The sequence below is a fragment of the Cnephaeus nilssonii genome (assembly GCF_951640355.1).
Source record: "Cnephaeus nilssonii genome assembly, chromosome: X".
Lineage (NCBI taxonomy): Eukaryota > Metazoa > Chordata > Mammalia > Chiroptera > Vespertilionidae > Cnephaeus > Cnephaeus nilssonii.
Window position 1 is genome coordinate 14,993,433 of NC_137071.1, and position 72,089 is coordinate 15,065,521.

Consider the following 72,089-nt stretch of genomic DNA (forward strand, 5'->3'; position numbering starts at 1 on the left):
TCCTTTCCATACTTCCTCCACCCTCCCTCCACCCTGTCTGCATCCCATCTCTCCCTCCCTTCCTCTCTCTCTCTCTCTCTCTGAATCATTAATAAGCCCAAAAGAGCATATATAGAATGACTAAAGGAGGCGAGTGATCTTTATGTTTCTGACTTCATAACACAGATTGTTTTTATTGTTTTAAATACAATGAAACAATATGGTTTGACAGTTATAAAAATATCAGACAGAAAAAACACACAAAGTAACTAAATAGTGTAAGAAATGTTTCAAAATATAGTTTTCATGTTTATAGTATGAGGAAACATGCAATGTCTAAAATTGTTGACGGGATCAAAACTGAAACAAATGCATGGAGGGCAACTTAGGGATGACAAAAGCCTTATCTTTTATATATATAACTTTGCCCAATGATGCTATTTCTGTAAATTTATCCTAAAATAACAATTTGCTGAAGCCTATTCGTAGTGAAACCTTGTTTGTATTAAAGTTAAGATCTTGCTTAGCTACCATTCTTGTGCACTGGTGAGGCAGTGAATTGAGGTGGAAGGGGGTGTGAGAATGTGAGAGGGAATAGTACTCTCTTTCCATAAGACTTTACAAGATATCTTATGGTTTCCAGTTAATTTTGTTTATAATAGTTAAAACCCTTAGCTGTATTTTTCTCTGTATCTACCACAAATTGGTTTGTTTATGATGACCTAGTTTGATAATTAAGGACAGGGACAAATTTCTTCTTATATGTGGTATAGTCATTATTAGAATGGCTTGCCATACTAATTTTCTTAGGAAATGTTTAAACATAAAATCTAATAAATCCGAAATTTCATTTTCATTAATTATATGGGAAAAACAACTACTCATAATTAGGCCAGGGGAAGTATTTGAAATGAAATTTTGCTGTTTTTTTTTATTTACCATAAAATCACTCAAAGAAATTATATGGGATATCATGCAAGATTTCCTTTAAATATATTTGTATAAATCTTATAAATACTTTCTTGTGTATTTTAAAAATAATCATCTTATGTGAATTGTACCTCTAAAAAAGATTAAGTTTATCTCAATATTTTGCCATGAAACTGAATAAGAAAACTTTGAGTGCAGCATACCTAGGATTTTGTTGTTATTTTGTCCTGTGTACTCAAAATATGTATGGGCATTTAATCCACAATATCATTTTTTTACAGACATCACCCAACCTTCTTCCACATGATCTTCTGAAGTTCTTCAGGAAAGTCCTATCAGCCTCAAAAATAGATGATGCAGCTTTGCCCAAGGCTATAAGACTCAGCAGGTTTCCTAACATCTAACAGTGTGGCTAAGAATTGCAATTCTTCTTCATTATCCTCTCCCTTTTCAAATATCTTCTTGAGGTCTTTAAATAAAGATGATGCCTCAGGGTAATTTATCACTAACTAGCACAGCACCTCACTTTTTCCTTGTGGCTATCTAATCTAGGAGAACAAAATCACCTGGAACTTTCTAAGCATGAGATGTCCAGCCTCAGCCACTTCAGGTATTTTTTGAGAGTCCCAAATAAATTCAACACTCTTCCTGACATTTTTCTTGTTTCCACTGATAAAACAGAGATACCACCCCTCTCTTTCTCTCTCTCTCTCTCTCTCTCTCTCTCTCTCTCTCTCTCTCTCTCTGCCTGTTTTGACTTGCTTGATTCCTCTAAGTTTACACTTAGGAAGGAATTTTACACTTTATCCTTTATAGATTTAATATCTTCATATAGTTATCTTTTTAAAGATAGTTTTAACCCTGTTCTTTTGACCATAATGCTTTAATCAGTTGTGTAAAAGAAATCTCCAAACTGAGATAACACCAACAAATAAAGGTCCTCATTTAGTTGTCTCATGGGCATTAAATCTAATATATTACTGGGCATACTGAAGCCAAATGATCTATATAGACAGAATGTTAACCTCTTTTCTATCCCCAGTTCCGCACTTAACAATAGTAGGGAAGGTTTATACTTATCTTTTTGGGGTCATGGCCATCACATACCTTAGGTTTGTAAATATTACCTTCATTGAAAATAGTAGAAAAATATTATATGTTTTTCATAAAATAAAAAATATACAAATCAAGTGAATTATTTGTATACCTTAGGCTCTTTTGATGAAAAGATGGTGGGATTTCAAAGTATCCTGATAGCACTTGGAAGAGAGCAGTGGCAAGAAGTATAAACAATTTCACTACTGAATGTGGAAGAGAAAAAGACGGCAGCTGGCAGGACAGAGGTAAGGGAGAGGAAGTGAGTGAGTGAGGGTATGAAAGGAGAGTGTGTGGATGTGTGTGGTGTGTGTGTGAGTGAGTAAGGGACAGTTAAATCTCGCAGGAGCAGCAGGGGCTGGCAGACCAGGCTCTCTTGGACAAAGAGAGACTACTACCGCTGTGGGCACTCCCTGGACTGCAAGACTCGGGTACGGAGCCCACACCATCTTGAAGGGGACAGCAGCCTTCTTTAGGAACTTATCAGCACCACCACCCAGACAGGACTTTGACACTGCCTGCGACCCAGCAACCACTCCAGCCAAAATCCTGCTGCTTTACCTGGAGACCCGCGGACCCTGGGACCTACACCTCCAAAGGTGCACTGTTCCCACAGCAGTAAGTGCATCTTCCCCCACCCCAACGGCAGAACTCCGGACTACACATTTGCGCGTTTCCAGCCGTGCAGGCATCCAGGGCACACCGCTCCATAGGCAGCGCCTGGGAGCCACGGGGAGCCCCTGCTGGGTGTGATTCCATACAGACAAGGGCGTGTTGCCTCGCAGTAGAAATTCTGAATTTCCTCTGCCTGAATAACTGCCCACAGACACCCCAGCTGGGTAATTTTAGTGCCAGGGCCCCTCAAAGTGCATCAGAGCTCTGTGCCAGCAAACTCACCGCCACAGACTCGCACATTTCCAAAAGGCAGGCACCCTGAGCCCATACATCCATAGGGTCCTCTGGGGAGCTGCTTTGAGCCCCTGCTGGGTGTGATTCTGTACAGAAAAGAACGCGCTGCCCCGCTTTAGAAATTCTGAATTCCCTTCTCCTGAATAACTGCCAACATACACCCCAGCTGCTTAACTTCAACAGCAGGGCCCCTCAAAGTGCATCAGAGCTCTGCGCTGGCAAATGCAACGCCAGTCCACGCGCACATTTCCAACGGACAGGCACCCTGAGCCCATATATCCACAGGGCGCTTGTGGGAGCTGCTGTGAGTCCTTTCTGGGTGTGATCTTGGACAAACAGGAATGCACTCGCCCTGGCAGTAGAAATTCTGAATTCACTCATCCTGGATACCTGCCCACAGATGCCTCAATTACGCGGCTTCAGTGCCAGGGCCCTTCAGAGTATTTCAGCACCCCTCGCTGACAAACGCACCACGGGTGCCCCTGTGAGCCTTCACTGGGAGCATGCACATATCCACCACAGGTGCAACAGCAAAAGCTGAGTCTTCCCACCCCACAACTACAGAACTCTGGACACCACAGTCACGCCTTTCCAAAGTGCATGCCTCATGAGATCCATCACCCCAACAGACGGTTCCTGGGTGCCACTCTGAGTACCCGCTGGGCACATGCGATTTCAATCAAGGGTGAAAGACATAAAAAATTGGGACACCCCCCTCCACGTTGGCTGACTTCTAGACATCGCAGTTGTACCTTTCCAGCTCACATGCCTACATCAAGAGAACCCAAATAGCTCAAGTAGGGAGCTACACTAGATTACCAAGCCCAGGAGACCTGAGAGATCACACCAGTAGCACCATCCCCAAAAGAACCTGAGTATCAAACCAATCAGACCTACAATTAAAACATTACAGCAAAACATGGGAAGGAAAAAAAGCAATCCCCAAAGGAAAGAAAAAGAGGAATCACCAGAAAGGGAGTTAAATGAAATTGAAGCTAGCAGCATATCAGAGAAAGAATTCAGAGTAATGGTTATAAGGATGTTTAAACGACTGGATGACAAATACACAATGACAAATACATACAACTCAATGAGAACTATAAGGAACAGAATGAGAATGTCACCAACATGAAAAGGAGCCTAGAGGAGATGAATAACGACATAGCTGCAATACAGAACACAATGGAAGGCTTAAACAGTAGACTAGAAGAGGCTGAGGACCGCATCGGCGAATTAGAAGACAAGGTAGGAAAAAACACACAAACACAGCAGCAACTGGAAAGAAAACTTAAAAAGCAAGAGGCGAGCCTAAGGGAGCTTTGGGAGAACACAAAACGAAACAACATTCGCATAATAGGGGTACCAGAAGGAAAGGAAGAGAATCAAGGAATAGAAAACCTGTTTGAAAAAATAATGACAGAAAACTTCCCTGATATTGGCAAGAAAAATACTACACAAGTCCAAGAAGTACATAGAGTCCCAAATAAGTTGAACCGCAGAAGACTGACACCAAGACACATCATAATTAAATTGGCGAACACTAACGACAAAGTAAGAATCTTCAAGGCTGCCAGAAAAAGACAGAAAGTTACCTACAAGGGGTCTCCTATTAGAATATCAACTGATTTCTCAACAGAAACACACCAGGCCAGAAGGGGATGGAATGAAATATACAAAGTGATGCAAAGCAAGGGACTGAATCCAAGAATACTATACCCAGCAAGACTATCATTCAAAATTGAAGGTAGAATCAGGAGCTTCACAGACAAAAAAAGGACTAAGGGAGCTTATTACCAGCAATGCAAGAAATGCTAAAGGGTCTGCTGTAAAAAGAAGAAATAGGAAGTGAAGAAGGAACACAGGGGTAAAGAATAAATGGTGACAAACAAGTACCTATCAATAATAACTTTAAATGTAAATGGATTAATGCCCCAATCAAAAGACATAGGGTAACTGAGTGGATAAGAAAATATGACCAATATATCTGCTGTCTACAGGAAACCCACCTCAGAAGAAAAGATGCACAAAGACTGATGGTGAAGGGATGGAAAAAGGTTTTTCAGGCGAATGGAAATGAAAATAAAGCTGGGGTAGCAATACTTACATCTAACAAATTAGATCTCAAAGTGAAGGACATAAAATGAGATAAGGAAGGCCACTTCATAATACTAAAGGGAGCAATCCAACAAGAAGAAATAACTCTGGTAAACATATACATACCCAATACAGGAGCACCCAAATACATAAAAAAAACTCCAGGAGGATATCAAGGGAGAGACTGACAGCAGTACAATCATAGTAGGGGACTTTAATACCCTACTATCACCATTGGACAAATCCTCTAAACAAAAAATCAGCAAAGAAACATCAATCCTAAATGACTCACTAGACCAGATGGAATTAATTGACATCTTCAGAACATTTCACCCCAAAGCCACAGAATATACATTCTTCTCAGGTGCACATGGGTCATTTTCAAAGATAGACTATATACTGGGTCACAGGCAAAGTCTCTTCAAATTCAAGAAGATAGAAATCATATCAAGCATCTTCTCAGATCACAATGGCATAAAACTGGAAATCAACTATAATAAAAACAATCCAAAAAAATCAAACACATGGAGACTAAATAGCATGCTATTAAACAATGACTGGGTTACCAGAGAGATCAAAGAAGAAATAAAAAACATTATGGCAACAAATGACAATGAAAACAAAACAATCCAAAATCTATGGGACACAGCAAAAGCAGCCTTGAGAGGGAAGTTCATAGCTCTACAAGCCTACTGCAAAAAACAAGAAACAATGGTAATAAATTACCTAACCCTACAACTCAAAGAGTTAGAAAGAGAGCAACAAGAGAAGCTCAGTGTAAGCAGAAGGAAGGAAATAATAAAGATCAGAGCAGAGATAAATGACACAGAGACCAAAAAAACAATAAAAAAGATCAACAAAACCAAGAACTGGTTATTTGAAAGGATAAACAAGATTGATGAACTTCTAGCCAGGCTCACCAAGAAGCAAAGAGAGAGGACCCAAATAAACAAAATCAGAAATGAAAGAGGAGAAATAACAACAAAACCCACAGAAATACAAAGGATTGTTAAAAAAATACTATGAACAACTCTATTCCAAGAAACTGTACAACTTGGAGGAAATGGACATATTTTGAGAGAAATACAACCTTCCAAAACTCAATCAGGAAGAATCTAAACAACTCAATAGGTCAATAACTATGGAAGAAATTGAAGCAGTCATCAAAAAGCTTCAGCAAACAAAAGCCCAGGGCCAGATGGCTTCACAGGGGAGTTTTACCAAACATTCAAGGAAGAACTTAAACCTATCCTCCTCAGACTATTCCAAAAAACTCAAGAGGAAGGAACACTTCCAGCTCATTCTATGAAGCCAGTATCACCTTAATACCAAAACCAGATAAAGACAACACAATGAAAGAAAATTACAGGCCAATATCCCTCATGAACATAGATGCCAAAATCCTCAACAAAATTCTAGCAAATCAGCTCCAGCAGTACATCAGAAAGATCATACACCATGACCAAGTAGGATTTATCCCAGGGATGCAAGGATGGTACAATATCCGCAAGTCAATAAACGTGATACATCACATAAACACATTGAGAGATAAAAACCACAGTCATATCAATTGATGCAGACAAAGCTTTTGACAAAATCCAACACCTATTTTTGATAAAAACTCTCAGCAAGGTGGGAATAGAAGGATCATACTTCAACATAATAAAAGCCATATATGACAAACCCACAGCCAACATTATACTCAATGGGCAAAGACTAAAACCATTTCCCCTAAGAATAGGAACAAGACAGGGATGCCCACTCTCACCACTCCTGTTCCACATAGTACTGGATGTATTAGCCATTGCGATTAGACAAGAAGAAGAAATAAAAGACATCCAAATTGGAAAAGAAGTAAAACTCTCCTTATTCACAGATGACATTATATTGTATGTAAAAAACCTGAAAGACTCCATCAAAAAACTATTAGACTTAATAAATGAATTCGGCAATTTAGCAGGATACAAAATTAATGCCAAGAAATCAATGGCATTTCTATACACTAACAGTGAACTTTCAGAAAGAGAGACTAAAAAAGCAATCCCATTTACCATCACACCAAAAATTAAGATACCTAGGAATAAACTTAACTAAGGAGGTAAAAGACCTATACGCGGAAAACTACAGGACATTGAAAAAAGAGATAGAGGAAGGCATAAACAGATGGAAGAACATACCATGTTCATGGATTGGTAGAATCAACATCATTAAAATGTCCATACTACCCAAAGCAATCTATAGATTCAATGCACTCCCCATTAAAATACCAACAGCATATTTCACAGACCTAGAAAAAAACTCTCCAAAAATCCATCCGGAAGAAAAAAAGACCCCGAATAGCCACAGCAATCCTGAGAAAGAACAAAGTAGGTGGGATGTCAATACCAGATTGCAAGGTGTATTACAAAGCCACTGTTCTCAAAACAGCCTGGTACTGGCACAAGAACAGGCATATAGACAATGGAATAGAATACAGAACCCAGATATCAACCCAAAACACTATGCTCAATTAATATTTGACAAAGGAGGCATGAACATTCAATGGAGCCAAGACAGTCTCTTCAATAAATGGTGTTGGGAAAATTGGACAGATACATGCAAAAAAAGGAAACTAGACCACCAATTTATACCATACACAAAAATAAATTCAAAATGGATAAAGGATGTAAACATAACACGGGAAACCATAAAAATACTAGAGGAACCCACAGGTAGAGAAATCTCAGACATATGTCAAAGTAATTGCAATTTCTTCACCGATACCGCTCCTAGTGCAATGGAAACTAAAGAGAAAATAAACAAATGGGACTACATCAAAATAAAAAGCTTTTGCACAGCAAAAGAAACCATCAACAAAACATCAAGAAAGCCCAATGTATGGGAGAACATATTTGCAAATGTTATCACTGATAAAGGTTTAATCTTCAACATTTACAGGGAACTCATACAACTTAATAAAAGGAAGATAAATGATCCAATAAAAAAATGGGCAATGGACCTAAATAGAAACTTTTCGAAAGAAGACAGAAGGAAGGCCAAGAGACATATGAAAACATGCTCAAAGTCACTAATTACCCGAGAGATGCAAATCAAAACAACAATGCGGTACCATCTCACACCTGTCAGAATGGCTATCATCAACAAATCAACAAATGACAAGTGTTGGCGAGGATGCGGAGAAAAAGGAACCCTCGTGCACTGCTGGTGGGAATGCAGACTGGTGTAGCCACTGTAGAGAACAGTATGGACTTTCCTCAAGAAACTAAAAATGGAACTCCCATTTGACCCTGCAATCCCACTTCTAGGAATATACCCCAAGAAACTAGAAACACCAATCAGAAAGGATATATGCAGCACAATTCACCTATGTTCATAGCAGCACAATTCACCATAGCTAAGATTTGGAAATAGCCTAAATGCCCATCAGCAGATGAGTGGATTAGAAAACTATGGTACATCTACACAATGGAATACTACGCTGCTATAAAAAATAAGGAATTCCTACCATTTGCAGTTGCATGGATGGAACTGGAGAGCATTATGCTAAGTGAAATAAGCCAGGCAATGAAAGAAAAATACCATATGATCTCACTCATTTATGGAAAATAAAAAACATTATAACCTGATGAACAAAAAGATAGATACAGAGGCAGTAAAGCATCGAACAGACTGTCAAATTACAGTGGGAAGGCTGGGGAGTGTTGGGGAGAGGGGGAAAGAGATCAACTGAAGGACTTGTATGCATGAATATAAGCATAACCAATGGACACAAGACACTGGGGGGGGGGATGAGGGCATGTGACAAGGGGTGGGGAAGGTCAATGGGGAAAATAAAAAGGAGATATATGTACTACTATATGTAATACTTTAAACAATAAAATTAAAATAAAAGAATTTCACTATTTAAAGTGGTAGAAACTTCTAAAAATCCTCAAAGGAGATGAAAATGTGAATGCGGTGCTATGAAAGTTAAGAAGTCTTCAGCTTCTCATGCTAATCATTCTATTTAATAGAGGAAAGGATTTGCAATTAAGGTATAACAAGGTAAAGAGCTGTTACAACATGGGGCTAGTGGTTACTAATAAAATGCTATGGATAAGAAAACAATGTACAAAAAGGACCCCCCCAAAATTTACAATTCTTCTGGAAAATATATGGAGTGCCCATGGTGGAACAGAGTCAATAAAGAAATACTGAAGTATATGAGGCAAACTAGATGGTATCCTATATAATAAAAGGTTAATATGCAAATTGACCAAAAGATGGAACCACCAGTCACTATGATGCACACTGTCCAGACCTGCAACACAGGAGCTGTCCCCTGGTGGTCAGTGCACTCCCACAGGGGGAGCGCCACTCAGCAAGAAGCCGGGCTCACTGCTGGCAAGCACAGCGGCGATGGTGGGAGCCTCTCCCACCTCCACAGCAGCTCTAAAAATGTCTGACTGACAGCTAAGGCCCACTCCCTGAGCTGGGATGTCCCTGTGGGGAGTGGGCCTAAGTTATCAGTCAGACATCCCCTGAAGACTTCCAGACTGTGAGTGGGTGCATGGATTTCATGCACCAGGCCTCTAGTATATGTACAAGGATTAATGTTACAAAGGATGGAAACTAATCCAAGGGTACTCCATAATTGGAAGGGGTTGATGAGAAACAGGAAAAGCCCTGGAAAAACCAATAAGGTGATTATTTGGTGTAGTGCAGCAGAAGCTGCCTATTGAATGAGGTGTTCTCCCTTGTCTATGTCCTCATCTTCCAACTTGAGCTAGGGCATTAGGGAATATGAACATTTGCACCATTATGATTTCACATATTTTGTTTAAAAAGAAAGACCAATTCTTTTCCCATAAAAGTATAGAAAAAGTTCCATAACCAATCACTGTGGTAGAATCAGGCCATGGTAACAGGTATCTTATAGACAGAAGATTAAGTCATAAGATTATCCTAAAATAATAAAGTGCTGGAAAGGATAGTAGAAAAGCTAAGAGAAGTTGGAAAATACAGCCAGATAGATGTTCTAAGAATTTATTCAACAGGAATATCAGGAAGAGGAATAAGACCATGAAAAGGAGGGAAAATAATTTTCTTTCTACCCTTCTAAATTCTTCTGGATGGTTTAATAATCAAACTGACATGAGACAGGTTCATAGGAGAAAGTAACAAAATGTATTATGCATGCACATTTCAGGATTCCATAGCACTATGGGACCCAAGGATAAATTTGGGCAGTTAAGGGTTGCATGCTTCTGGACTAAGGAGAAGGAGGCAGGAGCCTGGCAATTTGCAAGTAGATGAGAAAGAGCAAACATGGGGTAAACAAATTATTGGGCAACCCAGAAAAATGGTACACAGTGGGGAGTTTAACAGACTTTGCTAGATTCCTTCCTGTCTGCCACACTTAATTTATATCACAATGCTAAGGTGATGCTTCCTTTCTTTAAGCAGATTTTCATTCTTCATTTTTTTTAACTTAAGTGTCACCTTTGGTTCTGTTTTAGCACAAAACTATTTTCATTGTTATTCCTTTATAAATATTATATAATTTCCAACTATGATTTATTTTAGCCATGAACTATTCAGTTCAGTTTTCCAACACATAGTAGTTTGGGACTGTCTTTTTCTTTTCTTTTTAAAATATATTTTTATTGATTTCAGAGGAAGGGAGAAGGAGGAGAGATAGAGAGAGAAACATCAATGATGAGAGAGAATCATTGATTGGCTGCCTCCTGCATGTCCCACACTCAGGACTGAGCCTGCAACCTGGGCATGTGCCTTGACCAGGAATCAAACCATGACCTCCTGGTTCACAGGTCCACGCTCAGCTACTGACCCACACCACCCGGGCAAGACTGTCTTTGTCTTCTAGATTTCTAATTTGTTCAGAAAAGATCTTTATGACATGTACTGTTTGGTAGTGTTTAAAATTTTCTTCATGTAAGCAAGTTTATCTATCTGAATTTCTTCAGACAGGTAAGGGGGGTATAAAGAGCTCTTCTTGAGTCTTTTGTTTCTTAGAAATAACCAGTTTAAAATACTAAATATTCCCCAACTTCATATTTTGGTGTGGCAAACTCTGGTTCCTCTCAACAGCAACAATAAAATAACATCCAAATGAAATAAAGAAAGACATGAGTCTTTACTTGGAAAGGACCCATCTTACATATGAGCCCTGATCATTTTCATCCTCATCAGAATCTGTTCAAAACACTTGAGAAGTTCTTATGCATTAAGTCTATAAATGAAATATTTTGCTGCTTCTGTTATCCCACTATCACATGGCCACATAACTGAAAGGAATGCTGGGAAATGAAGTTAATCTTTGTGCCTAGAAAGAAGAGGAAGTTTATTTTTGGTAAAAACAACAACAAACCCCCCAAAAAAATAAATAAATAAACCTGGCACTCTCTCTATACCAAATCATTCCATACTTCTATACTTCTAGCCATACTTTACCTCTAAGTCTATTCTACACTTCTGACTATTAAATATCCAATTTGATTCTTCAGCTTTCCAGGGAGGAATTCTGTTATCTATTTTTCTCTCTGACCCACGGTTCCATTGTCAGGAAGATCTTGCTAGTCTATTTTACTACTCTGCCAAATTTAAAATGAATGTTGGGATATTGAGAGGTATGCCAATATCCATATATTTTTCACATATGCTGAATAATCCTACCAATTGAGTTCTCACACACTTAGTTATTTTTTTGTATATTTACATATTTATTTGCTTACTTATTTACTGATTATTTTTTCTTTGGCCATCATGCCAGCAGTGATTGAAAGCATTAGATATACACCTAAAACTAATACAAAATAATATTGAATATAAATTGTAATTAAAAAATAAAATTAAAAACGAAGAGTATTAGATAGCTAATAACATGACAACATATAAAGATATTTTTAAAGAGATAAAAGCATAATAAAATCCTACAGTAAGTGGCCTCTCAGACTGTTTTCAATGATCCCCTCAGAAAAAAAGTTTCTATTAATCTTAGTACACACTTCACCTTATGATAATGACTGGTTTGCAAGTCTGTGGTGTTCTTTCTGTGAAGGCTGAAAACGAGACAAGCCCTTTACATAAGGGAGGTAGGATAATATTTCAGAAAGGATTCTCTTGAATCCCCAAACACACTGAGGCAATCAAAGAAAGACCCCTCTTTGAATGCCACTTTCAGAATCAGGCAGTAGTACTGCTGGCCTGTAAGAATATTTAGAGCATTTACAGAGAAAGACAAATACAGCATGATTTCACTTATAAGTGGAATCCAGAAAAACAAAACAGAACAAATAAACAAACAAAACAGAACAAAAACAGACCCATTCAGTGTAGAGAACAGGCTGATGACAACCAAAGGGAGGCAGTTGGGGGATGGGAAAAATAAAAATCAGGGTAATCATTTCAAAATGACTGTATGAGTCAGTTTTAAAACCAATCTAATAGACAAAGGTAGATGGCTCCAAATCCAGTCCTTTTTTTTAAAAAAAAAAAAAACTGGTTATAGTGATGTCTTGAGACATTCAAGTGGCTCTGGAAGGTTTCTTCTAAAAAAATCTCTCTCCTCGACAAGGAAATTCCTCTTAGATTAAGGAAATAGCTTCTGGGAAAATTAAGCTTATCTGTCAGCCATGTCTTAGAGTGAATTACTTTACTCCTTTAATCAAATTGCTTTTGCTTTAATAGCCTGGGTACAGATTATAGTGTTCTGGGTCATCCTGCCCTCCTAAGCATCATATATACTTACAGGCCAAGAGGAAGTGAAGCAAAAAAGAAATCTACTTCCTCTCTGGTTGAACACACCTGCTGATCACAGCAAAAGGTGACTCCACCAGGACTTCCAATCCAATGACCCTATCAAATTTGACCTCTTTATCTTCCCCTATTGTACTTAATATCCTTCTTGATAGTTAAATTCATGGTCCCTCATTTTTTAAATATGTGTTTATTGAATTCAGAGAGAGGAGTGGGAGAGAGTGATAGAAACATCAATGATAAAAGAGAATAATCCATCAGCTGCCTCCCGCATGCCCCCTACTGGGGATTGAGCCCACAACCTGGGCATGTGCCCTGACGAGGAATTGAACCATGTGCCCTGACCAGGAATCAAACCATAACCTCCTGGTTGCTCAAACACTGAGTCACACCAGCGGGCCTCATGGTTCCTTATTATAAAAATTTCATTATGTAGGGTCTAAGCTCCCTTGCCCCCAAACTCTCAATTATCCTCAACTAGCAAAAGAAAATTGGATTGGATTTTAATTTAATCTGTGAATTTGCCTACTCCACCCCTGTCTTCAAGTATCTGAAATAGAGAAACACAAATGACCATGCTGTCTCATTTCACTTTTATGCTGTACAACTGCAAGTGGACCCTCTCTGCTGCTAGGCAACAATTCTCCATTCCCCTATTGGACTCATTCTCCCATTCACTGAGTTCACTATTCTACATCTTCTGCCTCCAAGATCCAGCACGGCTTTCCTCTTCCTCATTCATGGCTAATATCCTTCCTTCTTTTTTCACTGGGAGAATGGAAGCAATTAGAAGAGATATACACATTCTTCCACCAGCAAAGCTAACAACCTATGTGCCTCTGTGATAAATATTGTGTCTGCCTTCCTATTACAATTCCTCTACCTATGCATCGAATCCTATGCCTTCTGCCTACTCAAGACATTCTTCCTAAAACTTGTATCTCCCTTGCATTATCAGTTTTTACCCTTACTACTAAGTCATTGTCACTAACATATAACATCCAGTGGTGATTCAGATTAAAAATGATTACCTTGACTGCATTTCCCCTTCTGACAGGAATTGCATTGTATCTGTAGATGACTTTGGGTAGTATGGACATTTTAATAATATTAAGTGTTCCAACCCATGGGCACTGGATGTCTTTCCATTTATTTGTGTCTTCTTTAATGTCTTTCATTAATGTTTGGTATTTTCCACTGTACAAGTCTTTTATTTCATTGGCTAAATTTATTCTTAAGTATTTTATTGTTTTTTCTGCTATTGTATATGGGACTGTTTTCTTAATTTCCATTTGAATAGTTCATTGTTAGTCCTCTAAATCCAAAAGCAGACAAAAACAAGAAATCTGTAGACCAATAGTCCTGATGAATAGAGATGCAAAAATCCTCAACCAAGAAAACTAGCAAACCAAATTCAGTAGCACATTAAAAGGACAATACACCACGACAATCTGGGCTCTATCTCTGGGATGAAAGGATGGATCAATGTAAGCAAATTATCAAAGTGGTACACCATTTTAACAAAATGAAAGATAAATTCACATGATCTATGCACCAATATGTTCATAGCAGCACAATTTACAATAGCTAAGATTTGGAAACAGCCTAAGTGCCCATCAGCAGATGAATGGATTAAAAACCTGTGGTACATCGATACAATGGAATACTATGCTGCTGTAAAAAAAGAAAGAACTCTTACCATTTGCAACAGCATGGATGAACATGGAGAGCATTATGCTAAGTGAAATAGGCAGGTTAGAAAAAGATAAATATCACATTATCTCACTCATTTGTGGAATATAATTAACAACATAAAGTGCTGAACAAAAATAGATCCAGAAACGGAGAAGCATCAAAAAGACCATCAACATCAGAAGGGATGTTTGGGGCGGGGCGTGGAGGTAAGAGATCAAACAAAGGACTTGTATGCATGGATATAAGCGTATCCAATGGACACAGACACTAGGGGGGTGAGGGCATGCACTGGGAGCGGGGTGGGGTGGGGTGGCCAGGGAGAGCTCAATGGGGGGGAAAGGGAACATGTGTAAAACTACATGCAATACTTTAGATAATAAAGAATTTTAAAAAATAAAATAAAATAATAATCACATGATCATCACAATAAGTGCAAAAAAAAATTGACAAAATTCAATACCTTTCCCATGATAAAAATTCTTAACAAGCTTGGTATAGACAGAATTTGCCAAAACATAATAAAGGCCACACATCACAAGCCTACAGCTAACATCATACTACACAGTGAAAAACTGAAAGCTTTTCAGTTGTTCTTTAGTTTTGTTTTGTTTTTAAGATCCATAAAAGCAAAGATGCCTGTCCTTGACATCTCTAGTCTACACAGTACTGGAACTTTTAGCCAGAGAAATTAGGCATGAAAATATATAAGTAAAAGGCTTCCAAATTGGAAAGATAAAAGTAAAAGTAAATGTTTGCAGATGACATTATCTTATATATGGAAAACTGTAATGATTACACACACACACCTGTTAGAACTAATAAATTCAGGAGTTATTGAATACAAAATTCTACCTTCTTCAAATGACTCAATGGGAAGTACCAGCAGGGGAGCAGAGAGAGGATACTGAATTGGGGGAAGTTGTCTCTCTAGCTCCCTCCCTATGAGCTCACTGACTGAAGGCTAATGATCGCTCCTGTCTGATCAGGTCAGACTCTCTACGCTGTCCTTTCTGTCTCAGGTTTTGGTAACTGCTCTTTTTCTTCCCCACCTTTAGGACTAGAGGCATAATGTCTTCCTGGTCATCATAGGCCTGAGGTCCTGACCTTTCCCTGTGATTTCTCTATAGCCGTCTCTCAACTTGGAACAAATCCCACTTAGAACCTGTTTCAAACTGCCCAGGAGAAAGGCGTACCAGGCCAGGATGCTGACTAACCCACCTCACACACACTCAACTTCTGAGTAAAGGTTATCAAATCCACTTTCAAAATATATTCCAAACGTAACCCGTTTTCACCAACTGTACCATCCTCATCCTAGTTTAAGCCACCGTCACTTCTCACCTGGGTGAGAGCAATAGCTTAGTATTTGTGCTGTCTCTTTCTACCCCATTCTATTCTCCACACAGCAGTCAGTGTCCCCTTTTCAAGAAGTAAGGCTGATAATGCCTTTGCCCTGCTCACAAACTTCTAAAGGCTTTCCACTGCACATAGAATGAAATAAAAATAAAAATTCCTCATGGTGGTCAGACAAAAAGGCTCTGTTGAGATGGCCTTTGCTTCTCCTAATCCCCTTGCCTGACATGCTCTGTAATGCTTACTTGCGTTGCTTTAGTCATAGGGGCCTCCTTCAGTGCCATGGACACTCATATTGTGCCAGTATTTCAGAGCATTTACCTTCAATGTCACTTTACAGGGACCAATCTCATCCTAGATATTTGCATGCTCCATCTCTCCTTTCTTTTAGCCCTCTGCATAAGACATCCTATAAATGAGACCTTCTTTGAATGCACTATCTAAAATAACATCCTGTAGTCTATATCTACTTACACAGCTTTATTTCTCTCGAAATTACTCATCTCTGCCTCATAGAATCTATGTATCCACTTGTCTCTGTCCTTTTCCCCATGAGCGAAGGGATTACTAATTTTATTCACCACTACTATCAGAACCTAGAAAAGCACGTGGTATTTACTTAGAAGCTTTAAATAAATTTGTGGTGAATGAATGAATGAATGGGAATGGAAATATACCAAATGGATCAACTTAATGAAATGCAAACTTAAGTGAAAATTCAATTCATAGTTAGTTTACTTAATGAGCAGGTAAATCCCATAGCATCACATTAAAATAAGCTGATTCAACCTCTAACAATGGAACTCTTCCTTGAAATGGGACTAGACATATTTCCAAGTCAATTAATAGGGATTCCTCCCCTGCATGATGCCTGCATGGGCATAATAGGGCTTAATGCTCAGGTTATCCTGTAATATTTTTGTTTTCTTTTGTTTTGTATTTGTGGTCCATGGTGGAGCAAGACCCCTTGTTCATGAACATTATCTGAAAACAACAACACACTACTATGCCATGTATCATACATAGAAAAGGGTATCTAAATGCAAATGACAGACAATAGATAGCAAGGACAACAACAACATAACTATTTCCAGGTGAGCTATAAGTATTACCAAGGTTTTTCTAAGTTTCCTCTCTTCCAGATTTTAACATCCTCCTCTCCTAATAATTATCCTTAATTTTGAGTCAATTAGTTCCTTGCCATTTCAAATTTGCATAGAAAAACTACAATGATCTGCATCAAAATGACATCATCAATGATTCCTCTCTCATTTGTGGTTTCCTCACCAGTGTGTTATGATTCACTCCTATTGTTGTATTCAATTTAAATTCATGGTCTGATTTTCGTACATGATTCCATTATAGAAATATATGTTAATATATTGCTCCATGTTACTCTTGACAGGCTTTCAGATGGTTTTCATGTTGCTGTGCTACTCTTCAGAAATTACAGTGAATAAACCTTTTACATGTCTTTCTGTTACTATTAGACTTGGAACCATTCTCACCCTTTTGAAAACTTTATAATTCTATGTTTCATCAACTTTACATTGATCTTGCAATTACTCTGAGGGAAGTCTTGTGTTCCACATTCTTGGTCAGCAGTTTACTGTAGCCCTTCGAAAACTGACTGACATCACCTGAGATAATTCATTTGGAAAAGCTCTGAAGTTAACGCAGCAATCCCAGGGAACTGTCTCCAAAGAGCATTCTTCTAAAAGCACCCCCATCCAAGCCTCTTACCTATTTGGGGATTTATTTAAAATATTTTGGTAGTTTTATAACATCACAGCAGAATTTCTTTCTCATGACATTATGTTAAATGGAACAAACTCCAAATAAATACATAGAATCTCAGGTGGAAAAAGAAAATAAACGTGCTTCTCTTTCAAATGAGTGAAGCAGTTACTCATTTCAATGTCTACTTGAAATTGACCAAGTGATTTCAGCCTTGATTACACCGAGGGACAAAATTACACTTCTCACTAAAAAAGACTGTAAGGTATAACAAATAAAAATTGAGGAGACACAGTGAAATTTGCATCTCAAATAAATAATAAATATCTTTAGTAGAAGTCGTGTCGAATGCAATATTTGGGAACTATTCATAATGAAAAATACTCATTTTTAAATCTCAAATGCAATTACCTAGGCATTGTGTATTTTATCTGTCAACCCTAGGGCTTTTCTACCTATTTGGGCTCTCAAGGTTTCCTTTAAGCGCTTTGCTTTGCTGAAGATAGTTGTCTGTGTTTGAGGAACTCACTAGCTGTGCGGGCCTTGGCAAACTTTCATCGCAATGGCTTCTTCATTTCCTAAGAGTACATTACCTTCGAACATAAAACAGTAATATTATAGTGCTAAAAATTAAAATTTAAAAGCCATCAAGACTACATTATAAAATTTTCAAAAGCATCCTAATATTTAAATCAAAAAGGGGGGTAGTAGAAGAATATCATGTAAGGAAAAATATCCTGTAAGCAATTACATCTAGAAAATTAAAACTTTAGAAAATTAATTGTAATGCTAAAAGCAAGACACCCATGAAAAACACACAAGGTGTCAAAACAAGCCAGAGGAAAATCATTTGGGCAAAAAATGAAATAGGATCCCAAGTCAAATTTATAGAAAATATTCCTTTATTAACTTTTGGTCGAGAATATGTTTGTATATTTTTAGAAAACAACTCCGAGATCATGTGGATTCCAGCAACAGAGAGGAATCGATAGGACTACTCCAGCTATGAAGACAGAAGAGAAGCAGTCCAGAGATGGAAAACGCTGATGTGGCCTTCCCATACTAGCAATTAGCAGGTGTGCATCACTGCAGGTTGCCCAGGACCAAACCAGAGAGAGTTGGACCTGCATTACCACCATTTGTCCACCATCCAGAACTGAAATGTCATGGCTGACATGTACACATAAGGAACTGTGTGACATTGAAATTGGGTCTCAAAAAAACTGTTGACCCAGGAAGAAACTCACTACAGACTGATTCATTTGCCTGTCAGCATAACTATTATTGCTCGTCTCACATTCAGTTCTTATAAGTATATTTCTAAAAGCACATGATCTCACTCATCTAGGGGAAACAATGAACAACATAGACTGATGAACAAGAACAGACCCAGAAACAAGGAGGCATGGATCAGACTGTCGGGCCTCAGAGGGAGGGTAGGGGAGGGTGGGGATATAGGGGAGAGATCAACCAAAGGTCTTGTGTGCAAGCATATGAGCCTAACCAGTGGTTAAGGACAACAGGGAGGTGGGGGCATGCGTGGTAGGGGTGTGGGATGGGAATGGGGGGACGAGGACAAATATGTGATACCTTAGTCAATAAATAAATTTAAAAAAAAGAGTACATTACCTTCAAGCAAAGCACGAGAGTGTGAGGGTAAGTGTTTACCTGAGTAGGCTGTTTTGTTGCCGGTTTACTGGTAAGAATGTTTCCAAGGTGCAACAAGTTTCCATCTTCGAAGGAACAGCAAGCCCTGAGGCTGCCGGGGGCAGGTGGCTGCAGGGTCGCGGCTCTGGCCTGGGACACTCTGGGCGGCCCTGAAACCCCGCGAGACCCTGGATGGCAGAAGTCTTTTCAACCTCATCGGCTCCCATAGCTGCCCCCTCGCCCCCGAACCGGAAGTTGCCCTTCACACCTTGGCTGACCCCATCGGTGTCCAGCTCCGAGGCCTACCTTCTCGTCCGCTGACCCGTGGCGCCCCGTGGCTGGCCCGCTCCTTCTCCAGGCTTCTCGAACTTTCCCACCGCAGCCGGGCCACAGGGAGCATCAGCAGACATGTCTGGCTACGGGAGCAGCACCGATGGCTCCGGGGAGCACTCAGAGCCGGAGGCCGGGGTGGGGGCAGCCCGGAGCCTCCATCTGAGTTCTCAGCCGCAGCGGCTCTGGCGAGTGGCCAGGCACAGAGGCGGCAGCGGGGATGCCTTCGCTCCCCTCCTGGCCAGCGTAGAGAGTCAGAGCACAGACACGGAGAGTGAAAGCCTGGTCTCCGGGCCCCTGGGAGACAGAGCAGAAGCCACAGGCGAGTACTCTGACCGCGAGCTGACAGAGGAAGGGGAGGAGGAGGAGGAAGGCGAGGAAGAGGAGGGGGGAGAGGAGGAGGAGGAGGACGAGGCGGCAGCAGCGCAGCCCCGGGGGCCCAGCGGTGCGGCCAGCCGCCCCCAGCACGTGTGCGATGAGCAGGAGGCCCTGGAGAAGTGGGTGTCCTCGGAGACCTCTGCGCTGCCCCGGCCGCGCTGGCAGGTGCTCAGCGCCCTGCGCGACCGGCAGCTGGGCTCCAGCGCCCGCTTCGTGTACGAGGCGTGTGGGGCCAGGGTGTTTGTGCAGCGCTTCCGCCTGCAGTACGGGCTGGAGGGCCACAGCGGCTGTGTCAACAGCGTGCACTTCAACCAGCGCGGCACCTGGCTGGCCAGCAGCAGCGACGACCTCACGGTGATCGTCTGGGACTGGGTGCGCCAGCGTGCCGTCATGGCCTTCAACACCGGCCACAGAAATAACGTCTTCCAGGCCAAGTTCCTGCCCAACTGTGGCGACTCCACCCTGGCCACGTGTGCCCGCGACGGGCAGGTGCGCATAGCACAGCTGCCTGCCATCTCGCTCAGCAGGGTTTCCAAGCGCGTGGCCCAGCACAGGGGAGCCTGCCACAAGGTGGCCCTGGAGCCGGACTCCCCTGTCACGTTCCTCACTGCGGGGGAAGATGCCGTCGTCTTTGCCGTTGACCTCAGGCAGGACCGCCCAGCGTCCAGATTGGTGGTAACCAAAGAGAATGAGAGGAGAGTGGGGCTGTACACAGTCTTTGTCAATCCTGCCAACACTTACCAGTTTGCCGTGGGGGGACGAGACCAGTTTGTGAGAATTTACGACCAGAGGAAAATCGATGAGACTGACAATAACGGGGTGCTCAAGAAGTTCTGTCCTCATCACCTGCTCAACTGTGACTCCAAGTCCTTCATCACCTGCCTCGTGTACAGCCACGATGGCACCGAGCTCCTGGTCAGCTACAATGACGAAGATATTTACCTCTTCCACTCCTCCCACGCTGACGGAGCCCAGTATGTGAAGAGATATAAGGGGCACAGAAATAATGCCACGGTCAAAGGGGTCAACTTCTACGGGCCCCGAAGTGAGTTTGTGATGAGCGGTAGTGATTGCGGCCACATCTTCCTCTGGGAGAAATCGTCCTGTCAGATCGTTCAGTTCATGGAGGGGGACAGGGCAGGGAACATCAACTGTCTTGAGCCCCATCCTTACCTACCTGTGATGGCGACCAGTGGCCTAGACCACGATCCCAAGATCTGGGCACCCACAGCTAAGGCCACCACTAAGCTTATTGGGCTAAATGATGTGATGAAGAAGAACAAGCAGGATCGAGATAGAGAGGGAGAGGGCAACAACTATCTGTTTGACAGTAACATGTTTTCGTTGCTCATGCGTCAATTCACACGCAGAGGTCATCCCCGTCGGCGGCGTCGCAGGGAACCTCTTGGAGCTAGAGTCCTGGATGCAGAGTCAGATGAGTCTTCTGGTTCCTCAGATGCTTCCTAGAAGTTAGAACCCCAAGACCGTCAGCGGAGCCCGCCATCCTGAATGCCTGATTGCTGCTCCAGCTAGAGGTTACCTCAATACGACTTCTACGTTTGCAATACAGTTTACCTGTTAGGTTTTTCTGTTTTTCCTTTTATTTTCCACTATTGAATCCTCATTTCATCTTTTGCCTATACTTTCCTTTCTTTCTCACAGTCTTCCTCCCCCATTATTTTCCTCTCACTTGATTTCTTTACTCCTTATTTCTATGTGAATGTATAAGCAATTTCCTATGCCCCCTTTGCTTGGTTCTCTATGGTTGACCTGGAAAGGTTCCTAATTCTAGAGAAAATATTTATAGCCTTATTGAAACTATTCATTTCTGACACTCTGAAATCTTAAACATTTTTTTTCCCATTTCTAGCAGTAGATATTAAGATCTTTACCTGAGCTAAGAATTTTAGAAATGTGTTTATTGTTTAAAAGTAAGTAGAAACTGCATGCATACAGGCATGTACACTTGCACAAACACACACAGACACTCATCCACAAGAAAGACAAAGGGCGATTGAGAAAAAAGAAAATGAAAGAAAAGGTGGTTAGATAAATTCCTAGCAAGATATTTTGTCTGTCTAGAATTAATAACTTTGTGTTGTTCCCATTTTATGAATTCACATGTTAATATTGATTAATTTGAGTAGAGGGGCTGGTAAGGATGAAATTTAATTACATGATATTGCTTACTCTGTACTTTGAATTCTTGTGCAGTTTCATGGCTGAGAACTCCCAAATGATTACTTTCCAAGAAGTTCTCTTGGGACAACCATCTCCTAAAAGATACCAGCCAAGAATATAAGAATTCCTAATATTTGAAAGTATGTATTTGAAACTATTTTTAAGAATAAATTCATGTTGCAATAAAGAGTTGTTTATACTGACAGATAACTGTGTGATATCTTTGGAATAAATATCCCATTAGGCATCTATGTGTTGTTCAAAATTCTCTTTGACCTTTTACAAAAGGGTAAATTGCTTTTAAAGTATTTTGTTCTAAGCCTTCTTTAATGTAAATGTGGGGCATAAGATGTCCAATTACAGTTCAGTAATAATGTTTTTGTTTTATAAACATTTGTGTGAGGGATGCAGAGACCTCCTTGGCCCCAACACCTCTGCGAAGTATAATACCCTTCTTTTCAGATGTTTGTTAGTAAAGAAGGATGTGATAAAACATCCTGTGCCCTAACAAAGGCTTTTCTTAAATAATGCTCCTTAAAATGTCTATTATCTCTGGCCCCTTGAGAGCAGGTGGAGAAATTTATATAATGAGATTAGATTTTAGAGTGGAAAGTTATTGACCAACATTGCTGCTCACTGAGATTCAAAGTTAGGGATAACTTCCTAGGTATCTGGGGCCCATGGGTAGCCCCTCCCAAAGACTTCTGTCAGCAAAGGACCATAAATGTCACAAAAGAACACAGTGAATCTGAACACTGTGGTTTAAAACAGGACTTAAGGAAGACAGAGTTATAAACTAGGATCCCAAGTTTAGCACTATCCTGCACAATTGAGTGGGGTGTATACTAGGAACAGGATCAACAAATTAAAAAAAAAAAAAACTTGGAATTTGCAGTGACACATCGTGGCAGTGAGAACAGTGGCAAGAGTGGATTACTACCCAGTTCTTTATTCACCTGCTATTTGAAAGCATGTCTGCCATTGGGGTTTCATATTCTGAACTAAAACCTTCTTCAGAGTTCCCTGCTTGGCTCTGAGATTCTTTGTGCAAAAAGAGGCACTGGGATGGAGGGGGCTGAGGGGGCAGGCTGGAAGAGGTCAAGGGGTGGAATGGGACATATGTAATACTTTCAACCATAAAGATTAAAAACACACACACACACACACAAAAAAAAAACAAGAGCCACTTAGGGTGAGGTTTGGAAGGCAAGTCGGAGCCCTATTTGATTTATGCTCAGAAGGAAGGGACAGAGGCACACTGGTTCTCATCTACTGGCTTCCCTTAGTGTGAGGCAGCAGCCAGGCCCACAGCTACAGCGGCTCCCCCTGAGCTCTTTCATCGTCAGCAGCTCCATAAGAAAGAGTACCCACTTCTGCCCAGCACTCCCGTCCCCATGGGTGGAGGTTTGGGGGCTGCGAAAGATCAGCATGGTTTCCAGACTGTCCTCTCAGGTTCCATCTGTTCCTTAGGGATCCCAGTCTTTCCTGCTTCCCCACTTCTCATCCCTCTCTCCTCCCTGAATGCTATGCTGACCTCAGGCTCCAGCACCTGAAGCAAAGACAAAAGCCTCATGGAAGCTGCTGATGCAGATCCTGCAATCACATACCATCAGGTTCCCGTTACAAGTCCCCCTTACGTGCGTATCACCTCCTAGTGTTTCTGTTCCTCTGTTTGAACCCTGAGGGAGGCAACCATCCCCACGCATTTTGGATTGAGTAAGGCACCAGATTGCGTAGACAATTTGCCATTTGGAAGAGTAAATTCCTTCTAAGAGAGACATTTGACTTGATCCATATAAATGGACAGATGGATGAGTAGATATAGAGATAGATGGGTAGAGAGAGTAAGAGAGAGAATATGGAGTCAAATAACTAATTTGAAAAGTAAAATTATGATAATAGGTGAAAACCAAGCTGGTGGCATAGGTCCAGGAAAATGAAAGGAATGTTACCAGCTTAATTTACGTAAATATTGGTCTGTTAGTATATGGGAGAGAACAATAAATATCACAACCAACTTACCATGAGGTGGTGGGCAAAGCTAACAATTCTATCACATAAGCAGGCAAAATTTCACCTTCAAATTTAATTTTTTCAACACCAATTAATTTTATTTCATAATGGAATTTCTATAAGACAGTTCTATGTAGGCCCTTGTGGCTTTTATGCAAAATTATAAGTGCATCCTAATTATGCACAGAATTTAAAGGCATAGAGCTATGACAAATGCCAAACGATACCTTTAAAGAGACATCTTCTGGCAGCCATTCCTTAAAAGGACATATGCAGAAAAGACCACAGATGGACAAAAACAAAACAAAACAAAACAAAAAAACACAACAAGAACATATAGAAGAGCCTAATTGTTAAATTACAGGCCCCCCCAAAATTTAGTGAGTTCTGTTATTCCAACAGCAACCTTTAGCATTGCTCCTTTTACCCTGTGAACCAAAACCATAACTCAAGTAATTTACAATAGACTGAATCTTAACCATCCTGTGATTAACATCAGTGAACTTCCACTACCTTAATTTGTCTTGACTTCAGTATATTCCATAGTAAAACGAGAAGTTTAGATTTTCAGATTTCATTCTCAGAGCCCTATGGAGCACTTAATACATATTTCTTTAGTGGGCAATGAGTTCAGAGATGGGTATATGAGAAGGAACTTACTACAAGCTGTGTTCTGCGGAGAATTATGGAGCTTTGGATGTTTTCACTATAAGAGGGTTGGGAAGTTTCCTGTCCTGGTGTTTTACACAAAGTACAATATTTACACCTGCCCCCCCCCTCCCAGTAACTTCGGCAGCCTCTTTATCTCTAAGTCCATGATATAAGCAAACGTCTATGGAAATTAGATACTATCAAGTGTATTCAAATGTAATGTCTCAATTATTCTTCATTAAACACATATTAAAATGGAGGACAGAAAACTGAAGTTCAGTGAAAGTAACTTTCCAAAGTCATTGATTGAGCTAAGAAGGTATAAATTAGAGGATCAACTAGAATTTGCTACTAAATTAATCCAACATATAGTGGCACATAACACGGTTGTTTTGGTGTGTGGTAATTGGACTTAGGTGACAATAGAAATTGGGATCCCAAGTCTCAAGATTCTTTCATGATATTTTTCAAGTTCTAAATAGTCTTTCTTTGATATTATACATAAACCACACTAAAATCATGACATTTAAAATTCACCTTTCACCTGTTAAGGTGGCTGTAGTCTCACTTTGGACTTCTGTCAGCTGTGTGACAGACATGTTAGCAACCCAAGTCCCTGAAATTGAATTGTAGGCCTCTGAGGAGAGTGGACAAAACAACAACAATGAGCCAATAAAAAAATTACAAAATATGAAAACAATAAATTCTGGGGTAGTGTCAGTACTTCTAGCTTCAGCTACACATTGATTTGGATGACATTGACTGAAAAGATTTTTGCTAGTGGAGGGACCAAAATTCTGCCACCCTGAAGCTGCTTTGCAGAATATTAATTTATGTTTTTATCCTCACCCAAAGATATTTTCCATTGATTTTTAGAGAGCGTGGAAGAGAGAGGGAAAGACAGAGAGAAACACTGATGTGAGAGAAACAAATTTATTCATTGCCTCCTGCACAAGCCCCAGCCAGGGCCTGGGCTGGGGAGGAGCCTGTAACCGAAGTACATGCCCTTGACCATAATTGAACCCGGGACCTTTCAGTCCGCAGGCTGACACTCTATACACTAAGCCAAACCACCTAGAGCAGAATATTAATTTTTTACAATATATTTTTATTGATTTCAGAGAGGAAGGGGGAGAGAGGGAGAGAGAGAGAGAGAGAGAGAGAAACATCAATGATGAGAGAGAATCTTTGATCAGCTGCCTCCTGCAAGCCCCGCACTGCGGATCTGGCACACAACCCGAGCATGTGCCCTGACTGGGAACCGAACCATGACCTCATGGATCATAGGTCCACACTCAACCACTGAGCCATGCCGGCTGGTCTGGAATATTAATTTTAAGCTGTTTATTAAGAAACAAGAGTCAGAAAGAACCTTTGAGACACACACACACACACACACACACACACACACACACACACACACACACCTTTTCCTGCCCAAGAGATTCAGACAGAGAAACCTGCTTCAGGATGGAGAGTTTAGCATTTCCCCTTAGCCTATTTTGCACTAAGTATGGTAAACAAGGTGCCTGTTAGCTAGATATCCTGTGTCCTGCTGTTTCTGAATCTCCTAGCAAGGATTTGTCTACCCTGTGGGTTCCCCTCTTCCTCAGTTACTTAAAAATCATCCATTCTCACTCTGAAATCTAATACCCTTTTCTCCTTTTGCCAAAAATGTCTTATATACCCAATGTTGCCTCACACATCTACAGCTGTCAGTGGGGAGGTTGCTTAGGTGGCTGGTGAAAAAGGTGAAGGGATTAAACAAAGAAAAAAAATACTCATAGCCCAGCCAGCATGGCTCAGTGGTTGAGCATCGACCTATGAACAAGGAGGTCACGGTTCGATTCTTGGTCAGGGCACATGCCCGGATTGTGGGCTTGATCCCCAGCGTGGGGCCTGCATGAGGCAGCCGATCAATGATTCTCTCTCATCATTGATGTTTCTATCTCTCTCTCCCTCTCCCTTTTTCTCTGAAATCAATAAAAATATATTTTAAAAATAATCATAAACACAGACAACAGTATGGGGATAGCCAGAGGTAAGGAGGGTGAGAGGTGGTCGAAGAGGTTAAAGGTGGGATAAATGGTGATGGAAGGAGATTTGACTTGCGGTTGTGAACCCACAATACAATACACAGATGATGTATTATATAATTGTGGAGCTGAAACCTATATAATTTTATTAACCAACTAGAGGCCCAGTGCACGAATTTGTGCATGGGTGGGGTCCCTCAAGCTGGCTTGTGGAGATCAGGCCCTAGCTCATGCCCCCAGCCTCACAGCCCCAGCTCATGCCCCCAGCCTTGCAGCTCCGCAGCCTTGCAGCCCCGCCTGGCACCCCATCTTGGCCTGGTGCCTCCCCTTCACCTACTCCACCATCCCGCCCACAGCGCCCCCTGCCCAGCTCCCTCAGTGCCTGGGAGCCAAGCAGCAGCCCTGCCCCCTGTGGCCACCCCTGGTCACCATCTGTGGGGCAATTGGCAGGGCCCCTGCTCACATCCGCCTTGGCCTGGCACTGCCTGCTCACCTGCTTCACCATCCAGCCACAGTCCCGCTCTTGTTGGGGCCCATGGGGGCCTGCAGTGCCTCCACTGCTTCCCTCTGCCAGCACCCCGTCACTGACACCCACCATGTTCGGCACCACCCCCTGATGGTCAGCCCATGTCATAGCGAGCAATCGAACTCCAGGTCTCCTGGTGGAACTCCTCTTGGTCGAAAGACTGCCCGAGGGGACAATTTGCATATTAGGCTTTTATTATATAGGATGCCACCCAAATTAATTCAAAAATATTTGAAAAACAAAACAGATGAGATTTTTCCTTCAATTTTGTTCTGTATTCTAAGAGCTGAGCTTGTGACCAGTTAAAATATTTTCTCTGATCTCCACCTTCTGGAAGGTGCATTACTGGGGTGCACCCGGTAGCCAGTCAAATAGAGGGAAGTTTCAAGTGTCTCTTTGTCTGGCTCCCAGGGGAGTTTGTTATAAGGGAACCCAGCCCATAGGGGCCTTTGTCATCTAAACCTTCCTTACTTGTTAGTGCTGAAAAAATCCCATTACATTAACGCCTGCCCAGTGCCACAAATTAACGCCTGCCCAGTGCCACACCATTGTGGCTGGAGTCATTTCACATTTTGTGGTAGACGAGAAACACAGTCTGTACCCATAACATCCTAGTCACCTGTGTAAGGAAGGTCTGTGCTTTCTCTGATATTTTTGGAAGTGAACTTTTGGATCTATGAGGGACGCATCTTTTGCATTGTCTTTGTGGAAACGTTTCGCTTCCTTAATTAAGTCGTAAAAGGCTTATTGATTAAGTTGCTACAAAATCCTACTGTCACTGGCCAGACAGTGGCTGTTTTGAATTGAACAAAATTTCTAAAATGAAAAACTTTAGAGAGCTCTCATATTGGTATTATAACCAGCCATTAAGATACTTTTAATAAGCTAGATTGGCGTGGCTCAGTTGTTGAGCGTCAACCTATGAACCAGAGGTCACGGTTAGATTCCTCGTCAGGGCACGTGCCTGGGTTGCAGGCTTGATCTCCTGTGTGGGCTGTGCAGGAGGCATCTGATCAATGATTCTCTCTCATCATTGATGTTTCTATCTCTCTCTCCCTCTCCCTTTCCCTCCCTCTCTGAAATCAATAAAAATATATATATTTTAAAAAGACACCTTCAATAAAATGGAAGGACAGAAATTATAACAAAAATCAACATCCAATCAGAACCCTTCCTATTTACCTTCAGGTATTTGCAGATATTGTGAAAAATTTAAACATTGCAAGTACAATAGACCTGCCTTCAAAAAATGTAGATACCCAGAACTACAGATAGTCTTAAGACTTTTAAGTTTGTGATTTAGCTTTTTGGGTCTTACAGATATTAATTGGGTTAATTAAAAAGATAATTTAAGAAAAGGCAGAAGGGGTAACCAGTACATTTCCTAACAAGGTATAGATTTTAAAAGGTTAGTGAGATGTAAGATTTATGAGAATTGCTATATTTGAAAACTTTTTAAAGGATTTATTAACTGATCAGAATTTTGACAAATTGGAAGCTGATTTTTCAAAGTCTAATAGGAATATTTTGAAAGTTTCAAGAGGTCTTCCTGCCAGGTAATCAGAAATGTAAACTGAGCCCACTACTGAAGGAAAAAAACTGCCACTTTAAAAAACACAAGTGGTTAATGTCTCTCATGCCTGACACGTCCCCTAATCCTTAAAAGTTGTGAAGGGCAAATGAAAAATCTTATGTCTTTCCCAGCTGGTGTGGCTCAGTGGTTGAGCGTCAACCTATGAACCAGGAGGTCAAGATTTGATTCCAGGTCAGAGCACATGCTCAGGTTGTGGGCTCAATCCCCAGTGTGGGGCATGCAGGAGGCAGCCGATCAATGGTTCTCTCTCATCATTGATGTTTTTTTTATATTTCTCTCTCCCTCTCCCTTCCTCTCTGAAATCAATAAAAGTATATATATTTTAAAAAATATTGTGTCTTCTCTACAATTACAAGTGATTTTGTTTATGTTTTGATCTATTTCTGAGATCTGTGCTTATTTATACACTAGAGCAGTGGTTCTCAACCTTTCTAATGCCGTAACCCTTTAATACAGTTCCTCATATTGTGGTGACCCCCAACCATAAAATTATTTTCGTCGCTACATCATAACTGTAATTTTGCTTCTGTTATGAATCGTAATGTAAATATCTGTGTTTTCCCATGGTCTTAGGCTCTACAGCTAGCAGAGTCACCTAAGACCATCGGAAAACACAGATATTTACATTACAATTCATAATAGTAGCAAAATTACAGTTATGAAGTAGCAACGAAAATAATTTTATGGTTGGGGGTCACCACAACATGAGGAACTGTATTAAAGGGTTACGGCATTAGAAAGGTTGAGAACCACTGTACTAGAGGCCCGATGCACGAAATTCATGCACTTGGGTTGGAGGGGGCGAGTTCCCCAGACTGGCCTGTGCCCTCTCACAGTGCAGGAGCCCCGCGATGGATCTCCCCAAAGAGGTAGGCCCCACACACCCATCCTGGGCTCCTTGATGGATTGCCCCAAAGAGGTAAGCCAGAGCCGGGGGACCCAACGCCGGGGGACCCCAGCCTTGCAGCATGGAGGTAGAGCCACTGGGACCCACCTCTGAGGCTCCACTCGCATGCAGCCTTACCCACTCGCGCTTGCCCGCTGTGCACACAGCCTCCGGGTGATGGATTGTTATGGCATGAGGGCATCACGGATTGAGGGTGTGACAACCACCTAGGCTTTTATTAGTATAGATCAGTGGTCAGCAAACTGTAGCTCGCGAGCCACATGCGGCTCTTTTGCTCCTTGAGTTTTTAGCAAAGGCCAGCTTAGGAGTACCCTAATTAAGCTAATAACAATGTACCTACCTGTATAGTTTAAATTTTAAAAAATTTGACTCTCAAAAGAAATTTCAATCGTTGTACTGTTGATATTTGGCTCTGTTGACTAATGAGTTTGCTGACCACTGTTATAGATATATATAAAGAATGGTGTTTTCTGCCTCTAGATGGTATTACTACTAGTTTATAATATTTTATTGGCTTAAATGAATTAAATGTTTATATAAATTAAGAAATTGAAAGTATCCCAAATATTTTTTCAAGGCCATGTAATCTATGAAAATATTTTATTCCAAAGCAGGTTTAAGTTTTGTTGATGTCTTTTAGAGTCATTAACATTAATTATATATGTTTGTTTTACCAGCAGTTGCAAAAATAAGTTCACATTATCTCTGTTACAAATTTTTTTAAGAAAATAGCTTGGATAATAATTGACTTTGAAATCTCATAGTGTTACTAAGAATTAATAAATAATTATAACTAAAATAGAAAAAAGGATGGGAGGATTCCAAGATGGCAGCGGATTAAGTGGAAGCTACACTGACACTCTCCCAGGACCAAACTGGAATTACAACTAAAATACAGAAAAACTTCCTGAAAAATCAATTGAAGACTAGTTGGAGAGAACCCTGATAACCAAGGACATAAGTGGAGACCACATAGAGACAGCATTGACAGGGGCTGGGTTCCCTCCCGGAGCTGCGGGCTCACCGGGCGCCTCGCCATCTTGCAAGGAAAGGAGGATTTTATTGGAAACCTGACTTTCCGCGACAACTGCAAACACTGAACAGCTGCGAGCACCAGAACACCGGTCCCCTATCGGCGCAAACATTCGGATTCAAAGGAACCCTTCACTGAACCACGGAAAGGTCAGATTTCGCCTGAAATAAGGTGTGGTTTCTAATCCCCGAGGTGGGAGGGAAGCGCGCGAGCCGCGGGACCTGCGGGAACCGGGAGGTCTGTGCCTAGAAAAACCGGAGGCAGTTGGAGCTGCCGTGATCCCTGAATGTGAAAGGGGGTCCTCAGAGCTGCTAACTGAAGTGACCTCTTAAAATCAACTCATTTTAATCTGACGAGGAGGATCAGACTAAGAATTTTCAAAGGAGTGCGGGCTCCTTAGTCTGGCGCACAGACCCACTGTCCGCACACTTGGGCTCTTTCCGACTCTGCTTACTAAGCCCAACGCATAGGAAAGCCCAGGTGGAAAAACCCTGAAAGACTGCAGGGGAAGTTGTTTTTTCGGAACCTGGGAACAGAGCTAGGTGTGACCATCGGAGAGGCAGCTGTGAGGCACACACCTCCACAAACCGGTAGTGAGTGCCATAGAGGGGGAAAAAAAAAAAAAAGCTAGAGAGGCCCAGAAGTCAATTCAGAAACACTGCCACCCAGGGGCTGAAACGCTAATTGTCTCTGGTGTAATCAAAAATAAATACGAGAAATTAAGACACGGCCGGCTTAAAAAGCAGGATTGGCTTACAACACGGAGGAGCAGAGGAACGAAGCTGAACTGAAATACCTCCCAGACTGGGAAACAGGCATACCAAACAGAATAAAAGAGGAAGTGAATGACAGCCGCTACTGCACATTTTAGTCTTCCTATTTTTTAATTTTTTTTCAATTTTTTTTCAATTTTTTTATTCTAATTTTTTTTATTTTCATTTTTTGCATCTTTTATTTAAGAAAAAATTTTTTTTCTTTTTCCTCGATTTTCACCTTTTTAATTATTACATTTTTATTTTCAATCAGCATTATTATTGCTATTATTTTACTTTTTTTTTTTAAATGTCATTAGATTTTCTCTTTCTTTTATTTTGGGATTAGTGTCCTACATTCTATTTACATCTTTCCCTTACCCTATCTCAACGCTAACATTTTGCCATCACTCTCCTCCTAACCTTTCCCCTTAAAAAAATTATTTTTCTCTCTGGCCTTTTGTTGTTGTTTGCTTGAATGTTGATTAGATTGAATTTTTATGCTTTTTTTATGAGATTGTTTTGATTATACTTTTTGTTTGTTTGGTTGGTTCTATTGTTTGCTTTGTTTTTTTTTTTTTTTTTATTACTTTTGTTTTCCCTTGCCTCACTTGATATTAGTTCCTGTTGCAGTTTGTATTAATCTCCAGGCTCGTGTTGCTGGAATTTGCTGGGATTAGTGGTTGTTCTAGTGGAGTCTACTCCCCATATATATAGTTTGTTCCCCTTTTCTCTCTTAGTATTGTTCTTGCCTCTCTTACTCATTTTTCTTTTCTTTTTTCTTTCTGCTCTTCTCCCCAGTTCAGATTCACACTCTTTTCTTTTTTTTTTTTTTGTTCTTTCTTTTTACTCTCCCTCTTCCACTCCTATTCCCTAATTTGTCTTTCTATGGTGGTTACCTTTATTGGAGGTTATTAATATCGTGAATACAATTCTGTTTAGTGCCTTGTGTGTTGTGCCTGGTTGTGTTGTATTTTGTACCTTTAAATCAACGCCGGAGAGAGAGAACTATATAACCAGACATCCGGAGAAGAGAGACCATGGGGAAACAAAGAATTAGCCCCCCCAGGAAAGAGAAGCAGGCATCACCAGAAAAGGAAGTAAACGAACTAGAGGCAAACAACCTATCAGAGAAAGAATTCAGAGAAATGGTCATAAGGTGGCTGAAAACGATGGAAGACAAATTCGACAATATGAGTAAGAACCAAGAGGAAATGAAGAACCAAGAAGAAATGAAAAATGACATCGCTGCTGTAAAGAACTCAATAGAAAGCATCAAGAGTAGACTAGAAGAAGCAGAGGACCGCATAAGTGAGCTAGAAGACAAGATGGAAAAAAATACCCAATTACAACAGCTTCTAGAAACAAAAATTAGAAAGCATGAGGAGGGCCTAAGGGAACTTCGGGACAACACAAAACAAAACAACATAAGGATAATAGGGGTACCAGAAGGAAAGGAAACGGAGCAAGGAATAGAAAACCTGTTAGAAGAAATAATAACAGAAAACTTCCTTGATATAGGGAAGAAAAAACCCACACAAATCCAAGAAGCTCACAGAGTTCCAAGCAAAATGAACCCCAAAAGACCGACGCCAAGGCACATTATAATTAAGTTGGCAAACACCAACGACAAAGTAAGAATCTTAAAAGCAGCCAGAGAGAGACAGACAGTTACATACAAAGGAACCCCCATCAGACTAGCAACTGATTTCTCAACAGAAACTCATCAAGCCAGAAGGGAATGGAATGAAATATACAAAGTCATGCAAAGGAAGGGTCTCAATCCAAGAATACTGTACCCAGCAAGGCTATCAATCAAAATTGAAGGTGAAATCAGGAGCTTCACAGACAAAAAAGGACTAAGGGAGTTTATCACCACCAAACCAGCAATGAAAGAAATGCTAAAGGGTCTGCTGTAAAAAAAAAAAAAAAAGAAGAAGAAGAAAGAAAGAAATAGGAAGCAAAGAAGGAACACAGGGGTATAGAATAAAAATGGTGACAAATAAGTGCCTATCAATAATAACTTTAAATGTAAATGGATTGAATGCCCCAATCAAAAGACACAGGGTAAGAGATTGGATAAGAAAACAAAACCCATATATCTGCTGTCTACAGGAAACCCACCTCAAAAAAAAGGACGCATACAGACTGAGAGTAAAGGGATGGAAAAAGGTTTTCCAGGCGAATGGAAATGAAAAAAAAGCTGGGGTAGCAATACTTATATCTGACAAATTAGATCTCAAAGTGAAGGACATAACAAGAGATAATGAAGGCCACTTCATAATACTAAAAGGAGAAATCCAACAAGAAGAAATAACTCTGGTAAACATATATGCACCCAACACAGGAGCACCAAGATACATTAAAAAACTCCTGGAAGATATCAAAGGAGAGATTGACAGCAATACAATTATAGTAGGAGACTTCAATACCCCACTATCACCATTGGACAAATCCTCTAAACAAAAAATCAGCAAAGAAACATCAATCCTAAATGTCTCACTAGACCAGATGGAATTAATCGACATCTTCAGAACATTTCACCCCAAAGCCACAGAATATACATTCTTCTCAAGTGCACATGGGACATTTTCAAAGATAGACCATATGTTAGGACATAGGCAAAGTCTCTCCAAATTCAAGAAGATAGAAATCATATCAAGCTCCTTCTCAGATCACAGTGGCATAAAACTGGAAATCAACTACAATAAAAACAACCCAAAGAAATCAAACAAATGGAGACTAAACAGCATGCTATTAAACCATGACTGGGTTACCAAAGACATCAAGGAAGAAATAAAAAACATCATGGCAACAAATGACAATGAAAACACAACAATCCAAAATCTATGGGACACAGCGAAAGCAGTCCTGAGAGGGAAGTTCATAGCTCTACAAGCCTACTGCAAAAAACAAGAAACAATGGTAATAAATTACCTAACCAAACAACTCAAAGAGTTAGAGAGAGAGCAACAAGAAAAGCCCAGTGTAAGCAGAAGGAAAGAAATAATAAAGATCAGAGCGGAGATAAACGACATAGAGACCAAAGAAACAATACAAAAGATCAACAAAACCAAGAGCTGGTTCTTTGAAAAGATAAACAAGATTGATGGACCTCTAGCCAGGCTCACCAAGAAGCAAAGAGAGAGGACCCAAATAAACAAAATCAGAAATGAAAGAGGTGAAATAACAACAGACCCTGACGAAATACAAAGGATTGTTACAAAATACTACGAACAACTCTATTCCAACAAACTGGACAACCTGGAGGAAATGGACATATTCCTAGACAAATACAACCTTCCAAAACTCAATCAGGAAGAATCTAAACAGCTCAACAGGCCAATAACTATGGAAGAAATTGAAGCAGTCATCAAAAAGCTTCAGCAAACAAAAGCCCGGGGCCAGACGGCTTCACAGGAGAGTTTTACCAAACTTTCAAGGAAGAACTAAAACCTATCCTCCTCAGACTATTCCAAAAAATTCAAGAGGAAGGAACACTTCCAGGCTCCTTCTATGAAACTAGCATCACCCTAATACCAAAACCAGATAAAGACAACACAATGAAAGAGAATTACAGACCAATATCCCTCATGAACATAGATGCCAAAATTCTCAACAAAATCCTAGCAAATTGGCTCCAGCAATACATCAGAAAGATCATACATCATGACCAAGTAGGATTTATCCCAGGAATGCAAGGATGGTACAATATCCGCAAATCAATAAATGTGATACATCACATAAACAAATTGAGAGATAAAAACCACATAGTCATATCAATAGATGCAGAAAAAGCATTTGACAAAATCCAACACCCTTTCTTGATAAAAACTCTCAACAAGGTGGGAATAGAAGGATCATACCTCAACATAATAAAAGCTATATATGATAAACCCACAGCAAACATCATACTCAATGGGCAAAAACTAAAACCATTTCCCCTAAGAACAGGAACAAGACAGGGATGCCCACTCTCACCACTCCTGTTTGACATAGTGCTGGAAGTATTAGCTACCGCAATTAGGCAAGAAGAAGAAATAAGAGGCATCCAAATTGGAAAAGAAGAAGTGAAGCTGTCCTTATTTGCAGATGACATGATATTGTACGTAAAAAACCCAAAAGATTTCATCAAAAAACTAATAGACTTAATAAATGAATTCGGCAATGTAGCGGGATACAAAATTGCCCCGACCCGCGGGGCAACAACACGGACACCAGAGACGAACCTAAGAGAATGAGACAAACAAGGGATGCGGAGAATGGAGGCAAGACAAATGGGTTTCTGATCAAGCCTCAAATTTTTATTCTTACAGCGGTGCCTTATATCCAAGTCAGGGAGTGGGAGGTGGGGCGCGGGGAGTGAACTGTGGACCTATCAGTGCTTGCCAGCAGGGGCTGCAGGCAGGGGAGGGGGTATGAGGAAGTTCTAGAAGGGGAGATATCTAGGAGGGATAGGGGCTGAGCGGATCATGTGGACTTAGATATTTTGGCTAAGGTCGTAAAGGGTGTTGACTAAAGATAAAGGATGGGGCGGTTGAAGGGCAGCTATGCGAAGAATGCTTTGTCCTCAGGCATGAGGAAGTAAGCCAATGGTGAGGACCAAGTTTCCATGAGGTTCTGTTTCATTAGCTTACTAAAATAATGTTAGAATTAATTTGTCATTGACTCTTGGCTCCTGACACAAAATTAACGCCAAGAAATCTATGGCATTTCTATACACCAATAGTGAACTTAAAGAAAGAGAGACTAAAAAAGAAATCCCATTTACCATCGCACCAAAAAAATTAAGATACCTAGGAATAAACTTAACTAAGGAGGTAAAAGACCTATACACGGAAAACTACAGGACACTGAAAAAAGAGATAGAGGAAGACGTAAACAGATGGAAGAACATACCATGTTCATGGATTGGTAGAATCAACATCATTAAAATGTCCATACTACCCAAAGCAATCTACAGATTCAATGCACTCCCCATCAAAATACCAACAGCATATTTCACAGACCTAGAAAGAACTCTCCAAAAATTCATCTGGAATAAAAAAAGACCCCGAATAGCCGCAGCAATCCTTAGAAAGAAGAATAAAGTAGGAGGGATCTCCATACCAGATTTCAAGCTGTATTACAAAGCCACTGTACTCAAAACTGCCTGGTACTGGCACAAGAACAGACTTATAGATCAATGGAACAGAATAGAGAATCCAGATATCGACCCAAACCACTATGCTCAATTAATATTTGACAAAGGAGGCATGAACATACAATGGAATCAAGACAGTCTCTTCAATAAATGGTGTTGGGAAAATTGGACACACACATGCAAAAAAATGAAACTAGATCACCAACTTACACCATACACAAAAATAAACTCAAAATGGATACAGGACTTAAACATAAGACGGGAAACCATAAAAATACTAGAGGAATCCACAGGCAACAAAATCTCAGACATATGCCAAAAGAACTTTTTCACTGACACTGCCCCTAGGGCAATGGAAGCTAAAGAGAAAATTAACAAATGGGACTACATCAAAATAAAAAGCTTTTTTACAGCAAAAGAAATCATCAACAAAACAACAAGAAAGCCCACTGCATGGGAGAACATATTTGCAAATGCTAGCACTGATAAAGTTTTAATCTCCAACATCTACAGGCAGCTTATGCAACTTAATAAAAGGAAGATAAATGATCCAATAAAAAAATGGGCAACGGACCTAAACAGAATATTTTCAAAAGAAGACAGAAGGAAGGCCAAGAGACACATGAAAACATGCTCAAAGTCACTTATTATCCGAGAGATGCAAATCAAAACAACAATGAGGTACCATCTCACACCTGTCAGAATGGCTATCATCAACAAATCAACAAACGACAAGTGTTGGCGAGGATGCGGAGAAAAAGGAACCCTCGTGCACTGCTGGTGGGAATGCAGACTGGTGCAGCCACTGTGGAGAACAGTATGGAGTTTCCTCAAAAAACTGAAAATGGAACTCCCATTTGACCCAGTAATCCCACTCCTGGGAATATATCCAAAGAAACTAGAAACACCAATCAGAAAGGATATATGCACCCCCATGTTCATAGCAGCACAATTTACAATAGCTAAGATTTGGAAACAGCCTAGGTGCCCGTCAGCAGATGACTGGATCAGAAAACCGTGGTACATCTACACAATGGAATACTATGCTGCCATAAAAAAGAAGGAATTCTCATCATTTGCAGCAACCTGGATGGAATTGGAGAATATTATACTAAGTGAAATAAGCCAGTCAATGAAAGAAAAATACCACATGATCTCACTCATTTATGGATAATAAAGAACATTATAAACTGATGAACAAAAAGATAGTTACAGAGACATTAAAGCAACAAACAGACTTTCAAATTACAGGGGGAAAGTTAGGGAGAGGGGGGGTAGATAAGAAATCAAACGAAGGACTTGTATGCATGCATATAAGCATAAACAATGGACACAAAACTCTGGGGGGTGAGGGCATGTGTGGGTGTGGGGTGGGGGGGTAATGGTAAGATATGTACACATATAATACCTCAATAAAAAATAATTATAACTAAAATAAAGGGTTTTAATAAAACTTTTTAGTAATAATTTTGTATATACCGTATTTTCCGGCGTATAAGACTACTGGGCGTTTAGAAGATTTTCCTGGGTTAAAAAGTCATCTTATACGCCGGAATACGGGGTGTATATATATATGCCTAAACATAGTTTTCTAAAGTCTGCTGGTAACTTGAAACTTTATAGTGTTCTTAAGTTGAATGATCTAAGTTTACTTACTTTTGCCTTCTTTTTAAAAAATATATTTTTATTGATTTCAGAGAGCAATGGAGAGGGAAAGATAGAAACATAAGTGATGAGAGAGAATCACTGATCAGCTGCCTCCTGCACGCCCCTTCTGGGGATCAAGCCCGAAACTGGGGCATGTGCCCTTGACCGGAATCAAACCCGGGACCCTTTAGTCCACAGGCTGATGCTCTATCCATTGAGCTAAACCAGCTAGGGCTACTTTTGGCTTCTTATTATAGAGAAGCTAGAAAATAAATTTGGATCAGTTAATGAATATATCTTTTATTTTATTAAATAGGTTTATAAAATTGTGAATATATTTGTCAATAAAAGAGTCTGTTTCTAGAAGTTATGAAATTTATTCATAAATTTGCCAACCTGAAGAATGTTAATTATTTACTTTTTAGTTGTCACTGGACAATAAAGTTTGTAAAAGTTAAAATTCTAATTTAGTTGGTAAGAAATTATGTTTTTTGGTAATGAAACATATAAGTTGTGGAAATAAATTTTTGAGGAAATTAAAAGAAAGCGGGTTGTTCTAAAGTTGGTGTATTTTGAATGATTTAAGAGAGGAAAACTATAAGGGATGAAAACAGTTGTAGAGAAGAGAAATCTTGAGAAGAAATTTTATATATGGGTAATCTAAATAAAATTGGAATAAATTTAATTAAGTAGATGAATTTAAATATCAAATGTAAGCTGATGCAAAATCAGAGTTTGGTTCTTTTAAAGGGACAAAGTTTTTCTTCTGTATTATTCTTCTGCTCCAAATATAAAAATTTTTCTACCTAGAAAACAAAGATTCTGTTTTATTAAAATATTTCTGTCATATTGTCTTAATCAATTCCCTGATTACTTAGGAAAACAATTCTCTCAGTCCTAGAAACTGAAGTTTTGCTAACTCATGTTTGTTTAATACTTTCAGTTGTCACTTTGAGTAAATGAATAATTTAATATTTTTTACAAAGATATATGATCTTTGGGTCAAGTATGTTTTGTTTTTAAAAAATATGTATTTTTATTGATTTCAGAGAGGAAGGAAGAGGTAGAAAGAGATAGAAACATCAATAACGAGAGACAATCATTGAGGTCTTGTGGTCATATTTATTTGTGATACAAAAACGTTGCCCTTCCAATGTTCCATCTCCATCAGTCTTGCCCAAGAAAATCAGGGTCAGAATAGAGTCAATGTCTAGAGATCATGTGCCATATTAAAGTTTAGTTCAGTCCGATATTTGGCGAGCTTAGCTTGTGTTCCCAGCTACAATCCATTGCTGTGCTGCACTATCCAAGCTCCTGCCTGGAGCCTGTGTTTGTAGTCTGTGCAGCCATTGGTCAGGGCCGCTGCTAAGGCCCACGGCTATAGAGAGAGAATATGTGAACACATGGGCGAGTGTTGGTCACCAAGTGAGAGAGAAATAGTTACTTTGTTTACTTGAAATTATGTATTCTCAGGCTTGGGAGGAAACAAAAATTTATTCAAAGTAACTAATTAGCTTTCCAATCTTTCGTGGGTTTCTGATGGGATCCAACCTCTAGACCAGGGGGTGGGGAACCTTTTTTCAGCCAAGGGCCATTTGGATATTTATAACATCATTTGTGGGCCATACAAAATTATCAACTTAAAAATTAGCCAGCTGGCGGCCCGATAGAGCCTGAACCAGAGACCACAACTATTGAGGTTCCTGCCAGGAGTGTGCTCAGTGCCTGGGAACTCCTAGCCACCTCCGCTGGCGGGCCCAGAAGCTGCCCCAGCGCTCGCCTGGCCCAAGGACTTCCTACCCTACCGCTCCGCGGCCCAGGCCTAGCTGCTGCGGCCCAGGCCTAGTGGCTGTGCCTGGGACACACAGAGCTCTGGCAGCTGCTGGCGGAGGCGGAGCGCGTGGAGCGCCTGGGCAGTTTGGTGGCCGCCGAATGGAGACCAAAAGAGGGGTTGGTGGAGTTGAAGACTCCCGCGGGTCAATTCTAGCAGATCATGGCTTTTCAGAGCAGGGCCGCCAGTGGCTGCACCCCGAGGAGGCGTTGTATTTGCTGGAGCATGAAGCCTACCAGTTACTGCTGACTGAGGACGCTGACTTTTCTGCAGAATCAGATCTTCTGCCACCTCAAGAGCCTGGGCTCTGTGGTTCCACGTTTCCAATCAAGCTCTATCCTGTCCCCTTACGAAAGGCAGCTGAACTTGAACAGCAATGCCCAGCTGCCGTGTGGAGGATGGGAATGGTAAGAGGAAGAGGAGGAGCTCCAGCTCTCGGTCCATTAATAAGAAGCCCAAGACCCTGGAGAACCCCTTACTGGGAGTGTGGCTGGGACACCCCAGAGCCTGGCAACCTCTGTCCCACCTCACCACAACCACAACAGCTAATGTCCAGAGGAGAAACCCTAGGAGTGAAGCTCTGTAAAGGGCCCGGCGGGCCTCTTTCAGCCTTTAGGTTCCCTGGAGTCCTGCCCTGGCCTGGCCAGGGAGGTGGTGGGATGCAACCAGGAAAGTGGCAAAGTGGAGAATGGGGTCATGGAACTTTGAGCAGATCTCCTTCCCCATCATGGCCACAGACAGCCGCCACACCCTCCTGCTTAGCTCAGCCCCAGAGCTGCTCCAGGCCAATGTCGCAGGGCGGGAGACAGATGCTGAGTCCTGGTGCCAGCAGAAGGAGAAGCTCTCCAGACGCCAATGGGACTGGGACGATGTAAACGCAGATCCCGAGGTGCCGCGCTGCTCCAGCTGGCAGGAGTACAAACAGCTGCTGCGGAGACCCAGAGCCGCCCCCAACACCTGTGGGACCAGCCTGTCACTCCCATGCTGAGTCCCAGCCAGGCAGACTCCCCAGCCACAGTCCTTCAACATATCTCTGTGCTGCAGACAATACAGGTCGCTGATGGAGGTGCCCAGCTGCCGGAGAAGTCTGGGGGCTTGGAGATCAGCTTGGATGTTTACCAGGCTGACGCTGTGGCCACGTTCTGAAAGAGTAACCGTGGCAAGCCCTACGCCCGGATGTGCATCAGTGGATTTGATGAGCCAGTCCAAGACCTCTGCACCCTCAAGCCGTTGTCCTACCAGATATTTGCCTTGGTGGATAATGGAGACATCTCCTTCTACAGCTTCAGGGACTTCACACTGCCCAGGGATCTGGGACACTGACCAGTTCTGGCAGGGCCTGGGGCCTGCTTAGGGGGCTTGGAGGGGCTTGGTCTGTCTACTCTCAGGGACCATCTCAGCTGCCTCCTACACCCTTGTAGCTGCAGGGACTAGTTTGGGCCTTGACCCCGGGTATCGGGTATCCGATGCTTGCAGAAGAACCATACTGAGCCCTCCCCCCGTCCCCCTACCTGGCTGCTGCAGGGCTTCCAAGCCCCAGGACTGCCTCCGGTGCCTTGCAGTGATGTCCTTGGAACTCAACAGTGGATTCAAGAGACCCAGCGAAGTGGGACAGAAGAGGGGACTCTGTGCCTTTAAATGAGAGGGTGCTTGCTTCATATGATAAAGCCAAAAGCCATAGGTATTAAAAAAATAGATAATTTTTCTTCAAAAAAAATTAGCCTGCTATATTTGGTTAAACATTTAATTAACTCACCCCTAATACCTTGGCAGGGCCAAACCAAATTATTTCATGGACCTTATATGGCCCACAGGTCAGACGCTCCCCACCACTGCCCTAGACAATGATCTTTTTCCCAGGTTAGACTGACAGTCCTCTATGGTCCAACACCTACCCTTGCACCATTTTTACTTTATTGCGCATGTGTTTACCCCCCTTTTGTTCTATCCCTTCCCCCAGTGATCTGTGCAGAATGGACAGGTGGTTCCCTGGTGGGGGGGAGTGTGAAGCTGTAGCTTCCTAGTGAAGCAAACAGGCTCAGTGTCCCATTCCCTTTTCATTCTTTCCCTCAATATCTAGCTGACCGTGGTAACATAAGGAAACATGTTCTTATCCTGGAAATGGCTTTGGGTTATACCAAAGGACATCCGGAATATGTAAGATTTTTTTCTCTCTCTTCTAATAAAAAACAACTTTTAAACTAATTAGGCCTTTTTGATATCCTGAAGTTACACGGAAGTTTTGTCAAATAAAGAAATAATAATTATGGCAAGGCGACGTCAGCGTCTTCCATCTCTGGACTGCTTCTCTTCTGTCTTCATGGCTGGAGTAGTCCTGTCGATTCCTCTCTGTTGCTGGAATCCACATGGTCTCGGAGTTGTTTTCTGAAAATATACAAACATATTCTCGACCAAAAGTTAATAAAGGAATATTTTCTATAAATTTGACTTGGGATCCTATTTCATTTTTTGCCCAAATGATTTTCCTCTGGCTTGTTTTGACACCTTGTGTGTTTTTCATGGGTGTCTTGCTTTAGCCTTACAATTAATTTTCTAAAGTATTAATTTTCTAGATGTAGTTGCTTACAGGATATTTTTCCTTACATGATATTCTTCTAATATCCCCCCTTTTTTATTTAAATATTAGGATGCTTTTGAAAATTTTATAATGTAGTCTTGATGGCTTTTAAATTTTAATTTTTTGCACTATAATATTACTGTTTTAGGCTCATTACATGGTACGCAATTTTATCATGAGATGAACTACCAATAAAAATTTTAGTTAACACTTTAGGAACACCTTTTTGTCCAGTACAATTAATTTTTCTAGAATATTCGCTTGTTTCGACTAGCCAATTTAATACTAGCAGTTAACAGCTGTGCATCACTACAGGTTGCCCAGGACCAAACCAGAGAGGGTCGGACCTGCATTACCACCATTTGTCCACCATCCAGAACTGAAATGTCATGGCTGACATGTACACATAAGGAACTGTTTGACATTGAAATTGGGTCTCAAAAAAACTGTTGGCCCAGAAAGAAACTCACTACAGACTGATTCATTTGCCTGTCAGCATAACTATTATTGCTTGTCTCATTTTCGGTTCTTATAAGTGTATTTCTAATAGCACATGATCTCACTCATCTAGGGGAAACAATGAACAACATAGATTGATGAACAAGAACAGACCCAGAAACAAGGAGGCATGGATCAGACTGTCGGGCCTCAGAGGGAGGGTAGGGGAGGGTGGGGGTAAAGGGGAGAGATCAACCAAAGAACTTGTGTGCAAGCATATGAGCCTAACCAGTGGTTAAGGACAACAGGGGGGTGGGGGCATGCGTGGGGAGGGGTGTGGGCTGGGAATGGGGGGATGAGGACAAATATGTGATACCTTAATCAATAAAGAAATTTAAAAAAAGAAATAATTATGTTCTATTTGTATACATATATTTTTATCATTAAAGTGGATGTTCCAGATAATATATGAAAATCTCCAAGAGTCTACAAAGGTATGATATATTTACATTGTAATTCTAATTGTTACCTTGGAATATTACACGTTTTAGAAAAGCAAAATGTTTTTCAATTGCATTATAATCAGATCTATAATTATATCATTTTAAGTTTTGTCATTTATAGCCAGTCATTGTTTTATTTTAATGCTTTTGCTAATATGTTTCATCTTAAAGATCCTTAGAAAGGACTCTGACTTACTATAAATTACATATTTCTGAGGATAAATATTCAGATCATATCTTTGAACTGGATGCAGATTGATAGAACTCTAAGAAATGACTGGATTTATGGAAATACTGGCAAATAATCAAGAACTGTTTATATGGGACTGAATGAACTGAAAATAATAATTTTTAAAAATTTAGTCTCTTTTTTCATTTTTTCTCTGTCCTCTTTATTTTTTACTTTTTTAAAAAAATAATTCTTTATTGTTGAAAGTATTATATAGGTCTCCCTTTTCCCCCTATTGGCCCCCTTCAGCCTGACCCCGCCCCCCACCCCAGGCCTTCAGCACCCTATTGTCTATGTCCATGGGTTATGCATATATGCATACAAGGTGTTTGGTTGATTAGCTCCCACCCAGCCACCTTCCTCCGCGATTTCACATTCAGTTCCATGCTTCCATGTCTCTGGATCCACTCTGTTCATCAGTTTATTTTGTTACTTAGATTCCACATATGAGTGCAATCATGTGACACTTGTCATTCTCTGACTGACTTATTGCACTTAGCATCATACTGGTACTCTCAGGTCCCTCCATGCTGTCTCAAAAGGTAAGATATGCTTCTTTTTTAGTGCTGCATAGTATTCCATGGTGTAAGTATCACAGCTTTTTTATCCACTCAGCTATTGATGGACACTTGGGCTGTTTCCAGATCTTAGGTATAGTAAATGGTGCTACTATGAACATAGGGGTGCATACATTCTTTCTGATTGGTGTTTCTGGTTTCTTGAAGTGGGATCCCTGGGTCAGTTACATATTTAATTTTTTGAGGAAACTCCATACTGTTTTCCATAATGGTTGCACCAATCTGCATTCCCACCAGCAGTGTACTAGGGTTGCCTTTTCTCCATACCCTCGCCTGCACTTGTCATTTGTTGATTTGTTGATGGTAGACATTCTGACAGGTGTGAGGTGATACCTCATTGATGTTTTAATTTGTATCTCTCTGATGATCAGTGACTTTGAGCATTTTTCCATATGTCTCTTGGTCATGTGTATATCCTCTTTGGAGAAGTGTTTATTTAGGTCCTTTGCCCATTTTTTAATTGGACTGTTTGTCTTCCTTTTATTAAGTTGTATGAGTTTCTTATATATTTTGGATATTAACCCTTTATCAGATGTATCATTGCCAAATATGTTCTCCCATGAAGTGGACGTTCTTTTCGTTTGGTTGATGGTTTCTTTTGCTGTGCAGAAGCTTTTTATTCTGATGTGGTCCCATTTGTTTATTTTATCCTTAGTTTCCTTTGCCTTAGGTCCTAAGGCTTAGGAGATGTAGCTATAAACATATTGCTATGAAAGATGTCCGAGATTTTGCTGCCTATGGTTTCTTCTAGGATTTTTATGGTTTCACAACTTATATTTAAGTCTTTTATCCATTCTGAGTTTATTCTTGTGTATGGTGTAAGTTGGTAGTCTAGTTTCTTTTTTTGCATGTATCTGTCCAATTTTCCCAGCACCATTGATTGAAGAGACTCTCTTAACTTAATTGTATGCTCTTTCCTCCTTTGTCAAATATTAATATAGCGTAATGGCTTGGGTTGATTTCTGGGTTCTCTGTTCTGTTCCATTGATCTATATGCCTGTTCTTGTGCCAATACCAAGCTGTTTTGATTACAGTGGCTTTGTGGTATAACTTGATATCTGGTATTGTGATCCCTCCAACTTTGTTCTTCTTTCTCAAGATTATTGTGGCTATTTGGGGTCTTTTTTTGTTCCATATAAATTTTTGGAGTGTTTGTTCAAGATCTGAATTATGCTGTTGATATTTTAATATAGATTGCATTGAATTTCTAGATTGCTTTTGGTAGTATGGGTATTTTAATGATGTTGATTCTACCAATTCATGAACACAGTATATTCTTTCACTTGTTTATATATACCTTTATCTTTTTTTTTTCCAGAGTCATGTAGTATTCTGATTACAGGTCTTTTATCTCCTTGGCTAAGTTTATGCTTAAGTATCTTAATTTTTTGGTTGCTATAGTAAATGGGATTGTTTGTTTAGTTTATCTTTCTGAGAATTCATTATTGGTGTATAAAAAGCCATTGACTTTTGGGTGTTGATTTTGTATCCTGCTACATTGCCAAATTCATTTATTAAATGTAGTAGTTTTGGGGTGGAGTCTTTAGGGTTTTCTATGTACAATATTATGTTATCCAGGAATAATGAGAGTTTTACTTCTTTCTTTCCAATTTGGATGCCTTTTATCTCTTCTTCTTGTCTGATTGCTGTGGCTAGGACTTCCAGTACAATGTTGAATAAGAGTGGTAAAAGCAGACATCCCTGTCTTGTTCCTGTTCTTAGGGGAAATGGTTTTATTTTTTGCCCATTGAATATGATGTCCGATATAGGTTTGTCATATATGGCCTTTATCATGTTGCGATATGCTCCCTCTATTCCCACTTGGCTGAGATTTTTAAATCAAAAATGGGTGTTAGGCCTTGGCTGGTTTGGCTCAGTGTCATCCTAGGGACTGAAGGGTTCCAGGTTCAATTCCAGTCAAGGGCATATGCCTGGGTTGCGGGCTCGGTCCCCAGTAGGGAGTGTGAAGGAGGCAACCGATCAATGATTTTAATCATTGATGTTTTAATCTCTCTCTCCCTCTTCCTTACTCTCTGAAATCAATAAAAAAAATATTTTTTAAAATTGGTGTTGGATTTTGTAGAATGCTTTTTCTGCATCTATTGATATGATCATGTGATTTTTGTCTCTCCATTTGTTTATGTGATGTATCACGTTTATTGATTTGCAAATATTGTACCAGCCTTGCATCCTTGGAATAAATCCTACTTGGTCACAGTGTATTATTTTTTAAATATATTGCTGGATCCGATTTGCTAATATTTCGTTGAGGATTTTAGCATCTATGTCATCAAGGATATTGGCCTCTTTCTTTGTAGTGTCTTTATCTGGTTTTGGAATTAGGATAAAGCTTGCCTCATAAAAAGACTTTAGAAGTGTTCCTTCCTCTTGGGTTTTTTGAAACAGTTTGAGGAGCATAGGTGTTTTTCTTTGAATGTTTGATAAAACTACCCTGTGAAGCCATCCGGACCTGGACTTTTGTTTGCTGGGAGTTTCTTTTTTATTACTGTTTCTATTTCATCAGTTATTATTGGCCTATTCATATTTTCTGATTCCTCCTGATTCTGTTTTGGGAGATTGTATTTTTCTAGGAATTTTTCCATTTCATTCACATTGTCCAGCTTGTTGGCATATAGTTGTTCATAGTATTTTTTTTTTTTTAGAATCCTTTGTATTTCTGTGGTGTCAGTGGTTACTTCTCCACTTTTGTTTCTGATTTTATTTATTTGGATCCTATCTCTTTGTTTCTTGATGAGCCTGGCTAACGGTTCATCAATTTTGTTTATCCTTTCAAAGAACCAGCTCTTGGTTTCATTGATTTTTGATTTTTGATTTTCTATGTTATTTATTTCTGCTCTAAACTTTATTATTTCCTTCCATTTGCTCTGGGCTTTTCTTGTTGTTCTCTTTCTAGTTCTGTAAGTTGTAGGGTTAAATAGTTTATTGTTGATGTTTCTTGTTTTTTGAGGTATGCCTGTAGTGCTATGAACTTCCCTCTCAGGACTGCTTTTGCTGTGTCCCAGAGATGTGAGCTTGGGTGTTCATTTTCATTTGTTTCCAGGAAATATTTTATTTCTTTCTTGGTCTCATTGGTAACCCATTCATCCTATATAATAAATAGTTACTATGCTAATTAGACCAAACAGTAGAACAACCATGTGGAAGACCTTCTGGATGACCCAGACGAAGCCGGGGCCAGCCAAGGCAGCCAGGGCTTGGAGGGCCGAGTCCCTTGCACAAATTTTGTGCATCAGGCCTCTAGTTGTTTAATAACATGCTATTTAGTCTCCAGGTGTTTGAATGTTTTGGGGTGTTTTGACTGTAGTTGATTTTTAATTTCATTCCACTGTGACCTGAGAAGATACTTGATATTATTTCAATCTTCTTGAACCTATAGAGACTTTTTTGTGTCCTAACATGTGGTCTATCATTGTGAATAATCCATTTGACTTTGAGAAGAATGTATATTCTGTTGCTTTGGGGTGAAATGTTCTAAAAATGTCAATTAAATCCATCTTAGCCAGTGTGTCCTTTAGAGTCACTGTTTCCTTGTTAAGTTTTTGTCTGGAAGATCTGTCTAGTGAAGTCATTGGGGTGTTAAAGTCTCCTACTATGATTGTATTGTTGTCAATCTCTCTGTTAAAGTCCTCTAGAAGTTTTTTTTTAAAATATATTTAGATGCTCCTATATTGAGTGCATATGTTTACTAGGTTTATATACTCTTGTTGGATTGATCCCTTTAGTATTATGTTGTCTCTTGTGATGGCCTTCATTTTGAAATCTAAATTGTCGGATATGAGTATTTCTACTCCAGGTTTTTTTTCTTTTACATTTGCATGAACATTTTTTTTCCATCCCTTCACTGTCATCCTGTGTGTGTCTTTTGTTCTGAGGTGAGTTTCTTGTAGACAGCATATAGTTGGGTCATGTTTTTGTATCCATTCAGCTACCCTATGCCTTTTGATTGGAGCATTTAATCCATTTACATTTAGGGTTATCATTTATAGGTACTTACTTATTGCCATTTTAATTCTGTGTGCCTAGATTTCTCTCTCTGTTTCTTCTTTTCATTACAGCAGTCCCTTTAGCATTTCTTGTAATCCTAGATTGGCATTGATATACTCCTTTAGCCTTTTTTTTTTTTTTTTTTTTTTGGTCCACGAAGCTCTTTATTTGACCTTCTATTTTGAATTATAGCCTTGCTGTATATAGTAATCTTGGTTTCAGATCCTTGCTTTCCATTACCTTGAGTACTTCATGCTATTTCCTTCTGGCCTATAGAGTTTCTAATGAGAAATCAGGTGTTAGCCTTATTGGAACTCCTTTGTAGGTAACAGTTTTCTTTTCTCTTGTTGCCTTTAAAATTCTTTCTTTGTCTTTAATTTTTGGCATTATAATTATGATGTGTCTGGGTGTGGGCCTGTTTGAGTTCTTCTAGCTTAGGGTTCTCTGTGCCTCCTGAACTTGTGTGACTTATTCCTTTACCAGGTTAGGAAAGTTTTCTGCCATTATTTTTTCAAACATACTCTCTACCCCTTTCTCCATTTCTGTCTCTTCTGGCACACCTGCTATTCTAATACTGTTACATTTCACGCTGTCCCACAGCTCCCTTAAACTGTCCTCCTGTTTTTTCTTTCCCTGATTGAGTGATTTTTTTCAACCCTGTCTTCTAATTTACTGATTTGATCCTCAGCTTCTCCTAATCTGCTGACATTCCTTCCAATTTGTTCTTTATTTGTTCTATGTCATTCTTTATTTCTGTTTTCATAGTTACTATATCTTTTCTCATATATGAACTCTGTTTTAGATAAATTTCTTATCTCTGCTTCATTTATCTCTTCTTCTGGACGATTATCTTGTTCTTTCATTTGGGGGTTGCTCCTTTGTCTCCTCATTTTGGCTGCCTGTTTGGATTCATTACTATGTATTAGATAGATCCTCTACACCTCTCAATCTCTAGTGCAGGACCGTGTCAAATGCTCTTTCTGACTAATTAAATCAGGCAAAGACTCAAAGCCTCCAGAGACTGTCTGCCTACAGACTGATAAGATTCCTCTTGAATTTCCCCTAGGTATTGTCCTCAGGTGTAGCCAGAATTTTTTTTTCAACAGGGTGGGGCAGTACCTTCTGCCTGGAGGCTAATTGTTAATTTTAGTCTCTGAAGTGGCCTCAGGGCAAGGTGTTTTCCAATATGGTGGGTCAACAGTCTTCTCCCCCAGACAAGGCAAATGTCTGTGTGGGAAAGATGTCCTCTGCTGTATGAGGGAATGCCTCAGCACAGGTAACTGGGGTGTCTGCCTTCTGAGCTCTGACCCCTGAGTTCCCAATCCTGACTTGTGCTCACACAGCTCCAGTCTACTCTGCCCTCCCTCTGTTGGAGCACAAGGTGGGTGGCTCCACAGGGAGTTTTGTGTGTTGGCCCTTTAAGAGGATGCCTGAATTTCCAGCCATTGCTCCCTGGCAGGCAGCAGCCCCACTGCTTTTCACAGCCAGATGTTATCTGTGTACCCTTCTCAGTTCTTGTGCTCTCTGCTGGGGGACCCAGTTGGGGTTTAGATCCCAGAGTTCTTAGTGGCAATCCTCCACAGCTAGCTCTCTGGAACTTCAGTTGCTGTCTTTGGATGCCTGGCAAGCCCTTTCTTGCCTCTACCCCTCCTACCAGTCTCTATGTGGTCTCCACTTTCAGTCCTCAGGTATCAGGGTTCTCTCCAGTGAGTGTTCCACTGATTATTCAGGAAGTTTTTCTGTATTTTAGTTGTAATTCCAGTTGTTCCTAGGAGCACGTCCGTGCAGCATCCACTTACTCTGCCACCATTTTTCTAGTCTAATTTTTAAAATTTTTTTTTGTTTGTTTTCCAGATATAAGTAAACTTGTTTTTCTTAGAGCAATTTGGTAAATTATACCTTTGTAAGCAATATTGAAGCGTTTATGTCTTCTCCCTACCTGATTCCTCCATAATTTAGAAACACTTATTGAGTATTATTATTTTCATGTCAAGGTGGTTGTTCCTATGAAATCAATAAGAATCTATTCTTTTTACATCAGGACACAGTTGAAAACTGATTTTATTAAACAAGACTTTGGAATGTCATGTTTGAGAGAGACATGCATCAACTCTGGATGTCACCAGAAAGCTTTAAGAAATTAAGATTGATTTTGGAAGCTGATATAAGCCCCTTGGGGAAATAGTCATCTGGTATCTTGCTTATTTTCATGGGTCACAGTAGCTTTCCAGGTAAGGAACAAAAATTGCTTTTGTGGGAGATGGCAAAGAAAGCATCTTAAGACATTTTTGGGGATCTCAGGAATTTCAGGAATTTATCCAAACCTATTGGTATTGCAGGAGAATCCTGATGGCAACTATGTAGCTCGGCTTCTTTGCCCTGAGAAGCAAATTAAAGTTCAATGTGGAGATTCTTTATGAGATTCAGCAAAGCAGATTTAAGAAAGCCTATATAATCAATTGCTATTCTTGTTGTATTTATGTGAATAATCAAGCCATTTTATTGAAACTAGATTTATGCAGTAAATAGTCTTAATTTGACTATATATATATTTTTAAATGAGGGTGGTTTTAGGGAGAGAAATTGTGCTTCCAAAGAATCTGTAATATGCAGTTGTAGATATTAGAATCCAGTTCATTGTCTTTCAGGTTTTGTTTTTTACCTCTAATTGTGACTGGGTCCTGAATTTTTTTTTGTTTCCTTAAATACTTGGTTACAATTCTTCAAACTAATGTTTAATTTTTTTCCTGTTATGTTGAGTTGGGAACTAAAATGTTTCCTCCCCTGAGCCTTGCCATTGCAAATTGCAGCTAAATGATATGAGGTGAACTTGAGAAATATCACGACAGCTCATTCTGAAACAATCTCAGTGACTGTCTGATGCTGTGTATGCCATGTAGAATTTCCTGAGCACCTGATGACATCCCTAGACATTCAACTGCAGACCAGGAGACGATCAGGTAGTCACTGCCTGCCTTCATTTCAGCAAAAGAAACTCAACAATTGAACTCAACAGTTGAACCGAACTGACTTATTCTTAGGACTGGATTATTGGGTCCATGAAATATGGAGCAATCTAACAACTTAGCTTCTGGAATGTGAAACTTTAAATAATAAAGTTTTAAAGTCAAAGACTGAAGGGACCACCCTGAAGCTGCTTTTTGGGATATTGATCTTGAGCTGTTTATTAATCACAAAGGACTCAGAAAGAACATTTGGCCCTAACCCCTCTCCTGCCAAACAGATTCAAGCAGAGAAACCTCTTCAGGATGGAGAGTTTAGAATGTCCTCTTACCCTATTTTGAATTAAGTATGGTAAACAGCAGGGCTTCATGCAGGTGCCTGTTAGATAGATACAGCCGGTGTCCCATAGTTTTTGAGTGGCCTAGCAAAGATTTGCCTGCCATGGGTGTTCCCCTCTTTCTCAGCTACCTGAAAATCATCCATTCTCACTTCTAAAATCTAATAACCCATTTCCTCTCCCCGATCTCCTTTGTACAAAAATGTTTTAGATGCCCAATGTTGCCTCACTGTCTTGGGAATTTTCACACCTATGTGAATTCCCCATGTGCATGTAATAAACTTTGATTTTCTCCTGATAATCAGTCTCTGTTAATTTGGTCATTAGTCCAGTGTAGAAGAACTTAGAAGGTGGGAAGAAAACTATTAATATTTTTTAGCCCCTACACTTATGAATCTCAAATTCAAAGCATTCCTTAGCTTGAATGATTGGTTCTTTTGAATACTCTGCTAAAAAGTTATAATGACCCTGATATTCTAAGGACTGTCTTCCAACACTGTGAGGGATTAAAACCCATAATAGATAACCATTAAGATGTTGGATCACATAGGGAAGCCTATTTTTTCTGCAGTAAGCCACTCTCTAATGGTCAAGATTTTGGCCTCAGGTGTTAACTTCTTAAGGTTAATAAGTGGTAATTGATAGTCACATGCATGAATATTTTTTAAAAGCTTGCAATTATGAATTTTTAGTGAATAGGGGTAACTGTATAATTTTAGATGTTTTTAGAAATGTGGAAATAAACGTACTTTAACATCAACACATAGAACTAAATATTTCGGGGTGGGGAGATGATTTTGTTCCACATGCTTCCCATAAGAGTTCCTTCTCAAGAATAAAAATGTTTGCAGAATTTTAGGGTGATGGAACTACTCTGTATGGTTCTGGAGTGGTAGATATATGAATCAGTGCATCTGTCAAAATTCATGGAGTTGTACATCAAAAATAATGAGCTTTAATATATGCAAACTAAAAAAATTTTAACCAGGATGTCAGGGGATCTCAGAATCAAATACACACTATGACAAATGAATCTAAGTCTATTACAAATGTATGACACTACCTCACTGAAGCAGGTGGGAGAAAAAGAAGCTGACTAAATAACTTTGTCAAATCCTGTTTTGAAGGGCAACCATAAGGGTAAAGGCAGAACAAAATGTATGTAAAAACAGTACTCTATTGGAAAATTAGTTTCTCATGAGGCTTCAGGTTAAGTAATAATTCTCAACTGGCTTTCCATATATGTCTTGGCTAGAGTAAATAGAAAAATGGATGATGGATAGTGAGAACCAGGTTTTTTACTGTCAGAGAGGGGAATTATAGGTAAGCAAAGAGGGAAGTCTAGATGAACCCTGCTGTACTAAATTAGAATTGGAAATACCAGTATTAATGCACAATTAGGTTAACATGATAGATAGCTAGATAGAAAGATAGATAGATAGATGATAGATAGATAGATAGATAGATAGATAGATAGATAGATAGATAGATGATAGATAGATAGATGATAGATAGATAGAGGCAGGAATAATGATATATGTGTGTATGCATGAGTTAGTAAACTCATGTATATTTCATAGCATTCTCCACTGAGAAACCCTGGGAAGAATGACACCCCAATAGTAATGAGTACCCCCAGAACCCAGATACTGGTTTCTCATACTATTCTCCAATAAAAGGAAACAGGGATCCTTGGAGAAATGTGTGATTCTAGTTTTGGGCCAGAGAATATACAAGATAAACCCTGAGCATCTTGCAGTTCCAGATAGTAAGGAAGTGGGATGAAAGTATATCAAAGGGAGACATGAAAACTGAGTTCCCAATGGCCAAAGCTGGAACAATTTCACCAGCCCTCCCAAACAATGTGGCATCACATATGACCTAATGAATTAGATAAATATTCATCAATCCATCCTGGTATAAATACATAAACAAACATAAACAAACAAACAAACATACCAATGTAAAGTAAGATGTTAACATTAGGGAAAATTGAATAAGGGCTATGTGGGAATTCTCTGTATTATCTTTGGAACTTTTCTATAAATCTAAAATTATTTAAAAATAATAAAAAATGCATTAAGTTTCAAAAATCCATGGTAATGTTTATCGTGTCAGTAGAAATCATTCAGTTCCCTCAGTTTTTGAAGTCTCTGCTTATTTTGTGATTCATGCTGAGTAACTTTCATTATTTGTGACCTTTTGAAAATGTTCTTTCTTTCATCATTTCTCTATTTTGCTCAATGATGTGCTTTTGGAAAGTGGCTTCCAATAAAAGTTCAATAAAAAGTGTAAATTGAAATAAAGATGAAATTTTAAAGGACAACATTTAGTAAATTCTTAAAAGAAAAAAATATATTTCTTAAAGAAACATATTACACCAAACTAAACTGTGAAGTTCTTAGTATTTAGGAACAGTACAAAATACTTTTGCATAGCTGCTTTCTTTAAAGCACTGATCATTTAACAGGAAACTTTGCAGTAAGTAAAATTGTGTGGACATCTTTAGAGCAGAGGTGGAGTTGAGCTGGATTTGCATTGGTTGAAGGGGTTTTTAGGAGGAGAGCAAGTGAAATGGTGCGTGTAGGTAAGTCTTTTCAGAAGTTTGGCTATAAAGAGGAAAAGAAAGAACGAGTGACAGCTGGAGTGAGATGTAGAATTAAGGAATCATTGTTATACTTAATTTTTTAAAATATATTTTTTATTGATTTAAGAGAGGAAGGGAGAGGGAGAGAGAGAAACATCAATGATGAGAGAGAATCATTGATTGGCCACCTCCTGCATACCCCACACTAGGGATCAGGCCTGCAACCCGAACATGTACCCTAACTGGGAAGAGAACTGTGATCTCCTGATTCATAGGTTGATGCTCCACCACTGAGCCATGCTGCCTGGGCTCTTTTTAAGATAAAGGATATTAGAAATATATAGACAGTAAACATCTAGGTGTGAGAAAGAAATAAATTATGTAGGAAATTGAGGGAAATACCAGGATTCAAGCCCTTGAGGAAGTGTGATCTAGAAACCAGTGGAACAATGCCCTTTCCTAGGATTAGACCAGATGGTATGAATTCGGTCAGAAAATTCACAGGTTTGGTGGTGGGAAGATAGGCGTGGGGAGCCTGTTGTTATTGCTTTGACATTCTGGCCTGTAAAATATGAGGTAAAGCCACCAGTTTAGAATCATGGGTTAGGGAATTTTGTAGATTTTAAAAGAGCAGATAATTGAACCTCATTTTCTCAGAAAGTAAGACAATAAACTTCCTAGGGCAGTGGTCGGCAAACTCATTAGTCGACAGAGCCAAATATCAACAGTACAACGACTGAAATTTCTTTTGAGAGCCAAATTTTTTAAACTTAAACTTCTTCTAACGCCACTTCTTCAAAATAGAATCGCCCAGGCCGTGGTATTTTGTGGAAGAGCCACACTCAAGGGGCCAAAGAGCCGCATGTGGCTCGCGAGCCGCAGTTTGCCAACCCCGGTCCTAGGGCTATATAATTTTTTCAAGGAACATAGATTTGTAAATTTGCCTTGGCCATCACATTACTGACATTTTATTTGAAATCCAGATGTGGCATGGAAGTGGATAATAAAGATGTGTGGCAAAACCTCGCTTCACTGGAGATAAAGGAGGTGCCCCTGTGTGAACTAGATAACAGACATTATTACAACATCCATGATTTCTGTGGAAGTCAGGCCAATTTCATTTAAGGTCTTCTAATCTGGAATTTGCACTTACCACCAAATGCTCATACGTTTCCTGTTGCCCTGGCTGGGTGGCTCAGTTGCTTGGAACATCATCCTGTACACCAAAAGTTTGTGGGTTTGATTCCCAGTAAAGGCACATACCTAGATTGTGGAAGCATACAGGAGGCAACTGATCCATGTTTCGCTCACATCGATGTTTCTCTCTCTCTCTCTCTCTCTCTCTCTCTCTCTCTCTCTCTCCCCTTTCTTTCTCTCTTAAAGCAATAAAAACATATTGTCAGGTGAGGACTAAAAGAAAAAAATTTTCTGTTGATCATACCTACGCATATACAAGAATGCTCACAACTTCAGTATAATACAAATTATAATACAAATCTAGGCCCATCGTAGGGTTATCAGGGAACATGCTTCCTCAGAGCACCATAGAGGAGAGGCATACTCTCATACTCTTTCAGAAACCCAGTTTCTAAAACCTGGACAAAAACCTGAGAAACCTCTGTAATGAGAATCAGATGCCTTGACATGAGGAAACAAATATCCCAACATGGTCCAGGATGGTGTATAAAGAAAAAAATCAGCCCTAGCCGGTTTTGCTCAGTGGATAGAGTCTCGGCCTGTGGACTGAAGGGTCCCAGATTCGATTCCAGTAAAGGGCACATGCCCGTGTTGTGGGCTTGATCCCCAGTGGCAGGCATTCAGGAGGCAGCCAATTAATGATTCTCTCTCATCATTGATGTTTCTATCTCTCTCTCCCTCTCCCTTCCTCTCTGAAATCAATAAAAATATATAAAAAAGAAAAAAATCAGCAGTTTCTTTAATTTCAAAATGAGCACAGACATGTTTTAAATAAGGTGACCAGAGGTCCCGCTTTTGGTGGGACAGTCCCGATTTTTAACCATTTGTCCCGCGTCCCGCGGCGTTTTAAAAAAGTCCCGATTTTTGGAAAGAATGCACGACAAGCTAGGGAATGGTGGGAGAACGGGAAGGGAATAAACGGTTTTCGGCGGCCATGTGGCTAGTTAGCCAGGATATGAGATTTATATTATTTTTTTTAATTTTATAATGTTAAACTTTAATAATAACAAATAATTGTTGAGACCTGATTATCGAGAACTGCTTATCAAAGTTCGCATTGTTGATCAGTTGTTAGAATTCGACCACCATTGTTTGGACTTAATGAACAATGGCATTTTTTGGGATTGGCAACGACGAAAACATTTTGTAACTGTCTCTCAGACGATACACATCGTACTGCGTGCTAGTAAGCTAGTTAAACAAGTGATGTCATTATAAATCAGCTATTCAGATAATTTAGGTAAGTAATTTATTTATTTCATAAATACATAAATTTTCTTGAATTTAGCAGACAGTACTCGTATTATTTATATTTTATAGTGGCGGCAAAAAGTCTAGCGCCGGCCTTGAAAGTGACACTTATGACTTACGTTACGGCAAATTCATGACCTTTTAAACAACTACAGCAATCTACTAAAAAAAATTCACTCAAATGAGAAATATGCCAAAGAATAAAATAATACTATACATAATTTTTTATTTATTACATTTGTAAATTGTACTTATATTGAAATTTAAAAATATATATTACAATACTATTTTTCGCGTTCTATGAAAATTTTTGTTGCTCCATATAGACCAAATTTTTAATCAAGAACCCCCCCCCCCCCGTCAATGGTGAATGGTGTCCTGCTTTACTAATGTTAAAATCTGGTCACCTTAGTTTTAAAGTACTGAGGGGGATCTAATGGGATCAATATTAAAGGCTGAAATTGCCAACTGAAATCAGAAGCCACCTTATGGCAAATGCTATATTAAAGCAAACCAAATAAGTCACTGTTCTTAAATTTTAGTGCAATAATCGCACATGAGCTTTTTGTAAATGGTCACTTTGTTCAATTCTCATATTAATTAGTTCTTATTAATGAGATGCTCTCAGATTGCCCATATGTCTTATCATCGACAATCAGTTACCCTTAAATGTATTTTGCACTCATCATACCTCTTACTTCTCCATCACTCCCTGCATTTGCTGGGATCTCCTGAACAACTCTAATTTGAATGTAGTGCTTTTCGTGCACATTCTTGTTCTTTTTTAAAAAGTATATTTTTATTGATTTTTTTACAGAGAGGAATGGAGAGGGATAGAGAGTTAGAAACATCGATGAGAGAGAAACATCGATCCGCTGCCCCCTGCAGGCCCCTTACTGGGGATTGAGCCTGCAACCAAGGTACATGCCCTCGACTGGAATCGAACCCGGGACCTTTCAGTCCACGGCCCAACGTTCTATCCACTGAGCCAAACTGGTCAGGGATCTTATTTGTTCTTAATGTTAATTGGGAATGCTTCTGTTTCGGCAAAAAAAGCTTTGATTCCTTACCTCCCACCTTTTAAATTCTTCTAGGATGGGCTAATAACCAAACTAAAAGTGACAGATGAACAGGAGAAAAGTCAAAGTTTAATAAATGTGCATGAGGAATTCACAATGGCATAAAAATTTCAAAAACATTAGATTTCAGAAGTAAGAATGGGTGATCTTCAGGTAGTTAAGGAGCAGTAGGACACACATGGCAGGCAAATCCTTGCAAGGAGACTCAGACACAGTGGGATACAGGGGGTATCCAGCTAACAGGGAGCTGCCTGAAGCCCTCTTGTTTACCATACTTAACACAAATTGGGCTAAGGAGACATCCTAAACTCTCCAACCTGAAGCAGGTTTCTCTGTCTGAATCTCTTGGTCAGGAAAAGGGGGAGGATCAAAGGTTATTTCTGAGTCTTGTTTCTTAATAAACAGCTTAAATAAACATTCCCCAAAGCAGCCCAGCTGGCGTGGCTCAATAGTTGAGAGTTGACCTATGAACCAGTAGGTCACAGTTCTATTCCCGGTCAGGGCACATGCCCAGGTTGTGGGCTTGATTCCCAGTGTGGGGTGTGCAGGAGGCAGCCAATCCATGATTCTCTTTCATCATTGATGTTTCTTTCTCTCTCCCTTCCTCTTTGAAGTCAATAAAAATATTTAAAAAGAAATATCCTGCTGAAACCGGTTTGGCTCATTGGATAGAGCTTCGGCCTTTGGACTGAAAGGTCCCAGGTTCGATTCCGGTCAAGGGCATGTACCTTGGTTGCGGGCGCATCCCCAGTAGGGGTGTGTGCAGGAGGCAGCTGGTCGATGTTTCTCTCTCATCGATGTTTCTAACTCTCTATCCCTCTCCCTTCCTCTCTGTAAAAAATCAATAAAATATATTTAAAAAAAAAAGAAATATCCCCCAAAAAAGCTTCAGTGTGGCAGAATTTTGGTCCTTCTACTAGCAAAAATATTTTCAGTCAATGTCATCAATGTGTAGCTGAAGCTAGAAGTACTAACCCTACCCCAGAATTTATTGTTTTCATATTTGTAATTGTTTTTATTGGTCATTGTTGTTGTTGTTTTGTTCATTCTCCTCAGAGGCCTACAATTCAATTTCAGGAACTTGGGTTGCTAACATGTCTGTCACACAGCTGACAGAAGTCCAAAGTGAGACTACAGCCACCTTAACAGGTGAAAGGTGACTTTTAAATGTCATGATTTTAGTGTGGTTTATGTATAATATCAAAGAAAGACTATGTAAAACTTGAAAAATATCATGAAAGGATCTTGAGACTTGGGATCCCAATTTCTATTGTCACCTAAGTCCAATTACCATGCACCAAAACAATTGTGCTATGTGCCACTATATGTTGGATTAATTTAGTAGCAAATTCTAGTTGATCCTCTAATGTATACCTTCTTAGCTAATGACTTTGGAAAGTTACCTTCACTGAACTTCAGGTTTCTGTCCTCCATTTTAATATGTTTATTTTGAAGAATTATTAAGACATTACATTTGAATATACTTGATAGTATCTAATTTCCATAGATGTTTGCTTATATAATTGGCTTAGAGATAAAGAGACTGCCAAAGTTACGGGGGGCGGGTGGTGGTGGTAAATATTGTACTTTGTGTAAAACACCAGGACAGGAAACTTCCCAACCCTCTTATAGTGAAAACATCCAAAACTCCATAATTTTCCCCAGAACACAGCTTGTAGTAAGTTCCTTCTCATATACCCATCTCTGAACTCATTGCCCACTAAAGAAATATGTATTAAGTGCTCCATAAGGCTCTGAGAATGAAATCTAAAAATCTCAACTTATCGTTTTACTATGGAAGATACTGAAATCAGGGCAAATTAAGTTAGTAAAGTTTACAGATGTTGATCACAGGTTGGGTAAGGTCCAGTCTGTTGTAAATTTCTTCCATCATGCTTTTGGCTCACAGGGTAGAAGGAGCAATGCTGAAAGTCACTGCTGGACAAATAGAACTCACTAGAAATTTTTGGCCTGCCATTTAGCAATTAGGCTCCTTTATATGTTTTTTTCCCCATCTGTGGTCTTTTCCACACCTGTCCTTTTAAGGAATGGCTGCCAGAAGATGTCTTTTTTAAAAGTATAGTTTGGCATCTGTCACAGCTCTATGCCGTTAAAATCTGTGCATAATTAGGACACAATTATAATATTGCATAAAGGACACGAGGGCCTACACAGAACTGTCCTGTAGATATTCCATTGTGGAATGAAAATAATTGGTGTTGAAAAATTAAATTTGAAGGTGAAATTTTGCCTGCTTATGTGATAGAATTGTTAGCTTTGCCCACCACCTCATGGTAAGTTGGTTGTGATATTTATTGTTCTCTCCCATATACTAACAGACCAATATTTACGTAAATTAAGCTGGTAACATTCCTTTAATTTTCCTGGACCTATGCCACCAGCTTGGTTTTCACCTATTATCATAATTTTACTTTTCAAATTAGTTATTTGACTCCATATTCTCTCTCTTCCTCTCTCTACCCATCTATCTCTATATCTACTCATCCATCTGTCCATTTATATGGATCAAGTCAAATGTCTCTCTTAGAAGGAATTTACTCTTCCAAATGGCAAATTGTCTACACAATCTGGTGCCTTACTCAATCCAAAGTGTGTGGGGATGGTTGCCTCCCTCAGGGTTCAAACAGAGGAACAGAAACACTGGAGGTGATACGCACGTAAGGGGGACTTGTAACGGGAACCTGATGGTATGTGATTGCAGGATCTGCATCAGCAGCCTCCATGAGGCTTTTGTCTTTGCTTCAGGTGCTGGAGCCTGAGGTCAGCATAGCATTCAGGGAGGAGAGAGGGATGCGAAGTGGGGAAGCAGGAAAGACTGGGATCCCTAAGGAACAGATGGAACCTGAGAGGACAGTCTGGAAACCATGCTGATCTTTCGCAGGCCCCAAACCGCCACCCATGGGGACGGGAGTGCTGGGCAGAAGTGGGTACTCTTTCTTATGGAGCTGCTGACGATGAAAGAGCTCAGGGGGAGCCGCAGTAGCTGTGGGCCTGGCTGCTGCCTCACACTAAGGGAAGCCAGTAGATGAGAACCAGTGTGCCTCTGTCCCGTCCTTCTGAGCATAAATCAAATAGGGCTCTGACTTGCCTTCCAAACCTCACCCTAAGTGGCTCTTGTTTTTTTTTTTTTTTGTGTGTGTGTGTGTGTGTTTTTAATCTTTATGGTTGAAAGTATTACATATGTCCCATTCCACCCCTTGACCTCTTCCAGCCTGCCCCCTCTGCCCCCTCCATCCCAGTGCCTCTTTTTGCAGAAAGAATCTCAGAGCCAAGCAGGGAACTCTGAAGAAGGTTTTACTTCAGAGTATGAAACCCCAATGGCAGACATGCTTCCAAATAGCAGGTGAATAAAGAACTGGGTAGTAATCCACTCTTGCCACTGTTCTCACGGCCACGATGTGTCACTGCAAATTCCAAAAGGATTTTTTTATTTATTTGTTGATTTTATTCCTGGTATACACCCCAGACAATTGTGCAGGGTAGCCCCACACTGGGGATTCAAGTTTATAACTCTGGTCTCCTTATATCCTCTTTTAATCCACAGTGTTAGTTCAGAGTCACTGTATTTTTTCAAATTTCAAGAAAATCTTTATTGTCGAAAGTATTACATATGTCCCCTTTCTCCCCCATCGACCCCCTCTAGCCTGCCCCTATCCTCTGCCCCAGGCCTTCCCACCTTATTTTCAGTGTCCATGGGTTATTCATATATGCATACAAGTTCTTTGATTGATCTCTTCCAACCCACATCCCCCCTCCCCACACACAGACATTTAAGGTCCTTTGCTGACAGAAGTCCTTGGGAGGGGCTACCCATGGGCACCAGATACCTAGGAAGTTGTCCCTAACTTTGAATCTCAGTGAGCAGCAATGTTGGTCAATAACTTTCCATTCTAAAATCTAATCTCATTGTGTAAATTTCTCCACCTGCTTTCAAGTGGCCAGAGATAATAGGCATTTTAAGGAGGATTATTGAAGAAAAGCCTTTGTTAGGGCACAGGATGTTTTATCACACCCTTCTTTACTAACAAACACCTGAAAAGAAGGGTGTTACACTTCGCAGAGGTGTTGCGGCCAAGGAGGTCTCTGCATCCCTCACACAAATGTTTATAAAACAAAAACATTATTACTGAACTGTAATTGGACATCTTATGCCCCACATTTACATTAAAGAAGGCTTAGAACAAAGTATTTTTAAAAGCAATTTAGCCTCTTGAAGAGTCAGAGAGAATCTTGAGCAATGCATAGATGCCTAATGAGAAATTTATTCCAAAGATATCACACAGTTATCTGTCAGTATAAACAACTCTTTATTGCAACATGAATTTATTCTTCAAAATAGTTTCAAATACATACTTTCAAATATTAGGAATTCTTACATTCTTGGCTGGTATCTTTTAGGAAATGGTTGTCCCAAGAGAACTTCATGGAAAGTAATCTTTTGTGAGTTCTCAGCCATGAAACTGCACGAGAATTCAAACTACAGAGTAAACAATATCATGTAATTAAATTTTATCCTTACCAGCCCCTCTACTCAAATTAATCAACATTAACATGTGAATTCATAAAATGGGAACAACACAAAGTTATTAATTCTAGACAGACCAAATATCTTGCTAGGAATTTATCTAACCACCTTTTATTCCATTTTCTTTCCTGTTCCGTATTTTATTCTGTTTTAAATGACAGTGTTAGTTTAGACTCACTGTGTTCTTTTGTGATATTCAATATCTTTTCCTGACAGCAGACCTTGGAAGGGGCTACCAGTGGGCCCCAGATACCCAGGAAGTTGTTCCTAACTTATCCCTCTCCCTTCCTCTCTGAAATAAATAATATAAATATATTAATTTTCCATTCTAAAGTCTAATCTCATAATATAAAATTCTCTATCTGCTCTCAAGGGGCCAGAGATAATATGCATTACTGAAGAAAAGCATTTGTTAGGGCACAGAATGTTTTATCACATCCTTCTTTACCAACAAACTTCTGAAAAGAAGCGTGTTGGGGCCAAGGAGGACTCTACTTCACTTACACAAATAACGTTTGTAAAACAAAAACATTATTACTGAATGGTAATTGGACATTATATGTCCCACATTTACAATAAATAAGGCTTAAGACAAAATATTTTTAAAAGCAATTTAACCTCATAAAATGAGCCAAAGAGAATTTTGAGCAACGCCTAAATGTCTAATGAGATACTTATTCTAATATCAAAGTTATCTATCAATATAAACAACTCTTTATTGCAACATGAAGTTATTTGGAAATTAGTTGAAAAATATAGTTTCAAATATTAGGAATTGTTATATTCTTGGCTGGTATCTTTTAGGAGATGTTTGTCCCAAGAGAACTTCTTGGAAAGTAATCTTTTGGGAGTTCTCAGCCATGAAACTGCAGGAGAATTCAAAGTACAGAGTAAACAATATCATGTAATTAAATTTCATCCTTACCAGCCCCTCTAGTCAAATTAATCAATATTAACATGTGCATTCATAAAATAGGAACAACACAAAGTTATTAATTCTAGACGAATAAATTATCTTGCTAAGAATTTATCTAACCACCTTTTCTTCCATTTCCTTTTCTGTTTTAAACCACAATGTTAGTTCTGACTCACTGTGTTCTTTTGTGACATTTATGGTCTTTTTCTGACAGCAGACCTTGGGAGGTGCTATGGGCCCCAGATATCTAGGAAGTTGTCCCTAACTTTGCATCTCAGTGAGCACAAATTGTGGTCAATAATTTTCCATTCTAAAGTCTAATCTCATTATATAAGTTTCTCTACCTGCTCTTAAGGGGCCAGCGATAATATGCATTTTAAGGAGCATTATTGAAGAAAAGTCTTTGTTAGGCCACAGAATGTTGTATCACACCAACAAACATCTGAAAAGAAGGGTGTTATACTTCACAGGGGTGTTGGTGGCCATCTCTCTCTCGCTTGCTCTTTTGAGAGTGACTGTGTGAGTATGCAGGAGTATGTATGTGTGTGCACACACTCTTTTACTTAATTTTTAAGAAAAAACACATTTAACATTTTTATCTCAACCTAAGACCTTAATATTATCTACTAAAGATGAAAAAGATGTAAAATTTCCAAGTGTCAGAAATGACAATATAGATTCAATGAGGCCATCAGTATTTCCTCCTGAATTAGGAACCTTTAAAGGTCAACCATAAGAGAACAAAAGAAAAAGGGCACGAATAACCGGCTTACACATTCACATAGAAATAAGGAGCAAAGAAAACAAGTGAAAGAGAAAACATCATAGAGGAAGAAAAGATAGTGCAGGCAACAGATGAAAGGAGGTTTTCATAGTGGAAAATAAAAGGCAAAAGGCAAATCTAACAGGTAAAATGAATTCCAAAGGTAAAAGTCCTACTGAGGTGACGTCTAGCTGGAGCAGGAATCAGGCATTCAGGATGGTGGACTCCGCTGACCGTCTTCGTTTTCTTCCTCCTCGGATGTGTCTGAGGAACCAGAAGACTCCTCTGACTCTGCATCCAGGACTCTACCTTCAAGAGGTGCCCTGCGCCGCCGTTGACCAGGATGACTTCCACGTGTGAAGTGATGCATGAGGAACGAAAGCATGTTACGGTCAAACAGGTGGTTGTGGCCCAAGCCCTCTCTATCTCGATCCTGCTTGTTCTTCTTCATCACATCATTTAGCCCAATAAGCTTAGTGGTGGCCTTAGCTGTGGGTGCCCAGATCTTGGGATCGTGGTCTAGGCCACTGGTCGCCATCACAGGTAGGTAAGGATGGGGCTCAAGACAGTTGATGTTCCCTGCCCTGTCCCCCTCCATGAACTGAACGATCTGACAGGACGATTTCTCCCAGAGGAAGATGTGGCCGCAATCACTACCGCTCATCACAAACTCACTTCGGGGCCCGTAGAAGTTGACCCCTTTGACCGTGGCATTATTTCTGTGCCCCTTATATCTCTTCACATACTGGGCTCCGTCAGCGTGGGAGGAGTGGAAGAGGTAAATATCTTCGTCATTGTAGCTGACCAGGAGCTCGGTGCCATCGTGGCTGTACACGAGGCAGGTGATGAAGGACTTGGAGTCACAGTTGAGCAGGTGATGAGGACAGAACTTCTTGAGCACCCCGTTATTGTCAGTCTCATCGATTTTCCTCTGGTCGTAAATTCTCACAAACTGGTCTCGACCCCCCACGGCAAACTGGTAAGTGTTGGCAGGATTGACAAAGACTGTGTACAGTCCCACTCTCCTCTCGTTCTCTTTGGTTACCACCAATCTGGACGCTGGGCGGTCCTGCCTGAGGTCAACGGCAAAGACGACGGCATCTTCCCCCGCAGTGAGGAACGTGACAGGGGAGTCCGGCTCCAGGGCCACCTTGTGGCAGGCTCCCCTGTGCTGGGCCACGCGCTTGGAAACCCTGCTGAGCGAGATGGCAGGCAGCTGTGCTATGCGCACCTGCCCGTCGCGGGCACACGTGGCCAGGGTGGAGTCGCCACAGTTGGGCAGGAACTTGGCCTGAAAGACGTTATTTCTGTGGCCGGTGTTGAAGGCCATGACGGCACGCTGGCGCACCCAGTCCCAGACGATCACCGTGAGGTCGTCGCTGCTGCTGGCCAGCCAGGTGCCGCGCTGGTTGAAGTGCACGCTGTTGACACAGCCGCTGTGGCCCTCCAGCCCGTACTGCAGGCGGAAGCGCTGCACAAACACCCTGGCCCCACACGCCTCGTACACGAAGCGGGCGCTGGAGCCCAGCTGCCGGTCGCGCAGGGCGCTGAGCACCTGCCAGCGCGGCCGGGGCAGCGCAGAGGTCTCCGAGGACACCCACTTCTCCAGGGCCTCCTGCTCATCGCACACGTGCTGGGGGCGGCTGGCCGCACCGCTGGGCCCCCGGGGCTGCGCTGCTGCCGCCTCGTCCTCCTCCTCCTCCTCTCCCCCCTCCTCTTCCTCGCCTTCCTCCTCCTCCTCCCCTTCCTCTGTCAGCTCGCGGTCAGAGTACTCGCCTGTGGCTTCTGCTCTGTCTCCCAGGGGCCCGGAGACCAGGCTTTCACTCTCCGTGTCTGTGCTCTGACTCTCTACGCTGGCCAGGAGGGGAGCGAAGGCATCCCCGCTGCCGCCTCTGTGCCTGGCCACTCGCCAGAGCCGCTGCGGCTGAGAACTCAGATGGAGGCTCCGGGCTGCCCCCACCCCGGCCTCCGGCTCTGAGTGCTCCCCGGAGCCATCGGTGCTGCTCCCGTAGCCAGACATGTCTGCTGATGCTCCCTGTGGCCCGGCTGCGGTGGGAAAGTTCGAGAAGCCTGGAGAAGGAGCGGGCCAGCCACGGGGCGCAACGGGTCAGCGGACGAGAAGGTAGGCCTCGGAGCTGGACACCGATGGGGTCAGCCAAGGTGTGAAGGGCAACTTCCGGTTCGGGGGGGGGGGGCAGCTATGGGAGCCGATGAGGTTGAAAAGACTTCTGCCATCCAGGGTCTCGCGGGGTTTCAGGGCCGCCCAGAGTGTCCCAGGCCAGAGCCGCGACCCTGCAGCCGCCTGCCCCCGGCAGCCTCAGGGCTTGCTGTGCCTTCGAAGATGGAAACTTGTTGCACCTTGGAAACATTCTTACCAGTAAACCGGCAACAAAACAGCCTACTCAGGTAAACACTTACCCTCACACTCTCGTGCTTTGCTTGAAGGTAATGTACTCTTAGGAAATGAAGAAGCCAATGCGATGCAAGGTTGCCAAGGCCCGCACAGCTAGTGAGTTCCTCAAATACAGACAACTATCTTCAGCAAAGCAAAGCGCTTAAAGGAAACCTTGAGAGCCCAAATAGGTAGAAAAGCCCTAGGGTTGACAGATAAAATACACAATGCCTAGGTAATTGCATTTGAGATTTAAAAATGAGTATTTTTCAGTATGAATAGTTCCCAAATATTGCATTCGACAAGACTTCTACTAAAGATATTTATTATTTATTTGAAATGGAAATATCACTGTGTCTCCTCAATTTTTATTTGTTATACCTGACAGTCTTTTTTAGTGAGAAGTGTAATTTTGTCCCTCGGTGTAATCAAGGCTGAAATCACTTGGTCAATTTCAAGTACACATTGAAATGAGTAACTGCTTCACTCATTTGAAAGAGAAGCACGTTTATTTTCTTTTTCCACCTGAGATTCTATGTATTTATTTGGAGTTTGTTCCATTTAACATAATGTCATGAGAAAGAAATTCTGCTGTGATGTTATAAAACTATCAAAATATTTTAAATAAATCCCCAAATAGGTAAGAGGCTTGGATGGGGGTGCTTTTAGGAGAAGAATGCTCTTTGGAGACAGTTCCCTGGGATTGCTGCGTTAACTTCAGAGCTTTTCCAAATGAATTATCTCAGGTGATGTCAGTCAGTTTTCGAAGGGCTACAGTAAACTGCTGACCAAGAATGCGGAACATAAGACTTCCCTCAGAGTAATTGCAAGATCAATGTAAAGTTGATTAAACATAGAATTATAAAGTTTTCTAAAGGGAGAGGACGGTTCCAAGTCTAATAGTAGCAGAAAGACATGTAAAAGGATATTCATAGTGATTTGTAAAGAGAAGCAAAGGAAACCGAAAACCATCTGAAAGCCTGTCAAGAGTAACATGGAGCAATATATTAACATATATTTCTATAATGGAATCATGTACGAAAATCAGACCATGAATTAAATTGAATACAACAATAGGAGTGAATCATAACACACTGATGAGGAAACCACAAATGAGAGAGGAATCATTGATGATGTCATTTTGATGCAGATCATTATAGTTTTTCTATGCAAATTTGAAATGGCAAGGAACTAATTGACTCAAAATTAAGGATAATTATTAGGAGAGGAGGATGTTAAAATCTGGAAGAGAGGAAACTTAGAAAAATCTTTGTAATACTTATAGCTCACCTGGAAATAGTTATGTTGTTGTTGTCCTTGCTATCTATTGTCTGTCATTTGCATTTAGATACCCTTTTCTATGTATGATACATGGCATAGTAGTGTGTTGTTGTTTTCAGATAATGTTCATGAACAAGGGGTCTTGCTCCACCATGGACCACAAATACAAAACAAAAGAAAACAAAAATATTACAGGATAACCTGAGCATTAAACCCTATTATGCCCATGCAGACACCATGCAGGGGAGGAATCCCTATTAATTGACTTGGAAATATGTCTAGTCCCATTTCAAGGAAGAGTTCCATTGTTAGAGGTTGAATCAGCTTATTTTAATGTGATGCTATTGGATTTACCTGCTCATTAAGTAAACTAACTATGAATTGAATTTTCACTTAAGTTTGCATTTCATTAAGTTGATCCATTTGGTATATTTCCATTCCCATTCATTCATTCATTCACCACAAATTTATTTAAAGCTTCTAAGTAAATATCATGTGGTGTTCTAGGTTCTGATAGTAGTGGTGAATAAAAGTAGTAATCCCTTCGCTCATGGGGAAAAGGAAAGAGAGAAGTGAATACATAGATCCTATGAGGCAGAGATGAGTAATTTGGAGAGTAATAAAGCTGTGTAAGTAGATATAGACTAGAGGATGTTATTTTAGATAGTGCATTCAAAGAAGGTCTCATTTATAGGATGTCTTATGCAGAGGGCTAAAAGAAAGGAGAGATGGAGCATGCAAATATCTTGGATGAGATTGGTCCCTGTAAAGTGACATTGAGGGTAAATGCTCTGAAATACTGGCACAATATGAGTGTCCATGGCACTTGAAGGAGGCCCCTATGACTGAAGCAACGTAAGTAAGCATTACAGAGCGTGTCAGGCAAGGGGATTAGGAGAAGCAAAGGCCATCTCAACAGAGCCTTTTTGTCTGACCACCATGAGGAATTTTTATTTTTATTTCATTCTATGTGTAGTGGAAAGCCTTTAGAAGCTTGTGAGCAGGGCAAAGGCATTATCAGACTTACTTCTTGAAAAGAGGACACTGACTGCTGTGTGGAGCATAGAATGGGGTAGAAAGAGACAGCACAAATACTAAGCTATTGCTCTCACCCATGTGAGAAGTGACGGTGGCTTAAACTAGGATGAGGATGGTACAGTTGGTGAAAACGGGTTACGTTTGGAATATATTTTGAAAGTAGATGTGATAACCTTTACTCATAAGTTGAGTGTGTGTGAGGTGGGTTAATCAGCACCCTGGCCTGGTACGCCTCTCACCTGGGCAATTTGAAACAGGTTCTAAGTGGGATTTGTTCAAAGTTGAGAGAAATCACAAGGGAAAGGTCAGGACCTCAGGCCTATATGACCAGGAAGACATTATGCCTCTAGGCCTAAAGGTGGGGAAGAAAAAGAGCAGTTACCAAAACCTGAGACAGAAAGGACAGCGTAGAGAGTCTGACCTGATCAGACAGGAGCGATCATTAGCCTTCAGTCAGTGAGCTCATAGGGAGGGAGCTAGAGAGACAACTTCCCCCAATTCAGTATCCTCTCTCTGCTCCCCTGCTGGTACTTCCCACTGAGTCATTTGAAGAAGGTAGAATTTTGTATTCTTTAACTCTCCTGAATTTATTAATTCTAACTGGTGTGTGTGTGTGAGTTTGTAATCATTACAGTTTTCCATATATAAGATAATGTCTTCTGCAAACATTTACTTTTACTTTTATCTTTCCAATTTGGAAGCCTTTTACTTTTTTATTTTCATGCCTAATTTCTCTGGCTAAAAGTTCCAGTACTGTGTAGACTAGATGTCAAGGACAGACATCTTTGCCTTTCTGGATCTTAAAAACAAAACAAAACAAAAGGACAACTGAAAAGCTTTCAGTTTTTCACTCTGTAGTATGATGTTAGCTGTAGGCTTGTGATGTGTGGCCTTTATTATGTTGAGGCAAATTCTGTCTATACCTAGCTTGTTAAGTATTTTTATCATGAAAGGGTATTTAATTTTGTCAAATTTTTTGCACTTATTCTGATGATCATGTGATTTTTATTTTATTTTATTTTAAAAAAATCTTTATTATCTAAAGTATTAAATGTAGTTTTGCATATGCCCCTTTCCCCCCATTGAGCTTTTCCCAGCCACCGCCAACCCCCGATGCATGCCCTCACCCCCCTAGTGTCTGCATCCATTGATTATGCTTATATGCATGCATACAAGTCCTTTGGTTGATCTCCTACCTCCGCCCCCATCCCCACCTCCCCTCTGATATTTGACCGTCTTTTTGATGCTTCTCTGTCTCTGGATCTATTTTTATTCATCACTTTATGTTGTTCATTGTATTCCACAAATGAGTGAGATCTTGTTATATATATCTTTCTCCAACTGGGCCATTTCACTTAGCATAATGCTCTCCATGTTCATCCATGCTGTTGCAAATGGTAAGAGTTCTTTCTTTTTTTGCAGCAGAGTAGTATTCCATTGTGTAGATGTACCACAGGTTTTTAATCCATTCACCTGCTGATGGGCACTTAGCCTGTTTCCAAATCTTAGCTATTTTAAATTGTGCTGCTATGAACATAGCGGTGCATAGATCATGTGAATTTATCTTTCATTCTGTTAAAATGGTGTACCACTTTGATGATTTGCTTATGTTAATCCATCCTTGCATCCCAAGGATAGAGACCATATGGTCATGGTATATTGTCCTTTTAATGTGCTACTGAAATTGGTTTGCTAGTTTTCTTGGTTGAGGATTTTTGCATCTCTATTCATCAGGACTATTGGCCTACAGATTTCTTGTAGTGTTTTTGTCTGCTTTTGGATTCAGGGGACTAACAATGAACTATTCAAAAAGAAAATTAAGAAAACAATCCCATATACAATAGCACACAAAAAATAATAAAATGCTTAAGAATAAATTTAGCCAATGAAATAAAAGACTTGTACAGTGGAAAATACCAAACACTAATGAAAGACATTAAAGAAGACACAAATAAAAGGAAAGACATCCAGTGCCCATGGGTTGGAACACTTAATATTATTAAAATGTCCACACTACCCAAGGAGAATGACAGATACAATGCAATTCTTGTCAGAACGAGAAATGCAGTCAAGATAATCATTTTTAATCTGAATCACCACTGGATGTTATATGTTAGTGACAATGACTTAGTAGTAAGGGTAAAAACTGATAATGCAAGGGAGATACAAGTTTTAGGAAGAATGTCTTGAGTAGGCAGAAGGCATAGGATTCAATGCATAGGTAGAGGAATTGTAATAGGAAGGCAGACACAATATTTAGCACAGAGGCACATAGGTTGTTAGCTTTTCTGGTGAAAGAATGTGTATATCTCTTCTAATTGCTTCCATTCTCCCAGTGAAAAAGGAAGGAAGGATGTCAGTCATGGATGAGGAAGAAGAAAGCCGTACTGGATCTTGGAGGCAAAAGATGTAGAATAGTGAACTCAGTGAATGGGAGAATGAGTCCAATAGGGGAATGGAGAATTGTTGCCTAGCAGCAGAGAGCGTCCACTTGCAGTTGTACAGCATAAAAGTGAAATGAGACAGCATGGTCATTTGTGTTTCTCTATTTCAGATACTTGAAGACAGGAGTGGAGTAGGCTAACTCACAGATTAAATTAAAATCCAAAAATGTTTGCTAGTTGAGGATAATGGAGAGCTTGGAGGCAAGGGAGCTTAGACCCTACATAATGAAATTTTTATAATAAGGAACCATGAGGCCAGCTGGTGTGACTCAGTGTTTGAGCAACCAGGAGGTCTTGGTTTGATTCTTGGTCAGGGCACATGCCCAGGTTGTGGGCTCGATTCCCAGTAGGGGGCATGCAGGAGGGGGCTGATCAATGATTATCTCTTATCATTGATGTTTCTATTGCTGTCTTCCTTTCCCTTCCTTTCTCTGAAATTAATAAAAACATATTTTTAAAAAATGAGGAATCACGAATTTAACTATCAAGAAGGATATTATGTACAATAGGGGAAGATAAAGAGGTCAAATTTGATAGGGTCATTGGATTGGAAGTCCTGGTGGAGTCACCTTTTGCTGTGATCAGCAGGTGTGTTCAATCAGAGAGGAAGTAGATTTCCTTTTTGCTTCACTTCCTCTTGGCCTGTAAGTATATATGATGCTTAGGAGGGCAGGATGACCCAGAACACTATAATCTGTACCCAGGCTATTAAAGCAAAAGCAATTTGATTAAAAGAGTAAAGTA

General features: G+C 40.3%; 2 protein-coding genes and 1 pseudogene across 3 annotated transcripts; 2 read left to right on the forward strand and 1 right to left on the reverse strand.

Moving 5' to 3' along the window:
- Positions 1-19,605: 19,605 nt before the first annotated feature.
- Positions 19,606-21,372, forward strand: LOC307096110 (DDB1- and CUL4-associated factor 8-like; the record flags this gene model as incomplete). Its single annotated transcript, XM_079765670.1, has 1 exon — positions 19,606-21,372. One exon carries the CDS (start codon positions 19,606-19,608, stop codon positions 21,370-21,372), a length of 1,767 nt encoding a protein of 588 aa, XP_079621796.1.
- A 2,285-nt stretch (positions 21,373-23,657) lies between these two features.
- LOC307096111 (tRNA-splicing endonuclease subunit Sen54-like) lies at positions 23,658-41,542 on the forward strand (annotated as a pseudogene). Its single transcript has 2 exons — positions 23,658-23,723; positions 40,040-41,542. The product of its transcript is annotated as a tRNA-splicing endonuclease subunit Sen54-like (transcript).
- A 22,859-nt stretch (positions 41,543-64,401) lies between these two features.
- LOC307096112 (DDB1- and CUL4-associated factor 8-like) lies at positions 64,402-66,210 on the reverse strand (the record flags this gene model as incomplete). The annotated part of the gene is made up of 1 exon (XM_079765671.1): positions 64,402-66,210. The coding sequence occupies one exon, from the start codon at positions 66,208-66,210 to the stop codon at positions 64,402-64,404; it is 1,809 nt and encodes a 602-aa protein (XP_079621797.1).
- Between the last annotated feature and the right edge of the window lie 5,879 nt (positions 66,211-72,089).